Source organism: Mirounga angustirostris, unplaced genomic scaffold (assembly GCF_029215605.1).
Source record: "Mirounga angustirostris isolate CCGP_5_RB_7025 unplaced genomic scaffold, mMirAng1.0.hap1 SCAF_3, whole genome shotgun sequence".
Classification (NCBI taxonomy): domain Eukaryota; kingdom Metazoa; phylum Chordata; class Mammalia; order Carnivora; family Phocidae; genus Mirounga; species Mirounga angustirostris.
Window position 1 is genome coordinate 18,660,372 of NW_026991711.1, and position 72,089 is coordinate 18,732,460.

Here is a 72,089-nt window from a genome sequence, read left to right on the forward strand (position 1 = left end):
AATACCAATACCATTAGATAGAATCTTTAAACGGTCGTTATTTAAAATACACCTTTGGATCTTCTAAATGCAAAGCTTCTAAGTAACCATTTAAAATGTGTCAACTTGGGGCGCCTGGGTGGCTCAGTTGGTTATGGTAAGTGTCTGCCCAGGGTCCTGGGATCGAGCCCTGGGTCAGGCTCCCTGCTCAGGGAGGAGTCCACTTCTCCCTCTGTCCCTCCCCCCTCCTCATGCTCTCTCTCTCTCAAATACATAAATATGATCTTTAAAAAAATAAAAATAAAATGTGTCAACCCAAGACCTTGTAAAGAGAAATGAAGAAGCTCAGGTATGATTTAGGTGATCTTAATGATACCACGTTGCCCTCAACCCTAACTACTACTGCTTTGGACTACGACTGGCCACTGGTTAGCTCACCCTCAGAAGCTGGTTGGGGTAACTTATGTACCCAATCATTAATAAGAGCTGGTATTTATTAAGTGCCTACAGGTATTACCTCATTTAACATTTCAACCACCCCTGCAGTGACTATTATAACAGAAGTATAAAGAAATTAACCTTCCAGAAGCCATAGATCTGATAAGAGCCCAGATGTAAGCCAGCCATGCCAACTCGTGCACTCCCTTAGCCACTACACTCTATTGTCTCTGACAAACGTTACCGGTTTTTGGCTCCTTGACTCAACCTATCATATATGGCTAGAACCCTGATACTCACTGCTAGTCCCTGTGTAGAGCCCACTTGATCTCATCTTTCTAGGGGTCCAGAGACCTGCATGGCTCTAACCCCGGCCCAAAAAGTGCCTCCCTCAGCAGTTGGCTGAGGTACTACTTGCTCCTCCCTTGTTCCCCCACTAAACTTTCAGTCGTGAGAACTGTATTGTCAGGACTAAAATTCCATGTGTACCTGGACATCCGTGAGCCTTAGAGAGTCGGAAGAGGTTAGCTATGAGTTCTGCTCTTGCCAGATAAGATCCGCCGACCCCACCCCACCCCTACTCAGCAGGAAACGCTCTCTCCCTGGGTCATTCCAGTATCAGACAGACCAGCTCCAGCCCCCCTTATCTTCAGCCTAACCTGTCTCCCCTCATCCTTCCTTGGGAACCAAGGGTCACCTCACCCTCCTGTCTCTACAAAGCCGGCCTCCCCCAGCCCCTGCCGGTTCACTCTGCTTCCAAGTACAACCCGCAGGGCCCTGCGTGGTGTGTGGTGTCCTCCTGGACTATGAGTGTATGTGACTAACAAACTGCTGTGAATCTGATCTGTGCATTGTCGTGTGTCTGGCCATCTCAAAGTATGGGGTGAATAGGAGGGGCTTAGAACAAGAATATCCTCAATACATGTGCTTCCACTTAGCTATTGCCAAAAAAATCCTGACTTTTGCCTTGCCCTACCTTCTACCTCTCCCAAATGCAGGCTCTATTCCCCTAGCTGCCCAGCTACAGGAAGCCAAATTGGAGGTCAGTAAGGAATTTCTGCTGCCAAGTAACCAGAAAGAAATTGAAGGATCCTCCCCCCTGATGTCTCCCCAGGTTCAGAGCAATGGTTGAGAAAAAGCTGCCAGCAAGAGAGAACTCCTAGCAGAGTACAACGTTCCATAAAATACTCAAAACCAGACACCACGTTGAAATTTACATGGAAATCAGAAACACATTTTCAAGCAGAGTCTTCCTAAAAATAGGTATCTACTGCTAATGTATATTTCCAATTTGAAAATTCTCATCTTCTAATCACCAATACACATTTGTCCATGATTTTGAAATACATTAGATACACTTAGAACCCCAACTATTTTTGGTTTCCAGTAGAGCAAAACTCGCATTCATCCATGATTAATTAAACCAATACGTAAGGAAAGGCAACTGCATGAACAAATAAATTCAGTTTTTACCTGTATGGAATACATAATATTCCTACTTAAATAATGGTTTCAGGAACTGCAAAAAAAAAAAAAAATCCAAACTTTATCCCTTTTATTGCTGGTTGTTTAATGTGAAAACTGAGCAGTCTCAAGAGTTTATCTGCCCAGCTATAAGTTCAAAGGTTCAAAGGAGCCTACCTCCCCCCAACCCCCTCCACCGTCTGAGCAGTGACTAAATATTATGCACATCCCACAACTTTACTGAATGAATCCCCCCCATAAGTTTGACATTCTCATGTGTCCTGCATTAATTTGATCAGAATTTTGATTATTTTTTATGCAGCAACCTGTTAACTTCAACTTAATTGCTAGATTTTTATATTATTTTCAAAGTGGAAAATATCACTATCTGATGGAATAGTATCATCAAAAACACCTCTCAAACCAGGTCATAACTTCCCAACTAAAATTATGTATGGATCATTGTATCATGTAGCATTTGACTTTCAATAAATCTCCGAAGTCTGTTTCACTTCTTTTCATTTTCTTTTCTGTGATAAAAATGTGAGCTGGATATCTTTAAAGTTTAATGTTACCACAAAATTAATTATTTAATCAAGAGTTAAAGAATTATTTCCTAATTGTTTTCCTGCAACTTCTGGTATTACAATATCTTAAATATTAATATCTTCAGATTAGGTGGCTTTTAATACTACATATCAAATATTCTCCAGAATGATTATTCATCATCTGTGTCATCTTGGACACAATTGTTAAATTGCTCTGACTCTTTCCTTACCATGTAAAATGGGGGGAAAGTGTAATGACTATGTTGCGATCTTATTGATAGGGTTAACTGAGATAACATAGGTGAAACGTTTTGTAGAATTCTGAGTTCATATAATCACTCAATAAATAGATGTTATTATCCTTCTCCCATTGGAAAAATAGCCATCCTGATCTACAGTTACATCTTCAGTGTAAGTAGGGTAATAAATCTGCTCCTCTGAATTCAACAACTATTCAGAGCTAAAAATCTTTTGCCCTCTCTATAGCCATATTACGGTTTCTTTGTATGATTTAGCATTTATGCAACTATCAATTTTTTTTTTTGAGTAATGGAAAAAATGAGCGTTATCTCAACTCAGTGTAGGGACAGGAGAGTCTAAGTTGCCCAAGGTCATGAGCCAAAAGTCATTTTTAAAAGGAAAGAGTCACTCCTCTCTGAACATAATGAGCACTTAGAGCAAGAACTAGAGACTAATTATCATCCGCTTTTTAAGATGCAAAGTGTAGACACTCTACTAATGATAAAGCCTCATAATTGATAATTATCTTTGATTAAAGAGTAGGAAGTTCTTTCAGAGGCTTTCAGTGCTGTGTACCATTGTCATAATTGATCTTTAATTCTTCCATCTAAAGATTCCTTTTTATCATATGTTTAATCTTTGCTATTTACAAATAAGGTCCATACATAGGCCTTAATAACTATCCCTAGATGTGATATTACTTTACAAACGTCTTTGCAATTTAATCAGGATTCAGCCTGATTCTTTATATTTGCATATGAAAAGGTACAAGCAGTTCATGCTCTGAGGCAGAGGAGAAATCCCTTGCTCTGACCACTTTTGAATTCTCTTGATCCAGATTTTGTGAAAAGAGAGAACAATCCTCTCTCTGGATGTGTCTGGGGACACTTTACATAATTGCCAACCTTCTGGAGGAGAATGGTATTCTGATCCTCTCTATCTGGGGCGGGGGGTGGGATAGTCCATCTGATCTATTTCCTATCTATCATCCTAGTTTTCCCTCACTCTTCTTTTTCTGCCCACATTCTCAAATCATCTTGTAACTGCTCTCCTGATGTTCATAAATCACCTTCGTCCAACACCTAGTGGCCAATTTTATGCATATATCTGCTGAACCTGACTTTGCCAGACTCCGTCTCCCTGAAGACTCCAACTTCTTCAGCTTTCCTGACAGTGCACCATCCTCCTCCAGGCTCTCCAGTATGTCTCTGTTCTTTTGCCTGTTTCTCGCCCTTTCTTCTACCTCCTAAAGGTTAGTATCCCCCAAAGCTCCACCTTAGGACCTCCTCTTCTTTTCCTACATATTCCTAGCAGGATGTACTGTTGAACAGGGTCCTCCAAAATTTCACGCAGAACCTCAGAATGTGACTTGATTTGAAAATAGGGTCTTTGTAGATGTCATTAATTAAAGCTCTCAAGATGAAATTATTTTGGATTTAGGGTGAGCCCTGTACCCAGAGAGTGGCGTCCTTATAAGAGAGGAAAGGTCACAGAGACCGAGAAAAGGGCCCTGCGGGCTGGGGGGCTGGGACTGGAGTGACGCAGCTACGACCCAAGGAACGACCAGCACCCGAAGCTAGGAGAGAGGCCTGGGATCGTTTCTCCCTCAGAGCCTGCACAAGAAAGCAGCCTGCTGACATGATGGCAGACTCCTGGCCCCTTATACCATGAGAGAAAGGAAAAAGGGAGAGAAACCTGCCGTGTGAGGCCCCAGAGTCTGTGGCTAGCAGGGCTAGACCATGAGTACTGAGGATCTACTGGTTCTCTGACCAATGCCAGTGATTCTGGTGGGTGTGCTAAGTGCTCACTGGCCTTGTCCTCTCATCTCCCGCCTCTGTTTTTAATTTGGGTACCCTACTATTATCTCAAGTTCTCTTTTTACCAAAGGACTTCATCGTCTTCTCCCCAGTTCACACTCTCCTTCACCCACTGAGTTCCCTCTTAAATGAACAAACTCAAGGCCCTGAGGTCTGTTCTTTTCATTAATAAAAATCATCTTGCTAACCCAGAATGTTTTGTATCCTCTTTCTCCCCTAATGCCTCTATGTAATGTAAATTATAAGGTTTGCCGGTGTCTCCACCTATCGCTCATATTCATCTTTTTTCATTCCAACTGCCCCACCTTTTCTCATTAAATTACCAGTTGATTGCATTATTTCCCAGAGGGGACTCATCACCTACAGTCTCTTCCTGATCTAAATCATCTTCCATCCTGGGCTCACATCAGGCAGTTTGTGGCAGGCCTGTACTCTATTCAAGACAATTACTAATTGCTGGCAAAGCAGACTCTAGTATCTACCTGAGTATAGTTCAGGGAATACCTGCATCATGTTAATTTGGAGCATTAGAATACAGATTTCTGGACTTTACCCAAACATGGACTCTTGGTTTGGGATCCAGAGTAATTCCCATAAAATGTTTATGCAAGTTCGATATTTAGACAAAGTGAATGCCTTTTATTTTGCTCTAAATCCACTCTCCTTCCTACATGAACCCTCTGTTTCTGCCAGAGAGAGAGAAATCCATCACTCCTCCCCACCAAATATACCTTGTTTATTTCTACTCATAAGCATTAGTTAGACCTAAAATCACTTTTTTTCTCTGCTTTCTCTTTAAAAGCTCAAGCTTCTTGTTCTTTAGGAAGACTTTTCCAGCCACATCACTCAAATTATTCTTTGCCACCTCTGGATTCTTATAGCATATTATTGTGGCAATGATTACTTGCTGATCAATTACATATCATTATTTAGGCTATCCGGTGGTTATGCTTTGTTTCCCTAAGAAAATCTTAAGCTGCTCCACACTGTTCACAGGATCTAGTAACTCAGTAAACGTGTGCTGAATCAATGCTTGCAAGGCTAGGTGTCACATCTCAAGTCTAGCCAATTATTATAGGAGAGTTAGACATATCCTGCCTCATTAGAAAAACTAATGGGAGTGGATGCTTATATTCCTATTCATTCTACTCAAGTACGATCATGAAGCCTGACTGGTGATAATTTAATAATGATAACATGTCTGACATCTGCTCTTCATAAATTTGAGAGTAGATAGCTAGAATGAAACCACCAATTTTAAGTCACATTGTCTACTGGTCTAATAGCTAAAGAATTAGTCTTAATACCACAAAACTTGGTTAGGAAACTAGGAAAATAATTATGTTTATAAAAATATAATTTTAGGGGTGCCTGGGTGGCTCAGTCGTTAAGCGTCTGCCTTCGGCTCAGGTCATGATCCCAGGGTCCTGGGATTGAGCCCCGCATCGGGCTCCCTACTCGGCGGGAAGCCTGCTTCTCCCTCTCCCACTCCCCCTGCTTGTGTTCCCTCTCTAGCTGTCTCTCTCTCTGTCAAATAAATAAATAAAATCTTAAAATATATATATATATATATAATTTTAAAACTGAAACCATACCAGTGTTCATTACTCACTTTCAAATGTAAATCATTCCATTCACTCTGACAAGTATCTATTGAGCATAACATGTACTATGCAAATCAAAATACTGATTACTTGGTCCATGCACACTAACCATGGAAATTGAACATAGAACACTCTCTGTCGCTCTTTATGAGGAGGAAAACATAAACATGGTGCAGAGAAATACCTCTAATACACAGGTTCTATCAGTCTGCTTTATCTCCTTTAATCCAAATAAATGTAAATAACCATAAATAATATTTCAAGAAGCTTTGTCTACAATCATAAAATAACATATATTTTTAAGCCCTGCCTTGGCTTTCACTAATTAACTTATGCCTCGCTCAGGAGAAAAAAAAGTTTACATTACAAATTTCAGAATTCAAAATACATTCCCTGCATTCTCCATTCCTTATTCTCACTTCTCAAATGTTACATAGAGAAAAACTGGAGAAACAATCATACTAGATCTCCAGTACTACCCCTGTCCACACATCTGACACAGTGAATGTTCATGCCCTCAAAATCCAAAAAGCATTACTCAAACCCCTCACTTGGACTGAACCCACTGGCTTCTTTATCAACACTTGGTGGGCCCTGAATCATCTCATTGATGCATTCAAACATCAAAGCACCTATATGCCAGGCTCTGTTCCAAGTATAAAACTAGGGATGAAGAGCTGAAGCACAGCCAGTCCTTACCCTCAAAACATTTACAGTTCAGAAGGATAGACACACACAAAAACAAATATGGACCATAAAGAGCTGTGGATGCCCTGCTCGAAGTGCACAAACAAGGCTCCCGTAGCTTCACAAAGCACAAGGCTCAAGAAGCAAGTTGCTTTCATTGTGTAATTGCTTAACAAATGTCCTGCATATTTCAAAGTGCGATTTAATCAACTAGAAATTTTAAAATAAGGTACAAATATCTTCTCATGAGAATATTGAGAATCAATGGACTTAGGCAGCACAGACTGACACTGTTATTCTCATTCACTCGTACCACTAATGAAAACAATGTATATATCACTTCATCAATATGATGGCATATCATCTAGTCAATAAAAATTATACTCTAAAGGTTTCAAATAACTTAAAGAATGTTGGATGGAAAAGTTAAGATTGAAAATGTATGAAGAATATGTTTGTAGCTGTAGTAAAAATTGCCTAGAAAAAAGGGATGACAAAATATACTAACTAGTTATTTCTGGTTTATTACTTTCTTCTTTATAGTATCAAGTATTTTCTAAATTTACAGTTGTAATCTGAAAATAAATATTTTATATAAATAAAATTCCACACTGTCCTAAAAAAGAAATCTGTATTCCCCAACATTTGAGGAAGCAAAGGAAGTATATACTAAAAGGTTAGTGGAAGAAAGAAAAGGTATTGAAAGGAAAGCTAGCACTTGCCTAACATTCTTTTTTTTTTTTTTAAGATTTTATTTATTTATTTGACACAGAGAGAGACGGTGAGAGAGGGAACACAAGCAGGGAGAGTGGGAGAAGGAGAAACAGGCTTCCGGCCAAGCAGGGAGCCCGATGCGGGGCTTGATCCCAGGACCCTGGGATCATGACCTGAGCTGAAGGCAGAGTTAATGACTGAGCCACCCAGGCGCCCCTCGCCTAACATTCTTATCACAAGAGATTCTCAGATATTTAATGGGAGCTTATGACTGCTCATTTTGCAACTGAGTAAATTTTTATGAAATGTAAATCTTTATATCCAAATTAATTAATATGCATTACTGCAATTTCAGGAACCTATACGTATTGGGGCAGTAATGAAATAGAAGCACACCAGACCCTCCATATCATCATCATCATCATCATCATTAATTTTTAGGTAGTCTCCACACCCAGCTTAGAGTCCAATTCAAGGCTTGACCTCAGGACCCTGAGCTGTTATCAAGAGTCAGATGCTTAACCGACTGATCCACACAGGCGCCCCAGTCCTTCACATTATTAAAAATGTCCTCAACCCTCCTGTCTGCCCTTCTTCCCTGTGGCTTCCCCGGCTGCCATGCCCCTGCTCCTGTGCTCCTGGCCTCAGCGTTCCCCTCCCCACCAGCAGTTTGACGGACTCAGAGCGTGGGCAGAGTGCTGACAAAACCAAGTCACTCTAAACAGTCAATGGTAGAAGTATAAGCAGTGAATTTCAAAGACTACTTTAAAAGGGCCAAAGGGACCAAAGAATGTGTTACTGACATTTTTGTGCTGTTCATATGCTAATTTGGACAATGCTTTAAATAAAATAAAAAGTTGCCATATTATTTTATTGTTATTTGGCCAGAAAATGCTGAGAAGGATTTCTTTGCAGTATTTTGTGTTAAGTTTCTTAGAAAATCACTTTTAGTCACATTAAAAAAGGCGAAGCCAGATAATGAGGAGGGAGAATTATTTGCCCCGAGATCTGATCAACATTTCCCTTCATCTTTAATATCGTTACCTTGAAACAGTCACCAAGGATCTCAGAGCTTCCAGTTTCTCTAGAGGGGCTGAGCTAAATGGTCTGTTATGTCTCTTCCAGCTCTGAAATTCTACATTTTAAAAAAAAAATGTTTCTGGGTTTAAACAAGGCCTCTTGAAAAATAATAAAAAAAAAAAATTTAAACTGGAAAAAATTTTTAATTGCTCAAGTGAATTAAGACATTTATTCCCACTACATAGATTTGAAATAATTATACACATGGTTTTTTAGCTTTCATATTTTTCAAGTATATAAACGCAGCACCAAAATATATATAGATCAAAACAAAACTGGCAATCTTAGTAATAAAATAGAAAATAAGCCTAGCTCTGCAATAGAATGGCAGTGAGTGGTTTTGCCTCTGACTTGGGTACTTCAGGAATTAAAATAATTTCACATAATGCAAAAGCCAAGACTATCTTATTATTATAATTAATAGCATTACTATTAGCAGTAACTTTTTTTTTTTTATCACCTACTATATGTCAGGGGCTGGGTGTTTAACCTCATTTTTAATTTAATCCACATTATAGCCTATAGGTACAATTATAATTCCAGATGCAAATAATCAAGGCTCAGAGAGGTTAAGTAACTTGATGAGGTGACCAAGCCAGTGAGCGGAAGAACCAGATCTGGAACACAGGACTGTCTGATCTGCCTGTGCTCTTGACCATTGCCCCAACACTCACTCTGCTCATAAGATGCCTCGGTGACACACTTGTCCATTACGTAACCTCCCAGACCTTCTTGAGCTGACTCCCAACCTACCTCTTCAGAGTTGTTTCCACTGTTCCCTTTTGTAGGTACTTCATTCAAGGGAAAAGGAATCACTTCCTTTTCCCACCTTTGTGTCTTTGACTAAGCTCTTGGTTCCCAGACCTGTATTCCCAGGTCCTAAACATGTCTCAGATTATACTCATTGATCATGAAACCAGTCTACCTTGTCTGGAAGCAATGAGCCCTGCCTCGATTCTCACATCACATCATTTGCTCCTCTTGTGTAGCACGTATCAGCTAGCTATTGGTGATAGTGGGATTTATCACCTCCTCTACAGTGCAGTCCTTATGTACAGAATCAATAAGAGTTCACTTTTGTATCCTCGAAGCGTTTAGTACAAGGGGAATGTGACTGGTTTAGAATATGAGTCAGAAAGTTTAAAAATGAGTATTTTGTTTTAAGTCCTGCTAACACGCATTGGAAACTCGAGCTGCTGTAGCTGAGGATCACTTAAGAGAGAAACATTTGACAGGGAAACACACACTTACTTACACAACAACATACACACACAGTCTTAAAGAAATTAAGTAAAACAGAAGTAGAAATATGGAAAGCTGAGATTATTTGTTGGTTTTAGCTAATTTTCACTGAAGCATAAAGAAAGAGAATCAACTTGGGCCACGGAAGTCTAGGGCTTCCTCTTTTTTACATTTCCGATTCTCACAACTACTGATGCCCTGGATAAAGGAGTGTATCTGGTAATTTTTTTAAATTTCATCAAAGAAAACTCACTTTAATATTTTCACTCTTATTTACCTCTCTGGTTAATCTGCAAAACTCAAAGTAAAAATTGCAGCAGTGTCTGCCCAGTAAAAGCATCTAGACATTTATGGTTAAAGTTAAAACTTTTTTTCTTACCATGAGATTTTAATTAGAAGCAGAAAACATGGATCAAATAAACTTTTAATATGCACACAGAATTTGTCTGCCCTTGCAGGCCATGGAGTTCTGTTGCGAGGAGCTCTATAGCCAACTATTTATGGCTCATAACAAAATGTTTGCCATCAAACAATGTCTTGGCTCTGTTTTCTGCTTACAATATGTCTGCTCATCCTTAACTGCCTGCCTGCTTCACTTCCCTAGAAACCTCTACAAGAACTGAATCCATCAGCTTTCCACTCCTCCAAATAATAATCTGTCATCATTAAGAAAAAGAAAACCATTTTATCCAAGGACCCCAGTTTTACTACCTTTCATCACAACATTTCAGACTGAATCACTATCATCTTATTGGATTATGTCATTGAGATTCCTTTCTCTTTTAGCATCCACATGCATGTGTGTAATCAATCATTATATCATCAATTCTCCATTCGGAAATTTTCTGGGATTTACTCTTCATCATTCTTACCACCTTCAGCCTAAAACAAGCTGTGACTTCCCATAGCCTATCCGTTCTGCAGAGACCTCTGTGAGCTACATTGTGAAAGTCAGTCCCTTCAAAGAACATGGTAGTTAACTATAAAAGAGATCCAAACATATAGTAAGAAAATAAAGTTAGTTAAAAGACCTACATATCAGGCACACAATAAGTATTTATTGACTGTGGAGATATAATCTATTCATGAATATTTTAAGGAGAGAGAATTAAAATACAAATACAGCATATTCTGACTGTACAATTTCATCTTAAGTTATTCCACATGATATCTTTTATGTTTCTAGTTCCTGACTTACTCCACATTCTTACTGTCCAGAAATAGACCTAACAGTTGTGGCCGCAGATGGTAAATACTTATCAATTGAAAAATCTAAGATACTAACCATTGCACAAATATTTTTCTAGTAGGTGTTTTTGGAATTGTTACCAATTTACTGGCTTTTGTTTCCTAGTCCTCCCTAGATCATTATTCCTGGATTAGACTATAGCAGATGGCAGAGATGACTTCTTTTTTTTTGGGTGTTCTAAATTTTTTTTAACTTCAATCTCCAGTTGAGGAAGTAATAAACATTCTTGACTACTTTGAAAAGCATATTTCATTTCTCTGTGTTTAAGTAGCAAGTCAAGTTTATTCACCAAGACCCAGAACCAATCTACTGTCCTCAAACATTTTAAATGCTTCATTTTCTCTAAGTAATACCGATGTAACAACTGTATACCTAACACGCCATAATTACACGGTAGATATGCTGTGTGGATGTACAGAAGAATTGCACTTGAAAAGATGAGTTTTTGCATTCTTTAGCAACAGAATCGATCCTATATAATAAGGAATAAGCAGCACAGGGGAGAAATGAGAAAATCTTGTATTTGGGTTGAAGCCATATGTTCCAAAATGCTGTTCAGGGCCATGAACCTCAGTCACTGTGCTTGCTTGGCACTTCCCTTGTGAAATATTCAGAAGATCCTATCTGATAAAAACTAACCTAGACCCTTATTTTATTGACTTAATTGTGTCAATAGGAGGCATCTTCCAATGAAATTTCTCACTCTACACTAAAAAATAAATAAAGGTCTAGTGTCAAGTTATTTTATGTTATTAAATATTGTAGGATTGATAAGAGAATACCAATATGTTTTACAGGATCGAAGTATTGAGCTAAGACATATGCAAGTTCATGTTTATGGTGTGTTAGACGTCTGGTATTAACATATCTTGCCAATCTTCACCAGAATTCATGAGGCAGGTATTATAATTTTCTGCAGTTTTTAGATGTCAACTAAAGCACAAGGATATATAATTGGCCCGAGATCACCCGACCAATTAGTGGTGGAGCCAGGACTCAAATCAGTGGGTTTGACTCGAGAGGCCATGCTCTTCACAATCCAGATGATAACAGCAGCCTGTGAAGGGAAACACAACGGAGTCTGAGTAGACTTTGCAAAAGCCAGATAAAAGAATGTGGCAAGCTAAATTCTGGAAATATGGAAGGGGAGGACCAGATCACAGCGATGCATGGGGGAAATGTTATAATCTGTCTAAAATGTTAAGGGACCAATGGCTCTGGAGAAATCCAAAAATCCTTTGGTAATGCCATCTCTAGAAGTGTCAGTAACACAAACTCATATGCTGCTAGCTAAGCCACGTGCTTCGTTCCTATCTCAGCAAAATTGTAAGCTACGTCTCCTGGATGATTTCCCGTAGGAAGAAAGCTCCAATCTTAGGACCAGATTAATGCAAAAATGAGATTTTCTTTACAGAATTTGATTTACAAAAATTAATTTCTACCTGATATTAATAGATTGCATCGAATCTGAATAGAAGGGCTACCCTTAGTTACGTTAGACCTGAACTCACCAGTACAATAGCCCCTAGTCACGTGCAGCTAGCCTGCTCTTGAAATGTGGCTAGTCCAAATTGAGATGTGCTCTAAGTATAAAATAGACATTGGGTGTTGAAGGGGGAAAAAAAACATGCAAAATATCTCATTAGTAATGTTTATATTAATTACATGTTGAAATGATAATATTCTGGATTAAATAAAATATGTTATTAATTTCACCCATTTCTTTTTATTCTTTCTAAAAATACAGAAATGCTAGAAAGTTTAAAATTACATATACAGCTTACAATGTGTTTCTCGTAGAATGCTTTTGATCCTTTAATTGTACTTAGTGAATATACTAATATGTATTCACATTGTATTACATAGTCTGAACCATATGCGAGGATTAAAACTTTTCTTCTGAATTCATATCTGATACAGCTTTTAGTTTCTGATTAAGTGCACCACATTTACTCAAATACGCTTTTGTTTTCAAATTCTGCACCACGCGGGGGAAAGAGAGCTCTCTTACTTTGTTTGGGGCCTCTGGACTCACAAGACGGTTGCAAAGCACTAGAGCCACCAACTGTTCAAAAGTGGCAACACCCAGCTGCCTCAGACCTTCCCAGAACGAGAAGTGAACGTGTGACAAACACAAGTCTGTGGAGGAAAAAGTGTTTTAAATCATATATAGGCAATATGCATGATCTCTATTTTAAACTGATGTGGTTTGTTCATCCAGCAAAAATATAGGGGCTCACATTTCAGTAAATTCTATGGGAAAATAAATGGCAATCGTTCAAGAAAAAAATACTGAAAGTATATAGAAAACTGCATGCAGATGAAAAGATTTCAAATAAACATTGAGGAGTCACGTATAATAATGCTGTTTGAAAATTTTAATTGGCAGAAATCAGAAAATAACAATAAATATTTCCCATAACAAAATAAAGCAGCTTATATGTATTTTTGAAAACATGCTAATGAGTTTGAGAATATTTTTATGATTTTAAAAAGTTATCTGTAACGATGGAATAGTATGAATACTATGGTTCTGCAGGGACTTTTTGCATGCAGAAGTGTTGCTAATGAAAGTTTTGGCTACTATCAGTTTCCCAAGTGCCGGTGGGTGCTTCATTTAGGACCAGATGGCCTCGCTCTACGGCCACTGAGGCCTGATGGACCCTCTTGGCTCCCACCAGTGTCCCAGAGTCTCCTGGCTGGTTTGGTGGAAAATTTTCCAGGCTTGCTTGGCCTGATGAATAAGGAGGTCCATGTCTTCTGCCTGAGGCTAAATAACAGAGGCAAAACAATCAATTTAGCAAACTTAAACCTTCAAATATGCAACCATAGGGCGTAGGTACAACCGTGGAATCTCGGTCCATCCGGTTTGTCTTTATTGGGTGTTTAACAAGCCGAGCAAGGATATCACCACAGCTCTGGGGAGTCTTCTACAAAGAAGGGTAGGCCATGGTTCTTACCTGTGATGCCTGTAGTCAAAGAGAACCCTGAAAATCTCCGGTGTCATCCACATATGAATATAATAACTGCCAAACACTCATCTTATTTCCTATAGCAAAATGAACCTTAGAAATTTGGTGACATCTGAAAAAAAGAATATCCCAGTCACTGTGCTTGGAGAACATCAAAATGAAACATGGTATATTTGTACTGGTGACGACTTTAGAGGAGGATGCATTAAAAAAGATGAAGCCTGGCTTCCCAGGCCATTTGAGGAGAGAAACACGAAAACTGTTTGGAAACTTAAGCTCTCCTTATTTTGAGGCATACATATCTTTAGGCAAACTGAATAATTTTGATGTTTAAAGGGATTGTCTGTGATTTTAAGAATAGTGTGCGATCTTCTCTTTTCCTTGGTGGAGTCAAACTCCTTAGCAATTTGTTATTTTAGGTTTTCTAATTCTGACTTGAATTATATGATAAATAAATCTTCCCTGAGAAAGTTTCTTAAAACTATCAGTTTCTTGGTAAAGGCCTATATTCAAGTGCATTTAGTATGTTTAAAACTAGACACCATCTCAAAGTTTTATTCTGATTTATTATCTTTTAAATGCATACATTTGAAATTGTCTCTTTGAAAATGTGTTGGTTTATGGTGTAATTTTACATTAAGAATTATTCTTGGAAAAATAGCTCTAGATGTTTATGGGTAATGTGTGAAAGCTCTGTAATATATAACATTTGCCATCAATATACTTTCAAACAGAGAAACAATAAAGTATTAAAGTATATGTTGCAGGTAGAATAGATAACCACTCTGTTTAGTGTTATATAGAAGTGGTAGAGAGATGATTTTTACCCTAATGGAAACTATACGCTAATTGTGTAGGAAAGACTGACATGTGACATGGGAATGAAAATTATAGAGTGAGAGTGGGTGTTAAGCCTTGTAATGAATGCCAATGGGATCAAAGCAGTCTTTATGCAGCAGGAAAGTTATCATTGAAGAGAAGGGAACTGTGAGAGCTTTAAAGAATAAATATAACTTGGACAAATAGAAGAGGGAGAGAGAGATGTTCCAGGAAATGGATCAAAAAGAAAGATGACAGAAAAATATTAATTTGCCTGTGAAATAATAAGAACAAGAGGCTAAAAAAGTATATATATACATATGTATGTGTGTATATATATTGCATTTATCTTTCAAAATACCTGATTTAAAACCATTGTCCTCTTCTTAAATTTTATTTTGTTATGTTATGTTAATCACCATACATTACACTAGTTTTTGATGTAGTGTTCCATGATTCATTGTTTGCATATAACACCCAGTGCTCCACTCAATATGTGCCCTCTTTAATACCCATCACCAGGCTAACCCATCCCCCCACCCCCCTCCCCTCTAGAATCCTCACTTTCTCAGGGTCCATAGTCTCTCATGGTTTGTCTCCCCCTCCGATTTTCCCCCCTTCATTTTTCCCTTCCTACTATCTTTTTTTTTTTAACATATAATGTATTATTTGTTTCAGAGGTACAGATCTGTGATTCAACAGTCTTACACAATTCGCAGTGCTCACCATAGCACATACCCTCCCCAGTGTCTATCACCCAGCCACCCCATCCCTCCCACCCCCCACCACTCCAGCAACCCTCAGTTTGTTTCCTGAGATTAAGAATTCCTCATATCAAAAAAAAAAAAAAAAAAGAATTCCTCATATCAGTGAGATCATATGATACATGTCTTTCTCTGATTGACTCATTTCACTTAGCATAATACCCTCTAGATGAATGGATAAAGAAGATGTGGTGTGTGTGTGTGTATATATATATATATATATAATGGAATATTATGCAGCCATCAGAAAAACCCAAAATCTTGCCATTTGCAACAACATGGATGGAACTAGAGGAAAACCATTGTCCTCTTAAGACCAGTTATTAGATAATGTTATTAAAATGGTTTAGCCGAATTTAGTCATCATTTTGTATGTATATACTTAAGCATAATCAAACAAGTTATAATACCAATATTTATTTGGACCTTCAACTTACAATAGAATGAAACCAGGCAGCTCCTGGATTTTGTTCATGGCATTCACAGATATCATCAAAAAAGAATTACTAATTTGGCATCATTATCTTCAAGATTATAATTTTGTCGAAGAAAATTCAACTAGAAGAAACATCCTGCTACTCCAGGTGGAGATAAACACGTGTGATTGGAAGTCATCTGGTTTTGTGGGTGAATGAAAAAGTGCCAGACATCACTGGGCTGCAAGATCATAGCTTTCTATACTGGCATGTTTGAGATCAGTTCACAACTAAAATGGTGCCTTGAATTGCTACCTGTTGAGAGGTTTTGTCATAACAAAGACTCTAATATGTGATTGCTGATTTTCTAAAAGACAAGTCTTCACATACTTAAATGAACCTTTTATAGAAGCTTTACTATTAGGAGGATATAACCAACCCAAATTCCAGCTCAGTTTGACAGGGAAGAGTTGACTCATGAATTGGTCATTTGACAGATATTTTCAGCCACATGAATAAGGTAAATTGTTTGATTGGAGGCCTTGACATGACATTGTAGATACTGATGGGAAAAACAAAAAAACAAAAAAAGAAAACAAAAAAACACTTATTGTTAGGTACACATTGTCACTCTGGAAAGAGATACTGAAAGCAGACAACCTTGTAGGATGGTCTAGTGCTGGAGAAAATTCTTCAGGCTACGGATGAAAATAACAGAGTTCCGAAATTTTCACTCTAAACAGAAATCTGTAGACACCTAAAAGCACCACAAGCCACACTGAAGATGTCTTCTGCATGTTCATAGGTAGAGAGCAGCAAGTATTCCTGACTTGCCAAAGAAGAATGAATCAAAAACCATTCCACTGTGTCAATTTTGCATTCTAGCCAAGCAGTGTATCCTTCTCCTTGAATTTACATTTTAACTTATTTTTTTTTCATTTTCAATATTTGAAAAAATGTTAGGAAGATAGAATTCTTTAGACATGTTGCTTTGTCATCTATATGAAGAAAATCAAATTCTACTATAGTTAATTGTGCTAATGTGTAAAAATGGGGGGTCCTTGGATTTCATTAGATTTTAAAGGACCCAAGACCCATAAAGACTAAGAAGCATTGTTTTATAGACATACTACAAATGATGAGGCATATATATTGGTTCCTCTTCAAATATAGTACAGGAGTTGTTCAAAACTATGTTGCAAGAGACAACTCAAACTAGTTTAAGTAAAAACTGAAGTTTAGTTGCTTTAATAAGTGAGATATTTCATGGTAAAGCTGGGTCTGGGATCAAAATGATATAGTGAAGTAGGCTTGTGCTCATTTGTTCTCACTCTCTCTCTCTTTCCACATTGTGGAAAAAATGGCCACCCACAGATTAGTAATCCCAACAGAAAGCTGCAGCCCTTACCCTCCCTGAAGTTATTCGATCAAATGCGCTACTTATCATTCTCACTGAGGCTGGGACAGGTGTCCACTTTTATGATTACAGATAGGTGGAATGATCCTCATTTAACTCACTCCCCATAAGGAAATGGAATTCTCTTACCAGTAATAGAGCAGTAGAAGTGGAGAGCTATCCATTGTCCACCTAGGAAAAACATGCCCTTTACCCCATAGGTGTAAACTGGGTGTGTTGAACAAGCATGACATAAGGATTGTGATCACAGTGACAATTAAGTTTTGTCCCTTACTTTGGCTTCAAAACTTACTCAGTTCAGGTAATCTTCCCTTACCTTGAAAGACTATTGGACAGGTCCATAATTTTTGTTGTCACTCACTTGCAAAAATTAAAAGTTCTTCAGTTATTGTTAGTAAACACAATTTCAATTTAAAAATTAGACACCCAGTACAAAATATTAAGCCAAATCTTAAGCTTGATATAGCATTGAACATTCTTTTCTTCCCAAGCTTGGATCTGCTCTCTCTGGAGGCATGCCATGGGGAAGGAAGGAGGGAGGTAGAGGGAACAGGGGTGCATCCTTTGTGTTCTCTGATCCTGCCCTTTCTCTCTTCAGAGATTCCTTAACACACTATCTCTCTCTTACACTGCCCTTGATCCAGTCAGGCAGATGACTCTTCCAGATGATCTTCTACCATTTTGTTCTACACCCTTAGGCCTATGTACATTCATCTTCATTCTTTCTCTGCTGAGATTTACTGGCCCTCATTGGACAAGATTCATGACATCCTACACATATCCCACCTCTGGTTCATCTCTGAGTAGTCGTCATCCTAACATCCTAACATAACTTAGCCTCTCCTGATTAACACACGTCAACAACTCTCTCCAATAAAATCTCTTGACCAAATTCCTCTTTACTACACCCTGACTCCTTTTTATATTCCTTAAGGAACAGGTTTTTAGAGATGGTTCCTTTCTAATTCTGCATATGTAAGCTTCATGTGGGCAGAAAATTTTAACTGCTTCGTTCACTGCTTCATCCCCAGCACCCAGAATAACAAGTGGCATGTAATAGGCATTCTATGTTGAATAAATCAGTATGAAGTTGGAGACTGTCATTTAGGTAATCTGATGTTGATCACTGGTGCCTCTGTCAAAATAGAGACAGGAAAGATCCAGTTATAACATCATATTAGACATGCACAAACAATTCCCACATTTCCTCTGCCTCATATAGTAAATACAATTATCCCACTTACAACCGAAAATGCACTTACACTTCCCCAGAGGCAGAGAACAAAAAATCAAATCCAGCTACTGTGTAAATGGTATGTCTAGGAGCTCTTAAGCATACTCTTCTTAGTCCAAGGTGCTTTGTCATGTCTGGCAACATTTGACTAAATTATAGGTTTAATCACTCTATGTACTGGTTATCTATTGTTGAGTCACAAAACCACTCCAAAACTTCATGGTTTAAAACAATGATATTTATTTTGTTCATAGGCCTGCAATTTGGGAAGGGCTTGGTGGGGGCATGTCATCTCTACTCCTTTCAAGCTAAAAAGGCTTGAAGGCTGATGACTGGCATCATCTGAGGACTCAGTCACCAACATTTGGTTGATATTGACTCTCAGCTGAGACGGTGGCCGGGATACAGATACACAGATTCTCATAAGGGTACTTAGCTTCCTCAAAGTATGGTGATTTGGTTCCAAGGGTGAGTATCAAGTGGTTCAGGCAGTAACTGTATTCTTTTTATGTGCAGCCTCAAAAGTCACAGTGTCACTTTTTTCACGGTCACAGGCTCTCCCAGATCCAAAGAGAAAAAACACAGACCCCCTGCCATCTCAATGAATATGTGTCAACATTGCACCATAATAAAAGCTTGAAGGATGGGATACATATTATTGTGATCATCTTTGGAAAACACACTCTTCCATACCCCAAAATATCAGTTTACGACAATGAAGACAGGCAGAATTCCCACATTTGGAAAAAGAACAAGAGTGTAACAACAAATGGTCCCACGCCTTACACCATGTCTTGAGGCCAGGAACAGCAAGGCCCACCCTCCTGAGTTTTATTCCTCTGTCAGTCCTGCAGCCACGGGCTGCATGTCCACCTCAGTCTTACCTGAAAGGGGTTTGGGGAGTAAGTCTCTATTTTTAACAGATCTCTTTTTGCTAGCAGTGGTTCTGAAGCTCTGAGAAAACACAATTAAGAGAATTAATCATCACAGTACTTTCAGGATCCAGGCTTCTCTTGAACCACCTAAAATCTGAGATGCCGGTCAATTACATTTCTCTTACTTTCACCGGCTCAAATGCTAGCCCATGGTCTGCTTGCCCTCAGATACACTCACTGCCTTCTTGTTCTTCTCAAACTTCATAGGCCCTTTCCCATGTTCCCATGTGATCTGCCTTTTGTTAGAAGGAAGAAACCAGGGTATCTCTCCCTATGCCTTGCATGGCATCTTTGGCTGCGTTTCCTTCATAATCCCATTGCCCAGGTTTCAGGGACACTTCATTCTCCTTTGTTCTCCTGGTGTAGGGAGATGGTCTGCCCTGCTTTTGCTCATCTCTGGGTTGACATATCATCAATTTGACATCTCTCAATGATTCCATCATCTAACTAATTCCACTATTAAATGTCCTTTGTTTCAAATTCTTAGAAGTACTTAAGTATTATTTAAGCTACTGTTATTCTGACTTTGAGTTAGAGCAACTGAATCTACTGATTTTTACAAATTGAATTAAGTCTGTGGAGTGTTCTCTATCTAAATTGTGACTTTTCCCATTTTAAAGTTTATTAAAATAAGCTGATTTATTAAATTAGCTTATTCACGTTCAGAGAAAGGAAGTGTTTACTGAACATTTATTACCGGCAATAGATTTCATAAATCATTCAATTCTCACGATTCAATAAAGTTGGAGGATCACCCCCCTCTTATAGTGAAAAACCTGAAACTAAGATTAATTAAGTAGCTTATCCAGTATCTTACTCTTTATTATTCTTTCCACGACACTGTACTATGCGTTGCCTATTTTATTTATTGCCTATGGTCTTTATCCTGCTTTGAAAATTGCCATTTGATATTTAGTAATAAATTTTAATGTTTTAGTGAACATCTCCAAATCAGATTTGTGTCCTTCATAAGTACCTTTTCATCTATACTTTGATAAATCAAAGCTTTTGGTTGAGAATTAGTTACTATAGGAATCCAATTAATAATCAAACATGGAGGGGGAGTTAAGGCACTTCAGGAAGAGTGCACACAACCAAATCACCAATAATTACTTAAAATTTTCACTATTTGCATCCTAAGCTCATAAAGTCTAAAAAATACATTTAATTTGTAGAAAAAAACCATTCATGAATAAATAAATTAGTATTAGTACTGAAATAAACCTGTTCTCTGCTTGCACAGTAGGTCTGACATTAGTTAGAAGGAAATCATATTGAATTAATACAACGTCCGCACGAGTATAAATCATATTGTCAGCTACCACAGTGTCACAAAAGCGCTTCACCATAAAGTGATGGTTTGGTTGCAGCCACATTTGCATTGAGAATGATGAAAAGCATCTGAGCTTGTTTGGTGTCACCTTGAAACATGTTTGAAAGCTCAGGGATACACATCTTTCACGTATATTTTATTTCATGTAGACTAATTTAGTGACAATTTTAGTTTTTCTGAGTTCCTTTTGGGGAAAGAAAGAAAAAGTCTTGAGTGTGAGGATTCAAGCCAAAGAAATGTGTCAGGCTGAAAGTGACAAAAGTCTCTGCAGTAGGCAAGATTCTAAGATGTTCCCCAATATTCTGTCTCTGGTGTGCACACCCTGCAGAATCCCCAAGACTGCAAATTTAATGTGTTTTAATCCTGTGATTAGGTTATGACGTATGACACCATTAACCTGGAGATGGGGGGGGATTATCTTGGAAGGCCTGACCCAATCATTTGAGCCCTTTAAAAGTAGAGAATATTCTATGACTGCTCACGGAAGAGCAAGTGGAGAGACTGGAAGGGCAGTTCTCCATGCTGAGATGGGGAGGACGTCATGCTCAGGAACTGGGAGCAGCTTCTAGGAGTTTAGAACTGTTCCCAACTGATGGCAAGCAGGGAAATGGGGATATTAGTCCTACAACAGCAAAGTGACACATTCTGTCAATAACAATGATGAGGTAGGGAAAGCACCTGAACTCCACATGAGAACATAGCTAGCTAATGCCCTGATTTTAGCCTGAGCAAAAGCCAGCCATGCTGTGCCTGGACTTCTGACCTACAGGAATGTGAGCTAATAAATGGATGTTGTCATAAACTGCTAAATTTGTGGTGATCTGTTACACAGCAATAGAAGAGAACTACATCTCCAAAGGTGGCCTGAAAGATCCCTTTCAGCACCCTGAGAACTGGGTGAGCTTGATGGGACTGGCATGGGGTTGATGGGACATGGAGGGACTTTTGTGCACAGACTTGCTCCACATGGTCATGTTAGGACTCTCTGGTCTACTCTGAACAACTGGAGTGGGCTTAGGCAGTATGGGGCTTTCATTACTCAGCTTTAGTCCAAAAGCATGTATAGCGTCCCAGCTTACCAAGCACATTTTGATACAGGGCTTGCATGAAGCTGAGGCTTTACTCCAGCAAGCATTTTTGTCTGTAACCATATATACATTGGATGATAGAAAAATCCTGTCATAAATACTTGGTCTCCAAATCTGAATCCACTGCTCTATAGGAAGATGTGTCATAGTCACTGAAAAGGGTGTATTGTATTTTGTAAAATAATCTGCCTTTTTATTGCTTTATTTATTACCCAATAGAATTTGAATTTTTGAGAGTTCTTGCTTGCAAATTGGCAATTTACAGATATGCAAAAACATAATCCCACAAACCTAAAATACTGTTTAGTGTTATGCTGACAATTACTTTACTTTCTTACCACAAAGATAATTATAAAGCATATTATTCAATTTTTTTGAACAAAATGAAGCATTCCTGAAAGATTGGACCAAAAAAACCTTTTTTAAATAACATATTTGCTACTGAACATAGTATATTTTAGAGATGCAATTGTCAGCCCTTGCCATTTGCCTTTATCTCTTTAACTATGATGAATGTGAAGCCAGAGCAGCTTATTTAGATAGTGAAGTTAACCTTATTAATAACAGTACGTGCCTCATAGTGTTCCAAGTCATACTTCAGAATAAAATGTGTCCTAAGTTTTATTGGTTTGCTCAATAGCTGGAAAAAGCGACATACTTAGTATTATCACCAATACTGGGTGATCAGAGCGTGAACATACTTTTGCCACAATGAATATTTTAAGTATAGGAGACTTCTGTATTTTACTTAGGCCTCGAATACTAGAAGAATTTTGTATACTGCAATGCCACATCAATTATTAACCAAAGTGTGGTATGTGGGTTATGTGAGATGACTTTAGATGGCAAACCTAAGAATATTTTTTACTTAAGTAGATAGTTAGAAAATAATATTGTGTTGAGTGTAATATTTATGGTAGGTAAAACCATAATGCTGGTTTTTAAAAATTAAACATATTTAAATAGGAATGGAATGGGGTGAAATAAAATGATTAGGTAAATATTATTTTAAGTGTTATACAGACATACCAAAATTGGGAGAGTGTTTAAAAAAATGATTAAAATTTGGGAAACACTGTTTCTAAACTTCTTACCTCTATTTGATTTCCAGTTCTAAAATTAATTGTATTCCTTTACTTTTCCAAAATATATTTTCAAAGGCATCAAGGTAATGTCAGCAATTAAATTTAAGAAATTGAAAGCATTTATTTTTGATTACTTGAATATTTTACTAAATGATTCACAAACTACATTCTCCTATATAAAGGTTCTAGATCTGAACTTCTCTGAGTGCTATGATGCATTTAAAATCCAATCAGAATAATCTATTTATGAAGTAAATAAATTACAAAATCATAAATTAGAAAATTATTTATGAAACTCTCTTCATATAAGAGTTTAAGTTTTGAAATAAGTGTATTTTAATTTAGTTAGTAAAATAGTTGACCATCAACAATCATCACTTACTTATATTGCTTATGGGTGTATATTTTTGTATATATAAATATGAATTTTAAAAACACATTTTAGTGTATTTATGTAAAGGATTTTCATATGTTTATATATTTTTAGTTGTTATAGATTATGCTGCAACTGGAATTAATATCTACACTTTGATCAGTATTTGTGATTTGATAATAGAACATACTGATAGGTTTTATTAATCAACACTGGTATCCAGTATAAAACAGAAATAAGTCACTTCATACTTTGACAATGAGCAAAAATGCTATTTGGTTATGAGATATTTTGCACACCTACAAAATGAGAATTAGAATTCTCCCATTCCATGCTTAGGGCCCTCCGTGTTTTCTGAGTCCTCCGCCCAGATTATCAGCAATGAAAATGCATAATGTTTTCTATTGTGGTCTGCCTCATTTAGTGTTAGTTACTACAGTGATTGCCTCTGTCTATATCTCACTGTGTGATTGACACCAAAAGCAATCTTGGGTTGGAGAAACAGATTCTTCTTCTTTAGGTGCACCCTGGAATGCGTTATAATTACATACTCAAGGGAACTTATGCTGAACACAGTTTTACCTTTACATTATGGACTCTGCCTGCAGGCAGTGACAGAAAAGAATAATGAGATGAAGCCAAAGATTTCTGCAAACTCTTCTCTGCAAAAAAAATGGGGAGAGGGTAGACTCAAGGGAAAGAAATACTGTAAAAGTTCCATGTCAGATAGAAGAAAAATAACATACTTAATTTGAAAGGAATGTGAGAAGATTGTGTTAGGGAACAGACTAAGCTGATACAACAAAGAGACCAATGATGCATTAGCACACAAAAACAAAATAAGAAAAATAATTTTATTTTTCTCTCAAATATCAGTCCAGAGTGAGCAGGCAATGCAGGGCAAGCAGGAGGACCCCCCCGTCCCTCCCCCTGGATTACATATTTAAAACTAGCTCAGCAGACTGTGTCTTTAGTCAAGACCCAGGCAAAAAAAGAGAGAGAGAGAGAGGAGAATACACCTAATTATGTCAAGAACAAAACTGGGAAGTCACAAGTACCTCTTCCCTTAACATGCCATTGTCAAGAAACTACCCTTACTTATCTACAAAGGAAATTGGAAAAATATAATCTCTGGCTGGGCAAGTACTCACCAAAAACTCAAGTAGTTTTATTATTAAAAGGAAAATGGGCCAAAGAATATTGGAAAACAGAAGTCTTGCCTTTGGCCTCTAGTGCCCAAGTATCCACCTGCATCAATCTTCCCATACAGAAAGTACAGGCCTCCCCAAGGAATGTAGCTGAAAGTTCATCTAGTTATTGTTCCCATTTCAAAATCTAGGATCTCCTAGTGATGTTTATTTCTGTCCACCTGATCTACAAGTGGATCTCAAAGACTAGCAATTTACTATCTTATAGACAAGTTACTTGCACTCCCATACATCCCAATACAAAATGATGAAGTATTGTACTACTAGGTATTTACCCAAAGGCTACAAAAATACAGATTCAAAGGGGCATATGCACCTTGATGTTTATAGCAGCAGTATCACCAATAGCCAAACTATGGAAAGAGCCTTACTGTCCATTGACTGATGAATGGACAAGGAAGATGTGGTATGTGTGTGTGGATATATACACACACAATGGAATATTACTCAGCCATCAAAAAGAATGAAATCTTGCTATCTGCAATGACATGGATAGAGCTAGAGCATATTATGCTAAGCAAAATAAGTCAGTCAGAAAAAGACAAATACCATATGACTCTACTCATATGTGTAATTTGGGGAACAAAACAGATGAACATATGGGAAGACAAAAAAGAGAGGGAAGCAAACCATAAGACACTGTTAACTATAGAGAACAAACTGAGGGTTGATGGAGGGGAGGTGGACAATGGATGGGCTAAATGGGTGATGGGTATTAAGGAGGGCACTTGTGTTGAGCACTGGCTGTTATCTGTAAGTGATGAATCAATAAATTTTACTCCTGAAACCAGTATTACACTATATATTAACTAACTAGAATTTTAATAAAAATTTGAAACAACAAATGATAAAGTAGGATGAAGAGCTGCAATCAAAACTACCATTCTGAAAATAAAGAATGGGAAACATAGCAATCACATTGATATTCTATTTGGCAGGAATTGAGATTTCCTTTCTAGGAAATAAATTCCTTGGTTAGGCTTTGGTTCTGATCCCTAGCAGGAACACATTTGTCCACTGCTCCCCATGGCCACTGGCCTTACCCCTAGGAGATTCATTCTTTTCATTATCTACTATGGTATCAACTTAAGTCTGGGTCCAATCAGGAGAGAGAAAACATGCAGTAATTTGAGCAAGAGTTTAATATCAAGAATCACTGGGGTGCCTGGCTGGCTCAGTTGGTAGAGCACGCAACTCTTGATATGGAGGTTGTGAGTTCCAGCCCTGTGTTGGGTGTAGAGTTTACTTTAAAAATAAATAAAGTCTAAAAAAATATCAAGAATCACTAAACAGGGATGTGGAAGAATGAGGAATTGGCTATTAAGAAGTAAAGAGAAACCCAAAGAATACAGGAATAGTAGATATAAGGGACAGCTATCACCCCTATGGCTGAGACAGAGCCCTAAGGAAGAACCCCTCCCCCCAAAAGACTGAGATCCAGACCTTGTTAAAAGGCTCAGTATGGCTCACTGAATGGCAGAGAAGTCACTGTGGGATTGAGTCAGTAGAATTTACCAGAAATCCACTCCCTGGTGTGTTAGGGATAGCAATTCATGGGGCTTTTGCCCTAGGTATTCCACTATGAAACTGCCCAATGGAACTATTACTTCTGGGTGGTGCTGACCATTATATGCTGAAGGAGATGGACAATGGAGAAGAGCCTGCCAGGTGACCACCAGAATGAGAAAAGAATACCTCTTTCTAGCCCTGGTAAATTTGGGCTTCCTAATGCAGGGTACAAGTTGGGGGAGGGGGGAAGGAGTTATTGTAATGGTGAAAGTAATTAATCCTGATCACTATACACTAGAGTTGCTTGTATAAAATGAGGTGAGTGAAGAGTGTATCCTGAGCCCAGGGAATGCACAAGGGTGTCTCTTTGTGGATTTTATGCCCATCGATCATGACGAGTGGGCAATTATAGCAACCACAGCACAAATATGATAAGGGGTCAGACTCTTTAGGGGTGAAGACCTGGATAATCCCACCAAGTAAATGACCAAGATCAGCTGAAATGCAAGCCGAGAGATAAGATCAAGAAATCTAGAAAATGTGGTGGAAGAAAGAAATGATAAATATCAAAAACAGGCAGGACTAGCTGCAGTAATAGGACTGCAACTTATTTCAGTATTCCCGTCATGTTAAGTGTCTTGAGACTGGCCAGTCATAATTTTACAGAAAATCTATAATGGATTGAGACTAACGCAGATCTGCGTGGTGCAAAGGGTGTGCTGTTGGACATCTCTTGTGCACCATTTTAAATCTCCCTGATGACACCTCGTATTCCAGACACTTGTGAGGCAAGGAGATCTACACAAACTGACCAGTTTTAGAGAGCACACAGACAGTGTCTCATCTTGGCTCTGTGCTATGTATCTCTCACTTTCTGCCCAGGGAGAATGCAATGGATATGCGCTCTTTTTCTTCCAAGTTCTTATTTAAATTCCAGTTAACATACAGTGTAATAGTTTCACATGTAGGATTTAATCATTTATCACTTACATACAACACCCAGTGTTCGTGACAAGTGCCCTCCTTGTACCCATCACCCATTTAACCCATCCCCCTACCCACCTCCCCTCCAGCAACCCTCAGTTTGTTCTCTATAGTTAAAGAGTCTGCTTTGTGTTTTGCCTCTCATTCTCTTTTCCCCTATGTTCATCTGTTACTTTTCTTAAGTTCCACATGAGTGAAATCATATGCTACTTTTGACCGACCTATTTTGCTTAGCATTAATACTCTAGCTCCATCCATGTCATTGCAAATAGCAAGATTTCATTCTTTTTTATGGCTGAGTAATATTCCGGTGTGTGTGTCTAGACACACCACATCTTTTTTTATCCATTCATCATTTGCACTCTTTCCATAATTTGGCTATTGCTGATATTGCTTCTTTAAGTATCAGGATGAGTGTAACCCTTCAAAACGGTATTTTTGTATCCTTTGGGTAAATACCTAGTAGTGCAATTGCTGGATCGTAGGGTAGTTCTATTTTTAGAACTGCATCCTTGCCAACATCTGTTGTTTCTCATGTTGTTAATTTTAGCCCTTTTGACAGGTTTGAAATATCTCATTGTAGTTTTGATTTGTATTTCCCTATAGATGAGTGATGTTGAGGATCTTTTCATGTGTCTGTTGGCCATCTGTATGTCTTATTTGGAGAAATGTCTGTTCATGTCTTCTGCCCATTTAACTGGATTCTTATTTTTTTTTTAAAGATTTTATTTATTTATTTGACAGAGAGAGACCCAGAGAGAGAGGGAACACAAGCAGGGGGAGTGGGAGAGGGAGAAGCAGGCTTCCCGCCGAGCTGGGAGCCTGATGCAGGGCTCAATCCCAGGACACTGGGATCATGACCTGAGCCGAAGGCAGACTCTTAATGACTGAGCCACCCAGGTGCCCCTTAGTTTTTTTTTTTTTTTTTTTTTAAGATTTTATTTACTCATTTTAGAAAGAGAGAGACAGTGTGAGCGAGCAGGGGCAGGAGCAGAGGGGGAAGGAGAGCGAGAGGGAGAGAGAATCTGAAGCTGACTCCACACCAAGCTGGACACAGGGCTCCATCCCAAGACGCTGGGATCGTGACCCGAGCTGAAACCGGGTCAGTCCAACACTTAACTGACTGAGCCACCCAGATGCCCCAGGATTATTTGGGTTTTGGGTGTTGAGTTTGTAAGTGCTTTATAGGTTTTGGATACTAACCCTTTATCAGCTATGTCATTTGCAAGTCATTTTCCCATTCCATAGATTGCCTTTTAATTTTGTCGATTGTTTCCTTCGCTGTGCAGCTTTTTATCTTGATGAAGTCCCAAAAGTTCATTTTTGCTTTTGTTTCCCTTGCCTCAGGAGACATGTGTAGTAAGAATTACTATGGCCGAGGTCGAAGAGGTTGCTGCCTATGTTCTCCTCTAGGATTTTGATGGTGTCCTGTTTCACATTTAGGTTTTTCATCCATTTTGAACTTCTTTTTGTGTTTAATATAAGAAAATGGGCCAGTTTCATTCTGCATGTTGCTTTCCAGTTTTTCCAACACCATTTGTTGCAGAGACTCTCTTTTTTCCATTGGATGGTCTTTCTTGCCTTTGTAGATTAGTTGGCCATATAGTTGTGGGTCCATTTCTGGCTTTTCTATTTTTTTTTTTTTTCCTTTTTTTAAGATTTTGTCAGAGAGAGAGTGCGAGTGTGCACTCAAGGACAAGCAGGGGGAGTGGCAGGCAGAGGGAGAAGCGGGCCTCCCGCTGAGCAGGAAGCTGGGATGAGGGGCTGGATCCCAGGACCCTGGGATCATGACCTGGGCCGAAGGCAGATGCTTAACCAACTGAGCCAGCCAGGCATCTCTGGCTTTTCTATTCTGTTCCACCCATCTATGTGTCTGCTTTTTGCCAATACCTGTATAAATGTGCTATCCAGAAGAGATGGTGGTTAACATCCTGGAGTGATTTCAGTAGGACAACCAATAAGAAAAACGAGTCCCCCTCTTCCTTTCAAGGCAGACAGTTTTCATAAGGGTATCCTGAAGGTTTCATGGGGTGGGAACACTAGGCAATTTTAGTAGTGACCAACTTTCATTTCACTCCCTTCCCCCTCATTCCTGCTCTGGGAGTCATTTTTAAGATAAACTACTTGCTGGTAGGCCTTTGTCTCAGATCTGAATATCAACGCAATCCCATTTAAGGTAGAAGACTCCTCTCTGAAAGGTTTTCTAGAAACCAGGTTCCCTTCACTGTTGCTCTCTCAACCCTAGAATTCTACTCTGCTTCTCTGCACGGTCAAAGCTGACTCACCAGCACCAGATCCATATTTCATCCCAAAGATGGGAAAAGAGATAGAGGAAGATAAGCACCTTGCTTTAAAGGAAGTGATCTAGAAGCTGCACATATCACCTGTGTTTACCTATCGTTGGCAAGAACTTTGTCACTTGGCCACTCCCATTGCACAGGAGCCAATAGTCTCCAGCTGGGCAGTCATGTGCCAGGTAAAACTCTGCTGATCCTGGTCCTAGATGGGGGATGGGAAAACAGATTTGGGGGTGAAATAAACAGTCTCTATGTCATAAAATAGAAAATGTAGCAATGTATATTAAGAATTTTCTGAAAATATTCCCTTCACCACCAAGTAAAAATGCCTGGGTGTTGTGGCACAGAAATGAGCCCCAGTACTGCCCACGTCTTACACTAATTCTGCCATTTCTCCCAACCAGCATACACTGTATTCATTTGCTATCTGCTTCTCATTTTCCCCAAATTACCAATGCCCATCTTTCGCCTGTTCATTTCTTAGAGAATTTTGTGATGTCTTTTACTATGATTACTTTTTATATTAAGAACAGTAACTCTATTTCATTTTTATTATCATTATTTCATTTCCCTTTTTTTGTTTCAAACACTTTTTGGTGTAGGGCTTGTATTTTAATTTTGGTTCTGGCATTTTCTTAACTATATATTTTTGGGTTGGAGGCCTATTTATTTTGTTCCACTGATTTACCTTGATTATCGCCAGTGTTTCTTATTTTAATAGTCTAACTTCATGAAACATTTAGTGCCTCATATATTTCCCATGTTGTTCACCTTCTTCCCATCTTCGCACCTGTTTGTTCTTCCAGATGGATACTGGAATTATTTTTGCCGGGTCCAAAAGTAAATTCCACTGAGTTTTTATTGGAGCAGTGTTGGCTCAATGATACAGTACAGGAAGACTGATATATTGCTGTTTTTCTCATACAGAAACCTGGCTAGCTCTGTTTATACAACTTTTTATGAATCACGGTGAAGTTTAAATTTTTCTACCTTTCACTCTCCAGGTCTCAAGACTTTTTTCTAGGTATTTTGTCTTTAACAATTTTCTTGTAACATGAATATGCTACTACCTAAGGAAAACTATTAGCTTTTTAAGTTAAATTACCTGATTGAAGTCTCTTTATTAGTCCTAGTAATTTTTCTACTGATTTTCTTTGGGTTTCCATGGAAGACAATCATTTTGAATGCTGATAATGATAATTTTGCCTCCACTTTTCCAATAGTTAGGCCAATTACTTCTGTGTTCTATTTCATTGAGTTTATTAAATACTACCAAAGCAAAGCTAAGTCATAGTGGTGACAACAACTATTTTAATATACTATTAAATTTGTTACAGTGTTATTTGTATTATATTTATGTAGTTATTTTGCATCTGTCATGAGATTATCCTCTATTTAGTATTTTTCTCAGATTTTAGTGCTAACTTGAAGAAATGCATTAGAAGCCTTTTAATTTGCCCTCTGTTCTTTCAGTGTTTTGTAACAACACTGGAACTGGCTCATCCTCAGAAATTTAAAATAACTCAATACCCCAAATTCTCTAGGCTCAAAGTTTTTGATGGGAATTTATTTAGTCACATTTTAAAGTATTTCTTGGTTATTGATCTATTAACAATATCTGTGCTTTTTGAATTATTTTAGTAATATATTTTCTCTAGAATATTAAAACTGCCTTAAATTTTTCTGTTCAGCAATAGGCAAATTAATATTTTGCTATTTCCTTAAATTTTGTTAGCATAATTGTCATAATGTATAAATTGGTCTGAAAGGCAGTACAACAGTTACGAGAACTGGTTCTAGAACCAGACTGCCTAGATTTAAGTGCTGGCTCCTCCACTTATCAGCTTTGTGAATGGGGTCAGCTGTACAGCTTCCCTGCCCCAGTTTCTTCATCTGTAAAATGGGAACAGTAATGATAGGTTATCTCACAGTGTCATTATTGTTAGGATGAAAGAAATAACCAGTGCCCGACACAAGGTACTTGTTGGCTACTACGATCTTTCACTAGACATAAGGACATTCACAGGTCCGCTCTGAAGAATGAAGAGCTAAATAAATTGTCTCCAGCAAAACTACTCAAGCCACGCCACATACATTTTAAGGTTATACAAAGTAATTCTTCCAAGTTCCGCATAAGGGAATGAGGCGCTCGGTGCTGCCCTCTGCAGTTCTGCAGCAGGGAGCCTGATTATTACTAGACCGTTTTCGGCAAAGAAACTACATAGAGTAGGAATGGGGCGGCTGTAATTCCCCTGCTGTGGAGGCAAGATTTAGAGAATGAGGAGGCATACGGGTCCTTGTGTTTTTTGCAGCAGCGACCACCCTTTCCCATCAGCGAGGACAGGCCATGCCCTACTCTCACTGGTATCCTGGGTTCAGAGGTGAGAGTCTGTGGCGACCGCAACTCCCACCTCACTCCTCCTGTCACTACCAACTCCTTTTTTCTAATCCACTTGCTCTAGTAAATGATTCCAAACCAAAATTTTCCAATAATGCTTTCTTAATATTTTCTGGCTCTAATCCCATATACACATGTAGCAAGAACATGCACAAGTTCAGGCTAGGGCGAGGTTTTTCCACACTGATTTCTGGATAGGAGGCCACGTCTGCCACTGCGGGGCTGTCTCTTATTCATGACTGAAGGCCTTTTCAAGCAGGACACTCATTCAGGCGAGCAGGATCCTTCGGACACTCTCATGCCTCAAATGCACAGCAATTATTCTGTCCCTGTCATGCCACAAGGAGTGGCAAGAAATCTGGTGAGACTTTCTCAGGCCTGTCACCTGAGTGAGGTGGCAAGCCTGGCTGTCAAATTCCCAATACAACTGGGATTTCTGTCACCTCCTACCTGTGCCCAATGTCTGTGAAAAACAGGAGTGAGCCATGGTGTTTCTGTCCTCCTTGCTCCCTTCAACCCTAGCTGTCCACATTCCAGGGATCTTTCCTGGTCTTGACATACAAGATTTTCTTTGACATCATTATGCAATCTTTTAAACTGTTACTTGGGCATGGGTTCATGAGATTAAAAAAAATCTTGGAAAGACCTCTATTTAATCTCAGATAAAGATGGCATCCAGACAGATTAGACACCATGCAAACTCCAGGAACTTTGAAGTTTAAATGGCTAGGAAATAGGAGATGGTTCAACAAACAGCCAGTTAATTCAGGTGAAGTAAGTTAATGAATCTGGTAGAAAATAATCTTGGTCTTTGTCATGTTTCAAAATATACTACTGTTTTAAATAATACTTTTACCTCTGAGTTTTCCATATGAATGTAAAACATCCAACTGAAACTAAAAATGTATTGTTTACCTTGATAGCTCCACAAATACTTAACATTTTGTAAGGATGGGTTAATGATTACTAGACAAAACCCTTAACCATGTGCATTATCACTGATGATTGATAAATGATAAATAGATGAAAAGGGAGGGAGGAAAACAGAAGGGAAGGAAGGCAAGGAGAAGGAGAGAGAAAAAAGGGGAGGAGAGAAAAAGAAAGGGGAGGAAGAGAAAGAGGATGGGAGGGAAGAAGAAAGAGGAGAAAAGAATGCATAGTCCTGAAACAAAACCTCCTAAAGATCTAGGATGCGTTAAAGTCTGCAGTCATGAAGTAAATTTTCTAAAACTCAGTTTATTCATCTTACCCTCTATGGTCGTCGCCGTGATCAAATTCGCCAGGCAATTGCTTAACTCCACTTGGGTTTACCTTTGCAAACAGTTACTGGGTCAACATAAAAAACTCAAACAGTTTCAAAAGTGGGACATTTTGAAAGCATTTTGTTTGCTAACACAAATATACCTTATGGTTAACTATTTAGTAGAAATTGATTTTCTCAAATTTGGCCCAATTATTTGATGAGTTTAAGACAAAGCAGCGTCAGCAGCCCTTAATAAAACATGGGTAACGTGTAAAAATCAATCACTGATCTCAAAATTATCTTCAGAGTTTTAGTAGCACATGCTGTCTTTATCATTGTATTTTTAAAAAAGTGTGCAAAGATCAAGACTAAGGCATTCTCAGCTATTTAAAATAATGGCATTATATAACATGCTTATTTAATTTCTGCAATGTAACCTCACTAAATTATCTATGACTTTAATCTTTTCCTGCTATTTTTAAGGTTCATCAGTGCTTCCTTACTTCAGATGTATCATCATCCAGAACTGGAAATGTGTATGGAACCTCTAATTTAAAGTCGAATTACATGACTGTATAAATATATTACTGTCCCTTAATTTCTTTTCAATAAATCAAATGAATACAAAGTAATAACCTTATACAAAAAATGAAAATTACTTTTGGATGGCATCCTTTTGGAGACAGACCTAAGATTAAAATATTACAGCAGGCTCTAAATATCAGCAGGGCTGGATGAGGCTTTAAAATGAATAAAAATGTGTGTTTTGGGTCTTTGATATTTTAATATTCCATCACCGTTTCAAGAGGGTAAAGCACTTCTCTAGTAGTGAGAGGTCTCAAATTCTGTGTAAGCAAGAAAACCAGAGATTTATTCTCTGACAGTAATATCAATCAATTATGACTAAATGGTTTCACTGGGTACTAAACTGCACATTCCATCTTTGGCTGGAGAAATTTGTAAAATACTAGATTCTTCATATTAAACAGGGAGCAACATCCCATGACCAAACCAGTAAAACACTGGATTGCCGTATTTATGTCCACTAAATTAGATCTGCCCTTCTAATTACCCATGTGATAGAACGTGTGCCAAATGCACACACAGTATCACTCACTGCCGCTCTGAGCTCAGGTAGCACTTACTTTCTCAGCCTTTTATTTAGTATCAGTTACCTCTTCATTTTATTAATTCTGATTTACACATGTGAGATTTATCTCAGAATCACTGACAATCTTCTTGAAGACACATAGCCTGTAGGATAGGGTTATGAATATATACTTTCACAAATACTTGTCAGTTCTTTAAGCAGCTTACTTCCCAAGGACTACATGATCTGGTGGAGTACGGCAGTAGCCAAAAGTAAAGAAGAAAGAGTGGTCCTGATGTCATGGACCCATTTCCCACTGCCTCAATGACAAAGCAGGAAAACCAGGCGTGAGTTACTTCTGCTTGAACTCTGCTCGGAACCCTGTCACATTATGACCCACTAGTAAAGCTCCCAGAAGCCACCAGCTAACGATTGCACTCCATTCAGCCACCCTGTCAGCTTACACATCACATGTAGATGCGCACAGATAACTTTTCCTTTACATACAGTGCCCCTCCCCGCTGCCATATGCAGACTGTCTTTCTACCCTTTACATCAAAGTAAGCATAATCTTCAGACTCTGGACAAAATTTGACATCAGATGAGGAATTTAAGGATGGTGTGGAAATCTACTGCAGTGAATCAGAAAATACCCTAATTGTAAAATAATATTTGGAAGTAATCTTCGATTCTTTCAACAGATACTTACCGAATGCCTATTTTGCATTCATTTTGGGAAATACAAAATAGAATCTGCTTGTTTTCAAGGAGCACACATATAATAGATGTTATTGCCGGGCCAGAGCACTTAAGGGCCAGGACTTACCTTTGAACATGGCCAAACCACTACCTGCCTCATTTCCAATGGCTACAAATAAAGTTTGCAGGTTATAAAACTTAAGTATAACTGTTTGAGCCAAAACACAAACTACTTGAAAATATTTTCTGTGAATTTCCATTAAAATCCTCTTGCTTTTGTTCCCTTTTTGTTTTGCTTTGTGGGTTCTTAGTACCTTTTCCTAGTAATTTCAAAGTTTATTGTTTTATTCTGCTAGTAGATGCTTTGCAATGAAAATATCAAACTTTTCCTGTACTCTAACAAAGTATAAATTGCTTATTTACCTTCTACTTGTCTCCAATGGCTGATTTCCCAGTTTTTGCTAATTTTGCTTTACATACTGTATCTTCACTTCTTAAAGCAGTTCTTTAATATTTACATGCTTTATTGGCTAACAAATATTGATTTCATGGCTTCCCCATTCTGGAGGTCCTTCTTTAAATGTTAGTAGACCGATACAGTTCAATTTTTTTCTAGAATTGGGTTTGTGAGAAACATACTATGAGCCCTTTTCATCGACAAAATCTGTTCTATTCAGACAAGAATGACAATGGGGTAGTTATTGAATTTATGAATAATCATTTTCTCATTGAACCTCTTTAAAACTGACATTTAAATACCATGGAGAATGGGGCACCTGGGTGGCCCAGTTGGTTAAGCGACTGCCTTCAGCTCAGGTCATGATCCCGGAGTCCCGGGATCAGCGGGGAGTCTGCTTCCCCTTCTGACCCTCCCCCACCATGCTCTCTCTCATGCTCTCTCAAATAAAATAAAAATCTCCAAAAAAAAAAAAAAAAAAAAAATACCACAGAGGAAAATTCTTAAGACATTGAGTTTTTCTTTTTCTCATTGAATTGTTAACAAGTATTTTCCTTAATCTATTAACTTTACTTAAGCTCAGTCTGAATAAAATCTCAAAATAGTTACACAGGCCTGGGACTATAACCATGTCCAAAAGTGACATGATTTCATAGGAAGGGGACACATAGTAGGCAAAATGACCCCCCAAAATATCCCTGCCCTAATCCCTGGAACCTGCCAAAAGAGTTTACATGGTAAAAGAGAGTTAAGGCTGCTCATCAGCTAACTTTAGATTATTTTGGAATAGCTGGGTGGGTTGAATATCCTTAAATCACCAGAGTCCTTAAAAGTGTAAGAGGGAGGCCTCAAGAGGTCAGAGACTTGATGGCAGAGGTCAGAATAATGTGACATGCGAACTCAACCCATGGCTGCTGGATTGGAGATGGAGAAAGGGTCTGTGAAGCAAGGAATGCGAAGCAGGAAAAGGCAATGGATCCTCTCCCACAGCCTCCAGAAATACAGCCCTGCCAACACCTTAATTTTAACCTAGTGAGACCTGTGCTGAGACCCCTGACTTACAGAACCGTAAGAAAATTTGTGCTGTGCTTTGAACTATCAAGTGAGAGAGACCCAAGTAGGGTAATGAAGGCCTCTTCAGGTGACATAATATGAGACCTAGAAGCAGCTCAATCAGCCATGCCACATGCACGTGAAAGGCATCTTAGGCCTGGTAATGAACATCTACCTCTTTGAAATGTGCTCAAATTGTCAGCTTATCTGAAAATTCTCTGCCTTCCTTCTCCCACCCCTCCGTTCACTGAAATCACGCTGTTTGGCGGCAGCCAGGACGTATTCCTCCCCCCTCAGTGTCGTGTCACCATCCTTTTTCCCTTATCCACCCACCACCCAGCTAGATAGCCTGCGTGCTGTCACTGTCGCTGCTGATAAAGATGTCGCAAAAGGACCGGGCCTGAACATTTTATCCCTCCTATTATTTCAAGTGGGTCTGACACCCAAACTTGTCCAAGCCAAGCAAAGCTTAAAACCACTTTGAAGTTGGGGCAAATGCATTTATTTTTTGCTGGATGTAAACCCATAACCGCCGTGACACCTATTTATCTTCCTGATCAAGGCGGAAAAGCTAAAAACAAATTTGCCTAAGTTACTAACGGGGGGAGGTGGTACTTGAACCAGGAAGTTTCCCTCTTAAACACTTCTCTAGGACTCTTTTTAAGTAGTTCCTTAAATTTCTCAGCCAGCTATAGCCAGTACCACGTGGTGACTTCTAACAGTCTTCAAATTGGACTCTGCACATTCCTGGGGCCCAGACTAGTTCAACTACACAGATGTGTAGTTTTGAGGAAATAAAAATTGTCATAGTAATTTCCGTATATCGTTCCCTAAAATTAACCTGTGAAGGTACCGGGTTTTCCTTCCTTAACTTCTTTACTATGAACCTTTCCTTACACCACAAAGAATATTCCTGAGGCGTATTGGTTTTACTGATTTGTCCCAGGGCGTCAAAGACAATTCCGAATTTCATCAAGGCCCAGTATACCAGTGTAGGCCGCCTTTGTATTCCTGGTACCTTGTGCTAGCAGTGAAACTTAAAAGTTAGAACACCATATGGTATTTTGGTAGGCACTGTGACATTTTAAGAATGCTGAATTGCTTGATAACCAAAAAAGTGGGGAGGGGGTTTGAAACTGAACAGAGAACAGAGATAAAAGAAGATACTACAAGATAGAGCCTTACTTCATTCAGGCAACAAAATCACGTTGAGAACCTGCCACTAAACACAGCCTCACATCAAGCTTACCTTCCTCGGTACCAGTGTGGCGAGTACACCCCTTTACCCTGGTAGTCTGAATGTCAGTTGCTCATTTTGTGAGAGCGGCGTCAAGTTCAACATTTACTTCCAACAGCACCAAAACACTGCCACACAAATGGAACATAGAAGGGCAGGTTTTCTATTCTCCTGAAGCTTCCAACTTCCAGCTTTCTTGCTGGATGATTACTACTGTAAATTAGTTACGTCTCCTACTCACCAACACTACTCAAATCCCTTCTGCCAGATATTTGATAGATTATCACTAATGTACTTTACAATGATTACACCTTTCCTAAGTCCCATATGTACTATAAAAGACCAAGGTGTTTGGTTTTCTGTTAACTTCCACTGACCCAGTCTCTTTGAAGCAGTCATATTCACCTGTGGGCACTTCCACTCATTCCTGCAAGACTTAAGTACCTTCTATGTGCTGAGTGAGTACTGTTTCAGGTGTTGATTATGCATCAATGAACCACTTTCAAATCCCTACCTTCACGTAACATCCAGGAAGGGAGTAGGGACAGGATTTTAAAGCGAAGTTGCTAATTCAGGTTCGGGGAAGGTCCTCAGATCCTGCATTCTAACAAGATCCCAAGTGAAACCACTAGTCCTCTATTAGGAAAAGTGACCTAGAGAAGGAAGAGTATGCAGTTTAAAGAACTAGTTTGATTTGGTACTTGTGCAGACCAGAAACAGGATTAGATCACATAGCTGAGGGGGTAGTTTTTCCAAGCTAAGGGAAGAACAAGGGCAAAGTCCATGAAGAAAAAGTCAGCCTGGGGAGCTGAGTGGAAGCAGAACAGTTTAAGGTCTTTTTTTTTTTTTAAGATTTTATTTATTTATTTGAGAGAGAGAATGAGACAGAGAGCATGAGAGAGGGGAGGGTCAGAGGGAGAAGCAGACTCCCCACTGGGCAGGGAGCCCGATGAGGGACTCAATCCCGGGACTCCAGGATCATGACCTGAGCCGAAGGCAGTCGCTTAACCAACTGAGCCACCCAGGCACCCCAGTTTAAGGTCTTGTACAGAGGATTAATGAGTGAGCTGGGGGGCTAATCACATTCCAGATTTTAAAATAAATCATCTATACTATCATCAACAATACAGGCAAGGGCAGAATCAGCTCAGAAATATTCAGAACATGGCAGAAACTACATCCTTTCTATTTAAAATTAGAAATTTAAATATCAAAGAACATGAGATGGTGCAAATTGGACAATTCTTTGGAGGGCTAGAAAATCATTTGTCCAGAATGACCTATAGACCAGTGTGACCACAAATTTCAAACTCCAAGGAGATCCATGTCCAGCACAATTACACTGTTGGCCTATCACTGGAGCAGAAAGGGGTTACTATTTACTACATAAAGTTGGGAGAAAGGAAAAGCCTGTGGATTCAGAAGCAGATTTAAGGTTGGCACTAGCTAAAAAGTTTATGCAAAGCAAAACAGTCACAAAACGAAGTATATGAAACACAAAACATGTATTCTCTTTTCCTATTCAGCATTCCACCTCCACAAATTCCAAAGTACCACTTCGGCTGCATTCATAAGGCTCATCATTTTGGACAATTTAGGTAAGTATATTCTTAAAACACATAGTTCAAAATTAACCAATTCCTCAAAATGCTTGTCTTCCTAGCATCCAGCTCTACTCACTTTCTGGATTCATTCTTATGCACCTGAATTAAAGTTCTACGACTTTGTATTTTGAAAAGTATCTTTGGGTAATTATAATGCCCAACTGTGGTTAAGAACCTTATCTTGTAAATGTATAACCACTCTAGATTCCAGCAGTGGTATTCCCTGAACGTGGCCTTTGCATTCTTGACTTTGTTGAGGAATTTAATTGGCCTTGTAAGGTACCTAGTGGTTCAAGCAGCATACAACTCTACCTGAATAGAGATAATTTTCATCTAGTCTTGCCAACATTAAGTCCCAGCTTACCCTATCTGTTGGTATTCCCACATAGATTATATCTCAAACAAGTATAGGAGGAGGACTCCTTTAAAGTCTATCAGTGGAATTTAACCTTTCAATGCCTTAGTCTAATTGAAGTCAACATTACATTATAGCAATTTCATTGTGTATATACTTTTTATAAATAAGCATGTAAAGATACATGCTCATTTCCCAGTAAGTGTACATATTCTTAAATTTAGGCATGCAATTAATAATGGAGACACTTCACTGAATATTTGGTTTGGCATCACTTGCTACGAACCTCAGGTTTCTGTTTTTTACCTCTATACCATAAATACTTGCCCTATTAATGACTAAACCCATATTTATATTGGCATGTAATTATTTTTCAAAGTACTCAAAACTGCACAGGGCTGGGATTGTTGCCTTTAGAGTTGCTTTACTGGCCACAAAGTATCTTAAAAACCTTAATTTTCATCTTATTTTAAAAATACAGTACAAATCCATTAAAAAACATTCAACCTTATAACCAAATATTTAGATCTTTACTAAAAGCAGTTGTTTAGGACTTCACACACTTTGGTTTCCCCTTAAACTTCAATGTATCAATAGGTTAAAGATCAAAGTGAAGATGCTTCATACTTAATAATATCTAAACTGGCTGGATTTTAAGTGCCTATGGTCTGTTATTAAAAAAAAAAAAAAAAAAAAAATCACACAAACTTATTCTTGGAGCCCTTATCACATTTTAAGTTAAAATACCAAGAACCCAAATTTCCAAATCAAGTAAATTCAAATGTGATTTAAACATTTGTCAGATTCAAGATAAGAGAATAACTTTTTATAGACTAATTTTTGACATGGGTTTTAATCAAGAGCCCATTTACGTTTTATATCCAATACTCCTGATCTCACTTCATCTGTAAAATTAAGATACAAATGCTGATGCCAAAGATAACTAAAATAATTCATGTAATAAATCACTTCAGTACCTGTCCCCACTTCCCAACTACCTCAAATTGATAAGCAAAGATGTTTGGATCATTTATAGTAACAAAAAACACCAGAAAAAGTGCCACAACTAAAAACAACCTTAAAATTTTTATTTTAATATGCTTATTCTGGACAATTTCTTAACAAACAGTCTTAAAATATGTAATTTTATTTATTTACATTAAATGCACCAAAACAACTCAAACAGCATGACTAAATTGCACATACATATAAGTAGGCCTGTCTGAATGCTGTGCCTGTTTAAATTACTGGAAAAAGAAAACTAAGCCTTTTTTTTTTTTTAAACAATTTTCCTGTGGTCTTAAAATCATGGGATACATCCATCTTAGTTATCCTTTAAAACTCATGAGGACTATTACATCAGGAACTGAATTTATCAACAGAAAGCTACATTAATTCAGACTTTTTAAAAAACAGTGTAAGCTAAACCACCTCTCAGGCAAAGAATAACCTGCCGCCAAGACTCAAGTAGACATGATAATCTTATTTTTAGTTGGACACGAAATACTGGCCTGTATACTTATGCTCTCCTTACCTTTACTACTCAGCTAAAAGAGGCTAATTTTCTAATGATAGACAATCTTGGTTGTCAATTACTAACAGAACAGTATTTCATTAAATACATAATTAACTTGAATGTAACACTGAATTGTTCTCCAGGCAATTGCAGGTTGCATTTTGTCAGGAATCATTCTGTAGGGTTCTTCAAGCTACAGGGGAAAACCCAAGTCTGGCTTGTTCTGCTTAGACAGGTTTGCCTGTAAAATGAAGATCTCAAAAGTTTTTAGTAAAATCACTACACTTTGCAAGCAGTTTTGAAAAATAATTTGTAGAGCTGTTAAGTGCTTTCCTTTTAACACAGACTAAGAATCATACATGCAGAATATGCAAAAAAAATATAAAGACTTATTTCTTCCTAAAAATAGTCTTAAGGCTATCAAACCAGGAGCAACAGCACCCTAAAAGTCTTAAACACTTTTAAGGTTGAAACACAAAAAAGGTTAGAGCTTTCTCCCCCAGGACAATTAGAGAAGAGGCAGGCAATTAGGAGCTACAATGAACGTGTTCAACTTATTTTTATATCAAAATGACTAATTATATTTGCATGGCTTTGTGTTAGCGCTACTCGAAAACTCAACTGTCTTGTCTAAGAAAATCTTAACAGAATCAAGAATGTAAACTTTGCCACACATTTTAAAACCAGAAACATAAAATTCAATTCCTAGTGAACCCTTGACAACCTCAGCCCTACTGCCAACCCCATAAGAAAACATTCACATCTATTAACTTGTTTACTAGACGTGAAGTGTAGTTAAGTCCAATTGAGTTCTGAACAAGTACTACAAAGGTTCAAGCATCTAGGGAGAAAAAGTTAATTAACCATTTAGGGTTTTATTAAAATCTGACAGTTTAGCATATAAAGAAATCCTGTAGAAAAGCTTCCTATCACTGTTCTACTTCAAACAGTAATGCTAGTATATTTCCCCCCTCAAAAGCTTTAAAATGAAATTATATGGTTTGGTAGATGTAAACACCTTTTTCCACTAATCACCATCACACCCCATTTCTACAGACTACGATCAGCCATGCTAGTATTATGGGACTTTGAGAACATTTAGTTCAAAGCAGTATTTGTCATTAAATATCAAAACAAAACCATTTCAAGATTTTCTTCAATTCAAAAGGCTTAGGAACTCAAACTAAAAGACAATTACATCTCCATTGTATAAATCATCGCATAATTCTTAATATTTTCTCTCTCTGAAAAATTACCTTTTAATAATCAACTCCAGAACTAAGAAACTCTTACCTTTCTATTCAGGGATCCATGATTAAACTTTCCATGTTAGACTTTACGTAATTGATTTTAAAAAGGTAAGACGTCTTCTAAATTTACCAATTGGTATAATAAGCTATAGAAAATTTACTCCATATTACTAAGATAACAGCTTTCCTCCAAAATTCAGCTTGGATCCAATTTTAACAACGGACCCTATAAAATCTGATTATTCTCAAGTTAACCCACATTTTTCTATACAGGTGAGACACAGACTAGACACAAGACACATGAAAGAAGCAGAAATATTGGATAAAATACTGTGTAACTGCCATTGCTTAAGGTTCCACTCCAGTGACAAAGTCACGGAAGCCTAGACTAACTATCATTGTTGCAAAAGTCTGGTTTATGAAGGGAGAAGGAATGTTAACAGTAGTACAGACTTAAAGAAAAACTAATTTCAGACTCCCACCCAACTACACTCTTGGCATTAGAGACATGTACACATATACTTGTCACTCCATTTAGCACCAGTGTGTCTTATTATCTTTTTAACTCCTATATTTTAAGTTCCAGAAAGCTAAGGACAGTCTAAGGATCACGGAACAGTTTATACAGCATAAATTACTAAGCAAACTAGTACATAACCAGTTAACAGTTTTACACATTAAGAACACTAGTACCGGTAAAACAGTATTTGTTTACTAGAAACAAAAGACAACCTCCCCTCCCAAATGTAAGTTAACATGCTTAAAAACCACCAACCAAACCCCACAACTTTTTTTATACATTGCAATAAACAGAATACTTTCACCAAATTTAAATAATGTACAAGTAACACAATTTATTAACTTTAAGATTAAGACATTGTGAATACCAGCTCCAGAAAAGCAAAAATATCCTAACTTTACAAATTATCATAGTATTAAAATAAATTTTCCTCACAATTATAATTAAATACTTAATATTAACCTAATTAGATGAATATAGTAAAAACTTATAATCAAATCTGACATGCAACTTCAGAGGTGGAGTATTTTAGCACAAAATTATGACAAAACTTCATTTTAAAGAACAAAGAGTTGTATCTATGAACTTCACACTGACAAAAAAATTAAAATTACAAAGCTTTTTTTAATACTTTACATTTCTGGAACATATTAAAGTGGAAGTCGAATCTTCAGTAATACTTAATTTTCAAAATCTTCTGGTCACAATCCCCACCAAACTCAACAGGCCGGGACAAGTGCAATACCATACAGAAACACAGCATTGCAACCGATCCCAACCTGTGTAGAAAGGGGTTTGATTTTCCCTTACTTTTCTACAGACTTTTCACTACCACAGTCAGTTTTGCATGGATTTGCACAGCAGAATATCACACAGCTGGATGCAAACCTGCAAAACTAACCATAGAACAGTGTTCAGTAACTGGATAGTTTGACTGGGCGACAGGCCGGAGCTGGAGTTCTACAGCTCGCAGTACTTTAAGTGCTCATAATGCAGTAGATAACTAAACACTACCTGCACTATAAGCACTTTAGTGCTACAGAAGCTGTCACATCACATACACCAGGCAGATTCTACATCGACACAATAAAAGTACACAAAATTAGTAAAAAAAAAAAAAAAAAAAATCACTTGAAGGAAATAGCAGGCCACCATCAGTTTTGCATAGATTTGCACAACTACATTCTTCTTGTAGTGCAACTATGCAAAACTAACAGAGGACTGCAAACAAAAAGTATTAAAACACCTATATACTTGCTTGGCTTGGATTATTGGATGAAAACATAACTTCTTATGCCAGAAGGAGCACTTAGGGCAGTAGATGCTAATCTACTTCACTATCTGCACTAGATGCACCTTAGAACAAAAAGCACTCAACACCAGCAGGCCCTGCACTTTCAAGCCCACCTTGGCTTCCCGAGGCAGCTGTCACCATAATGCTACAAGTGCCTTCACTGCAGTAGATGCACATATCACTACCTGCACTGTAAGCACTTTGACATTATTCTGACTGGTCACAATCTTCAGTCTTACAAGGTGATGGTCTCTTTATTCCTGCTAAATTTGAAATAAATAATTAGAAATAACACCTCCAACTCTTAAGAGCTATAAAACATACAAAATTCAGCATAGTCCCTAATGGGGAAGAGAAAATGAATTTAATTATCTCAAACCTGTAAGTTTCATTCACAAGCACACTTAGACCTTAAAAGTATTAGAAAAATCTTTTTCACAAGACAATCTTAACCATCAATCTAATACTGTCAGAGAAACTGATGGCTCTTCTTTTACCTGGAGGTTCCCAGACATACTCAAAAAAATTTTTTTTTTCAATCAATCAAGATAAGACTGCATATGAATGAGAATTAATAGATGAACAGGGCAATTTGATTCATGTACCTTTTAGAGGGATTCTTCACATCCACGTGGCAAAACATTTTTCTTTTCTTCTGGCTTCCAATTAGCAAATACTTAGCAAATTAACAAAATTACTGTTCAGACTACATTTCAAGTGTATTAGCTGGTTATAGAACTTAAACATCCTGTTTAAATTTCTTTGAATCTTGAAAACTTACTCCAAAACAGATCTATCACTCAACTTAAAGCAGTTTTAAAATTACATTTTGTAAACCGTACATCAATTTCCAAAAACTTATATGGTATTTGCATTGTACTCTTACTAACTTAAAAATTAGCTGACCCACACTGAGTTAATTTCCTAGAAAAGGTAAATGGACAAAGTACAAGATACCTATTTCACTCTTTGAAAACCCAATCTATTTACTGAAATAAAAGATTAAAGTAAAAAAAAATTGTTTTAAAGAAAAGTTAACAAAAAAATTAGAACACACTTACCCACTAGGGAAAACTTTCTTCTCAGCCAAGTGTCCTTAGAAAAGCTTTTGGTGCAGTTAGGTCCACGTGTATGACTGGGATTGGGGGTGGGGAAACAGGGAAAAAAGACAAACATATTTGCTGAAAATTATCATCACCCTCCAAACCTACATTTAAATTTAAACGGTCTCTTTTCTAACACCCTTATATCAATTAGTTAAACCATTTGCTAAACCAAGGATAACGTAGCCAAGGAACACTGGCAATGTTTAAAAGACCAACAATGTATATGGGTAAAAACGCGTTAAAGAGAATAAAGTTGAAAACCCCACAGGTATTGGATCCACGTCCTATTTAAAAAGATCCTGAAATACTCCAGTATAACGCACAACAGTCGTTAACTGTACGGCTCCGAGCGGAGGGAAAAGCAGCAGCCAAGGGACTATTCTTTACCACCCCTCCCCCAACCAAGACCTCGTGGCTGCAAGCCGGGATAAAGAGTTGCTTCCCCAACTGATGCGGTCGGGATGGCATGCTGGTCATTTCTTCTTTCGGTGGTACAAGAACGAGCCCGCCTCCTCCAGTTCCCATGCCCTCTGCTCCGGCTTAGGAGTAGGAAAGGGAGCAGGAACACTCGAGACCGCAAAGTGCCCGCCTCGCTCATGGAGCCCGGGCCGGCAGCACATGTCGCACAAGGGGGTGCGCGGCCTTGCGGTTCCCCGAGCGGCCGCCAGGGGGCGGCGGGTCAGAGTCGGGCCCTGCCGGACGCGGCAACCCGCCCCCCCTCCGTTTCCCGGCGGCAGCCGCGCGGCGACCGGCGGCGCCGAGGCCCGAGCACGGCGGGGACGCGGGCGCGCCGCCCCTCCTTTGTGTCCCCCGCCCCCCTCCCAGCCCGGCCCAGAGGGGCGGGGGCTCCGCGACTGCGGTGCCCGTCGCACGCGGCCCGAGGCCTAAGCCGGGAACAATCGGCGGCGGCGCGCAGTCGCCGCCATGTCCCCCGCCCTCACCCCCGCGCAGCCCGCCCCGCAGGAACATGGCGGCGCAGCCGCCGCTCCCGCCGAGCCGGGCCGCCCTCCCGCGCCGCGCTCCCTGCCAGCGGGCGGGCGAGAGCGACTCCACGCCGCCACCGAGGCCAGCCAGGGCCTGCTCCGCGGGCCCCGGCCCGGGAAGTTGCGAGCCCCACCCGGGGACTGCCCACGCGGGTTAACAAAGCCCACGCGGAGTGGGGGCGGCGTCCAGGCCGCGCCGCCCCGAACTCCCGCGCCCTCCGCCCACCCTCACGCGCACAAAGTTTGGGGGCCCGCGGGCTCCCGCCCACGCCACGCCGCCCGCCAGCGCGCAGGTACCTCGTGGGCGCGCCCCCTCCCGGCCCGCGGCCTGCCCCATGTGCCGCTGCCGCCGCCGCTTTGTTCTGGAGGCGCTTTAACTCTCGCCCCCGGGAGAAACTTTCCCTTCCCAGGGACCCGCGCCCCGCGTGCACCCCGAGGCCTGGAGGGGGCGCGGGCCTCGCGCGTTCCCTCCCTGAGGGGCCATTGTGTGCGCCGCGCGCCCACCCGCCCGCCGGGGCCGGCCCAGGCGGGGTCCGCGCGGGTCCCGGGCGCGGCCGCCGCGCGCACGCCGCCCCCTCCCGCCCTCCCTGCCCCGGCCCTGCCCTGCCCCTCCGCCAGCCCGCGAGCGAGGGGGCAGCGAGGCGCGGCTGCCACACGCCGGGGCGGCCAACGGCCCGAGACCCGCCCCGGCCCCGGCCCCGCCGCCGCCGCCACGCTGCCCCGGGCCATTCCGCCCCACCCGCCCTCCCTCCGGACTGGGGCCGCACACAACAGGTTTCACTCACGCGGCGGAGGGGCGGGCAGACTCACCAGGAGGAGTAGCCGCCACCATCTTCGCCTCGCCCGCCGCGGGCTCTCGCTCCCGCCTCCCCACCCGCCTCCGCTTTACTACGACCGGAGGCCCCAGGCCGGGGGTGCGGCCGGCCGGCCGGCCCGCCCCGCCAAGGGGCTTCGCGAGGAGCGAGAGCCGCGGCTACGCGGCGGGGGTCGTCCCCACCCCCTCGGCCTCGCCCGAGGGCGCGAAGTGGCGCGAAGGCGCAGGTCGGGCGGCGACGGCAGCACCTCGAAGGGCCATGTGGGTGAATGAAGGGCGGCGGCTCCCGCCTCAACGTAAATACGGACAAGCCCCACTCCCTCATTAGCATAAAAAACAAAGTACTTCCGACCTCCCCGCCCGCCCGCCAATCACCGCAGGCCCCGCCCACGGCGGCTCGGGCTAGGCGGCTGGGAGAGCGGGAGCCGGGAGCCGCTCGCGGCGCAGCACTGCCTTTCCCCGGCCGCGCTTCCCCGCCGCCCGCCCACCGCCGCCCGCCTCGCGGAGCGCCTCGCCCGGACACCTCGCGCCACGCCTCCGGCACGCCCTCCGTTAACAAGCTCTGCGCGCGTGCAGACCCCCGCGCGTCGCACACCCTCCTGGAAGCGCACGCTTCCTGCGGCTTCCTGAGAGCTCTGCTCTCGCTGGGACTCGACGTGTACGCGATGTGATTACTGTTTATTACTTTCCTTGCCCACGATGGGTCTCGGTCGTAATTAGGGGCCTGCTTCGTGCCAACATGAACCAAAGATGAATAAAACCCAGTGACTTACTATCACATTGAAACCGGATTACTCGGTGCACACAGATCGTTTGAGAACAGAGATAAACGCTTTACACCCGAGACTTACATCGTTGAAATGTGTTTCCTTAACCCGGCCGTGTGTGAACCAAAACGCATGCCCGAGCAGAGGTTTCGCTGCTGCAGTACCTGACCCTCCTCCCATGCCCCGCTGCACTTAGTAAGAACACTTGGCTCTCCGGTACAAATAGTAGAGCTCGAAAAGAACCTCATAAACAACCACAAAGCTGAGAAAAGGAGCCCACTCAGGAGCACCTCCTTCTACATATTGTGGTTTAGGAAATTCCAGAATTCTCGGAAACATAATTGTCAAAAGAAGTGAGGGTTCATAACGCTTACTACAAGTACAGTAATTTTAAATTGGTTTTAAATAATCCAGTAAGTATTTAGTGGAAAGCACATACCACTCTTTCGTGATTTTGCAAGTCAACTGTAAAAACCATGTTACCAGAAGATGTCTGTAATGTCCAAATGTTAAAATTTTCGGCATTCAAATCTTGATGATACTGCTAATATTTACTATCTTTGACTCATTTTGCCATGCTTTGCTTAAATTCAATCGTCAAACTAGAGATATAAAAAGTAAAGGATTAACTCTTCTTTTTGCTATTCTTTTATAAGAAGGACCTATTTTCTAGATATTTTTGCTTTACAAATCAAAATAGATGGCCAAATCTGAAATTTTACAATATTTACAATATTAGTCCTTCTATAATAGTAATCTATGAGACTTTCAAAGGGGAAAATTGATTACTAATTCTCTTTAAAGTCTGTATTTAACGTTGCTTTTGACCAGCATTGACTGATACGTCAATTCCTTTTTCTTTAAAACTTCATCTTCTGCTTTAAATTAGAATGGCTGGGAGGAGAGGTGCTGTTGAGTGTTTATTACACTCTGAATCATGGGAAATCCCACCTATACACAGGTTTCTTAGCAGGAGAGAGTTATTTATCTCATAGTTTCTTTCCAATTAAAGTCAACACTGCAATCCTGCTATTTTTAAAAAGGCTGTTTTTAGACATCTAACAATATTTCTGCGGAAGGCTAACAGACAAGTAACTATTTTCTGTGATTATAGTTTGAGAGATTTAATTCTTAAGGTATACATTTTTATGGTAATCAGAATTTTGGAAGATGTAAATTCATTTAAACCAACTTCTTGGAAATCCCAGAAAGTTTCACAATTAGTAGATTGCATTTTATTTTTAAGGGGTTCACTCACACTTCCTTTCGAAATTAAGAAAGAAATTATGAATATAATTAGAATAATTGAAAACTTTTCAATACCAATGAATTTAAAGATTACCCAACTTAGTATTTTTTTTTTTTTTTTTTAAAGTCACTACTAACTAACTAGAAACTCATCCTTCTCAATTTCAGGGGCCACACCTAGGGCCACAGCGAGGTATACTCTATCACCAAAGTAAAGATTTTGTGGTTACGATTTTGAAGATCAGAAAAAATTTCTGAACCATTAACAAATGCCTTCGGCAACCAAGGAATGTAAAAACAAAGCTATCTGAAATGCCAAAGTAGGCACACAGACTTCTCAAGTTAGCTAAAACACACGGTACAGTTTTACATAGTCCAGAACTTTTTAGATGAAATGAAAAGCTCAATTCAACATGAGAACATTTGCATTAACTGTTTACATTGTATATAACAAGTAGTAGAGAAATATTTGTATTTTTCACCCAGATGCTTCAGTCTTATAGGCATAGATGATGTGATTTGAGAACACGTAAAAAGTTCTGATCTTATTAATAACATTCAGAATTTTATTCCCTATCTTTTGCTATGTCAGTATCAATTGACTTAGTCGTATTAAATTTTCAAAAAATAAGTTCAGTTTGAATATTCTTGTTTTGTAGCATAATTACAGGATTTTAAGAAACTAATGAATCAGTAATCTCATTCCCATTAGATAGATGTGAAAAACTTAAGAATGATGTAGAAATCTAAGACAAATACAACTATCTGTTATTTTAAATCTGTATCTCTGTATAATTTGAATATTAATATGGAGACAGTCTATAAGTTGGCTCTTGCAATTAAGTATATTTCATATTTTGGCAATTTGGCATTTTAAATATAGGTTCCTATAGTAATTTATTATTTCCTTACAGTATTTGAATTTTAAGGGAAAAGGAGATATAGTTAAACATCACATTGACCTTGGAAAATTATTAGGTTATAAATCAAGAACATTTTGAACTCTTATAATGTAGCAGTGATCAATGACACAAATTCAATCATCATTGGGATGTTTTACAATATATATTTGTAAATGTCTGAAAATGCATCGTCTAGTCTTATCATACTATGTTTTATATTTAGGACTTTAAAGACATTCAATCCAAGTTAACAATCATCTATTAAGTACCTGCTATTCTCTGGTACTGCTCAAGGTTTTAATAAGGAATAAGACAGAGCCCTTGCTTAGGAAAAGTTCAAGAATTATAGCATATTACTGATTATCATGAATATTTCAAAAATAAGCAAAGGATTCAGGTCTTCAGGCTTTTATTTGTTCCTTCCAATGTCTAATAAAATAATCCCACTGATGTCAGGTATTTTATTTCCATAGTTAAGAATTTAGAACATCTGCACTTCATATATGTTATTTGATAATCACACATAACATGAATATGTGGATTATTTGCTACAAATGGCATTCCAAGGTGCTATTAATGACAATCAATTTATAGTGAACACAAAAATCATGATCATTGAACCTGATGGTTCCATCTATGGTTTTGAAATTAAGAAAATACAAATTATAGAGGGAAAAATGAATGTGTGTGGTTTTGAATAAAGAAGCAATTTAAAGGAAGTTCTTTCTTTTGTATCCTTGAAAATTGTCACTGTGGTACTCTGTAGAACCAGATGGGAATAACTGATTATTATTTAATTAAGAAAACTAGATATAGGGACGCCTGGGTGGCTCAGTTGTTAAGCATCTGCCTTCGGCTCAGGTCATGATCCCAGGGTCCTGGGATCAAGTCCCACATCGGTCTCCTTGCTCAGTGAGGAGCCTGCTTCTCCCTCTCCCTCTGCTGCTCCCCCTGCTTGTGCTCTCTCTCTCTGACAAATAAATAAAAATCTTTAAAAAAAAAAAAAAAGAAAACTAGATATACTAGATACTATTTGTCACAATAAAGAGATAGTCTCTACTCTTAAATAAATTTGGTATGCACTGATGTTTATCAATATATGTAAAATTGTATGGCTTTAGAAAACAAATTTAATATATTTTTAATTAAACATTTAAAGGTGATATATCATAGTAAATTACGGTAAAGTATTTCACCATTTTTCACTTATTTCATTCTTTTGTGCAACATCAAAATTAGAAGTATCTTATTTTTAATTTCTTGTTTTTAACTTAATTCAGTAATTCTTTACCTGGCTGTACTTTACAATTACCCATAGAGCCTTTAAAACATACAAACGCCTGGCCCTTACTTGCAAATAATCTGATTTAATTGGTCAGAAGGGAGACCTGAGCATTGTTTTTTTAAAAAAAATTCCCAGGTCAGGCTTATGCTAAGTCAGAACTGACAAGCTCTGGTACTTAGTTCTCGCATTAGATAAAAGCGTTTGACTCCTCAGTATCTTTAGCTGTTAATCTTGATAGGCGCTTGTGCACGTGTCCATCCATATTACATATGTTGCATTGCTAATTCACTCAGAGAAACTGTGAGAAACACGCCAGCGTATTTCAAATCCTTCACCAAAGAGTTATGGGCATAAAAATTTTTTAAAATGACAAAAACATCACAAATATTATGTTGAAAAAACTATGTACATTAACTGTAACAATCTAAGTTTATAAGGCACATTGGAAACTAGCGAGCTATTGCATATTTGCTCTCTGGGGTTGCAGTTTATTTTAAGAAATCTACTTAGCAATGAAAGATCATTCCAAATATGGATTGCGTTGTATTTGAAAAAATTCTCTGTAGTGGACATGTTTAGATGTAAGTTCAATTTTTTTTTTCAGTCATTCAGCTGTGAGAAAGGGATACACAAAGATCATCTGGGTCATCTATAATATTTTGAAAATACTAAAAGACAGACAACAAACAGATCCCTGGTAGGAGTAATTACCAAATGCTAATGCTTTCAATCAATTTTATTTAATTTCCTAAAAGCTTCTTAGGGTTTTTTTTTCTCTTGCTTTCAAATATAGGCTTTAACCTCAGTTTATATCAGAGGAAACAGGTTGATTCAGCCAATCATCTAGGTCTGCTTTGGTAGTTCATAGTTCCAGAATCAACTTAACGATATTGATTATATAATTACCTCTTTAAGACTGGTTAGAATAACACAGATTTCACAATCGTCATATTATTTTACATAACTACACTTGAGTATTTAACATTCAGGCCTAATACTTTCTATGTATATCAAGGTGATGAAGAATTATTTTAATGTTATGGAAATTGTAATTGGTTATGTGAATTATAATTATATATACATAATTTGCTTTCTGAAGTCACTTTAATGTGAATAGATGAGAATCTGTTCAGATTGAAGATTTCTGATGGTTCAGTTGCTATAGTTTGGTAAGTGTCTAACCAATAGAGAAATTGCTACCGTTATAAAAACACAGAAGCATTATTTAAATGAGACTTCCAATAAGTGAGATACATTTTTGGAAAATCTTGCAAACCAGTGCACTTTTTTTCCCCTAAATGCCAGTTAATTAAACCATTTCCATATGCAGGCAGTAAACTTCAACGTATTAGTTTATTTTTCATATAACAATGTTCAAAACAAGGGAGTGTATTCAAAAAGTTTTCACCAGGTAAAACCAAAACTGAATTGGAACAAAAGATGATATTTCAGTCTGAAATGATAAAAGTGTAAGGGCCGATTAAAAACCTTACAGAGTGAGTATGGGCTGTACACTATAATTGTCCAAAGAGAAATCAGTACCCACCCGAGCCTCAGAAATCCTCCTTGAGAATGTGAATGATTTTCTTTGTTTTCTGAGACGATGTGCATGATGGCATTGTTAGTGGTAGGAAGACCAGCTATGTCTGACACACTTGTTTATAAAAATTTCCCAAAATTGGGTGCCTGGGTGGCTCAGTCGGTTAAGTGACTGCCTTCGGCTCAGGTCATGATCCTGGAGCCCCTGGATTGAGTCCCGCATCGGTCTCCCTGCTCAGCAGGGAGTCTGCTTCTCCCTCTGACCCTCCCCCCTCTCATGTGCTCCCTCTCTCAAATAAATAAATAAAATCTTAAAAAAAAAATTTCCCAAAATGATGTGGGTATAAATTTAAAAGCAAATGATATTAGATTAGCCATACACACTTAGATGTGCCCAGTGCTAAAATTTGCTTGCAAAATATTTTAGAGCAAATTGTTCTTCTCTGCTAGGAGGTTATGGTAGCTGTTATTGGGAACTGCAAGTTGAACTAATCCAAGAGAGCATTTAAAGCCAAGTCAAGATAGGAAGGGATGAAGGAAGCTGGAGTTTATGAACCATAAAAGTCCATGCAGGATATCGAAATAAGGAGGAAGACAGAGCTCAGAGGATAGGAATGGAGGATGGAAAATAACCTAGAAATGTTGATGCTGGAAATATTCTATTTTTTGATCTAAGGGATGGTGGTTATTTGGATGTAAGAAAAAAAGACACTGTTACACATTTATGATTAGTGTATTTTATGTCCTTTGTTATATGTAGATTATCTCTCAATTTCAAAACAACAATACAGACAGCAATGACAACAAGGAGGAAGGAACCCAAGGCAAACAGAAGAGCAGGGATTAATGAGACCCATAGAAAGATGGTGTGGTTAAATACCTGTATATTGTTTGTTGCTGGCTTTTGTGTGTTCTCTAATTGATTACGTATGGACAAGCCAGTCGCAATTAAGGAGTCATGGATAGAATGGATAAATCACTTATAGGTAATATTTAAAAAACTATTAATGCCTAACATTAGCCAGAAGAGTTGGCTCTTACAATATCAAATATTCAAGAAAACACTAACCTCTAGCATTAGCTAAGAGAATTCCCTTTTTCAATATTAAATGTTTAAGAGATGACTAACATCTTACATTATCTGGGTGAGTCGACTGTTTTAATGAGCACTGTTTAGATCCACAGATCTAACAGCGGTAGCAGCTGGTTATGCCAATACCCAGTGTTCAAGATTAATGCCTAATATTGGCAAAAAGAATGAGCTATTTGAAGTCTAATGTATGTTCATCTAAAATGATTACCATAGAGTATGTGCTCAAAAATTGTTGAATTAATCAATGAATGTGAAAGTCCTTTCTGCAGAATCAAGAATGCAATTTCTGTTTTATGAATGTATCCTTAGAGACATATTTAATAAATAAGCCTTGTAATTCTATCTGAAAAGGGAGACAGACTTATTTTGGTTTTCTTTACATTTATGTAGTATTATATAAAGGGACTTAGTGGAAGCTTTGGTAGGAACCAATGAGATGCTAGAGGAGGGAAGGAACCAGCATTAAAAAACAATGGAGAAACTGATACTAGATATTAGAATCTGTCAAGATTATCAGGCTTTTAAGTTACGAAATCAGAAGTGAGTTGGGACCAAGGGATGAAACACTGATAATGGTGGGTGTGAGGGGACTATAATAAAAATGGCTGGGAGGCAGTGAGAGACAAAGAGAGGCTGACCAGGATTAACCAGCTGATTCAGGATCAGAGAAACAAAGGTGAGGCACTGAATCAGCCACTGGAATCATGAATGGATCTTGGGAAGACACATTTTTTCTGAGATAATTCAGTGATTTCCAGAGAACCTGTGGCCCCCAGGCGGAAGTTCTCTGCCTTAAAGAGTATTAGATACCGCCTTCTTCTGCCATCCAGGAGTCATTAGATACCATTTGATATTCTCTGATATCAAAATTAATTCTTTATAAGTGGGCAAGCGGGGGAATTCAGCTGTGGGCTAGATAGGTTGATAGATTCAATTTCCTGGGGACTCCACACTCTATCATATATCCTGGACATAAAACCAAAGTAAGGGTAGAATAGAAATAAGTTTCTAGCAGACCAACTTTTGACTGGAACTCTGAAAGAGCTTTAACAGGTTATAGTCTATTGTATTTGAGTATTAACCAACTGAATAGACCATTAATATAATGATTCATTCATATGTATGGGCTAGTGAGGGTTTATGATCGCTTTCTCTAAATTGGGAAGCTAATACAGCTAACGGTGCTAACCGTCTTTGGATTTGTCTGCCTCAAGACATTCAAATGAGGGGCGCCTGGGTGGCTCAGTTGGTTAAGCGGTTAAGTGTCCGACTCTTGGTTTCAGCTCAGGTCATGATTTCATGAGTTATGAAATCGAGCCCCAAGTTGGGCTCCACGCTGTGGGGAGTCTGCTGGAAGATTCTCTCCCTCTGCCCCTCCCCTTGCTTGCTCTTTCTCTCTTTCTAAAATAAATAAATCAATCTTTTTTTTTTTTTAAGAGCATTCAAATGATCACTAATCATTATCTATGAATATGCTATTTAGCTCATCAAATTGGGGTCATGGGAAATGCAAATAAGATATTAGGATTAGAAGAGACGTCCCCCCCCCCCCCTCCAAAAAAAAAGCCTGGGTTCCCTATGGAACTTTGGAAAGCAGGTGAGAACAACAGAGAAAAAAAAAGCCAACATAAAGCACCAGTAATCATCATACTGCCCGGGTAAAACTGACACAGAGACAAAATTCTGTACCAACTTGGAGTTTCTTCAATACTTCCTTTGCAGGGAGTAGACTAACCACTGGCAGCCCTGAATCAACAGGAGAGCTGGTAGATAAAGGTTAGAATGACAGAGACATAAGAAACGGAAAGTGGGTGGATCCTAAAACAAGCCACAGAGAGCCATTTCTTACAGAGCTCCCCTGGGTGTGCCCCGCCCCTTCTGATCCTGGAGGCGGGACCCTCGCTAGTGTTTTCTAGTCTTCTCAGGAAGGATGAACTGCTGCAATTCAGCAGAACTTCATAGGTGTACTGTCGTATTTGATGTATTTTAGAGTACATTCAAACAATACCAGCTAAACTTGATTCAGAGATTTAAAACACTCCATATTTTTTTCATTTTTATTTTGACTTGTTAGGAATATCTTACGTCTTTGTTACCTAAAAACTGCCCAACTAGGTTGAAGAGTATTGCTAATTTTATATGGGATTACTAGTAATTTGGAATTAGTCAACATGAATATATTGAAGAAAATTAAATAATTTAAATCCAAACATTTCCAAGGTACCAAATCCTCCTTTGGTTAATCTTCAGAAGAAATAATAACAAATGTAATAATAAATAAGTAGTAAAGTAATAAATCATGAACATGTACTTTAAAATAATCTTACTTATTTAGTTGCATCAGATTCAATGAAAGCAAAGTTGCTATTGTTCTGATTGCTAGAAGAAGAAATGAAAGACAAGAATTATTCTCATATTGCCAATTCTAGACAATAGAAAATTGAGAGTATAATACAGATTAAGTAATCCCTTTCGTCTTCTCCTGAAGTTTCAAAGGCATCTTACGACCTTCCTAGGTGTCCCATAAAACACCTGGCATCTGCATAGCTATTTATTAAAGTAGAAACAACATATACCAATGATTAAAGAATGGAATTTAGAGCAATAAAAACCCATCTGGGGGTCCCAACTGTTCTATTTACTAGCCTGAAATCATGGACACCCTTCTAACTACCAATTTTCTCATCTTTAAGAGAAAAATATTAATAATATCTATTTTATCAGGCTGTTTTTAAGAATTAAATGAGATAATACATGTAAATGGTCATAAATGATACACAAGGACTCAATAAATATTAGCTGTTGTTATTACTAACAATAATATAAAGTTAAAATACATTTATGATAAGATTATTTGCCAACATCTAGATTCTTCTTATTGTCATAAAGATACTAAATTATATTATTATACCTATTGAGCCAGCTTCTCACCACATTCTATTTTATGAGTAAATTATAATTGAAGAAATTGTAGTAATTTTTTCACCATAAAAGTAGCCGTTATACTACCAAAGTACCTGAAATTCTCTCTACATAGAGTCTTCTACATATACATACACGTACTCATATGCGTAGGCTATACAAAACCAGAGAGGCTGTGTGCTCATAAAGCAAGCTGAAGAATACATTTGAACATAGTCATGTAATTCGTACAAAAGGGAGGAAAGACTTACTTTCTTCCAAGTCTTTTCTCCTTGGTTTAAGATTCATGGGAATGAAAAATAACTGTAAATTGCCTCTAAATTGATAAATTTACTCTGAATTGAACTTGACATTGTCTCCTTTGGGGCATGATAGAAAAAGTTGGTTTTTGTTGTTGTTGTGTTTTTTATTTATTATTATTATTATTTTTAAAGATTTTATTTATTTATTTGAGAGAGAGAATGAGAGAGAGAGAGAGCACAAGAGAGGGGAACAGGAGAGGGAGAAGCAGACTCCCCGTCAAGCAGGGAGCCCGATGCGGGACTCGATCCTGGGACTTCAGGATCATGACCTGAGCCGAAGGCAGTCGCTTAACCAACTGAGCCACCCAGGCGCCCCTATTATTATTTTTTTTTATTCTTCTGTTAATCCCCATACATTACTTCATTAGTTTTAGATGTAGTGTTCCATGATTCATTGTTTGTGCATAACACCCAGTGCTCCATGCAGAATGTGCCCTCCTCAATACCCATCACCAGGCTAACCCATCCTCCCACCCCCCTCCCCTCTAGAACCCTCAGTTTGTTTTTCAGAGTCCATCGTCTCTCATGGTTCGTCTCCCCCTCCGATTTCCCCCGCTTCATTCTTCCCCTCCTGCTACCTTCTTCTTCTTCTTCTTTTTTTTTTTCTTAACATATATTGCATTATTTGTTTCAGAGGTACAGATCTGAGATTCAACAGTCTTGCACAATTCACAGCACTTACCAGAGCACATACCCTCCCCAGTGTCTATCACCCAGTCACCCCATCCCTCCCACCCCACCCCCCACTCCAGCAACCCTCAGTTTGTTTCCTGCGATTAAGAATTCCTCATATCAGTGAGATCATATGATACATGTTGTTGTTGTGTTTTTTAATTTGATGGGCCAAATCCAATGTTCAATAATGAATGAATGAATGAGTGAATTCATTTATTCAGTCAACAAATAATTCTTGAGTAAGATACAGAAATGTATAACACAGAGAGCTTGTTTTCAAGACCTACCCTTAGAATGGACATGTGTACAAGTATTGTGTGGGAAAATAGCCAGCACAATGCCTTGCAGTGAGAAGATGCTGGATACAGGGTTTCTTTGTATGTGTCTATACGTTTTTTAAAATAAGTATACAAAAAGTGGATCTTCACTGATATGCCTGTACCATTTCAGTATTGTTTGTATAGAGAACTGAGGTTAAGAGAGTTGCCAGTGGGGCGCCTGGGTGTCTCAGTTGGTTAAGCGACTGCCTTCGGCTCAGGTCATGTTCCTGGAGTCCCTGGATCGAGTCCCTGGATCGAGTCCCACATCGGGCTCCCTGCTCGGCAGGGAGTCTGCTTCGTCCTCTGACCCTATCCCCTCTCATGTGTTCTCTCTCTCTCATTCTCTCTCTCTCAAATAAATAAATAAAATCTTAAAAAAAAAAAAAAAGAGTTGCCAGTGTTTGCTTAATGGGCGAAGAGAAAGCAGGAGGAAGGCAGAGAATGGTTATTTTTCTCCTTATTTACTTAAGAACAAGGGCTCACCCAAAATTCTCTTATGGCTCTTTTGCCAAGACTTGTCTCCCACCCCTTTACCTCCACCCCAAGAAGTGGAGTTAAGTGTTGTTTTACCTTCTTCTTTGTAGAATGCATTTAAAGTTGCAAATCCCCCCAATCTTCTCCTTGCTTTACTTTTTTTAAGCACTCATCATCTTAAAACATCCACTTTAATTTACTTTCTTATTATATTTATTGTTTATTTCTGGGTCTCCCTATGTGAATATAAGGTCTTTTTTTAGTTTCTTCATAACCCAAAGATTATGATTATGATTCTTTGACCCACCTTTTCCTTAATTCCAGTTTTGCTTTACTCAAAGTCTCCTCAGCACCCTTTACACCTTTACACTCCTTGCTCTGCCAAAGTGGCAGGGTGCGCAGGAGAAAAACAATAACAGAAAACAAAATTCTAAATGTCATTTAAGTTAAATCTTCTTCAATTCATTTTAATGGTGTAGGTGTGTGCATGAAAGAAAAAGACTACCATTTCTAAGATTTTAGCCTCACTCTGGGAGATATTAATTTATTATTATTCACGGTAGGTACAGAAAAATGGCAACATCTCAGTTAACTGGCATTAATTTTATCCACTGTTGTCCCTTTGGCTGTGATTCTCTGATTTTCCGAGGGTTAATTTATTTATTCAATGAAACAGAGAGAGACCGACCCTGATAGAATAAGTCTGGATCAACGGAACTTGACTCTCTGTATTGGTAGACCCTATAGTTAAATATTTTTAGGAATATATAGCTTTTGGGGTGCCTGGGTGGCTCAGTCGGACTCTTGGTTTCAGCTCAGGTCACGATCTCAGGGTCATGGGATCGAGCCCCACAATGGCGCCCACACTCAGCAGGAAGTCTGCTTGAGATTCTCTCCCTCTGCCCACCCCCCACACCCTACAGACGCACACATGCACGCTCTCTCTGAAGTAAGTAAGTAAATAAATAAATATTTTTTAAAAAAATAAATATACTACTTATGCCACTCAAAAACCTTTAAATAGTCTTCTAAAATGAACTGTGTATATAATCAGCTATCTTTACAAATCTTGCTTATAAACCATTAGTAACACAGGCCATAAACCACAGTGTCAATACACTCTGAAAGAGGCCTTAGAAAATGTCAATTTTATAATTTTCTTAGTAACTTACACTGACAGAAACATACAATCTTTCTCTAAAGAGTTCAAAACTGTAGAGACTAAGTTCAGAAGCATCCTTTGGAAGGCACCTCATCATTAGGGCTGACTCCTAATTCCTTGCATAGAAGATATACCACCACACAACCATCTCACTGTAGAAACAGGGCAAATTCAGGAATTACATTTAAAAGTAGGGGGAAAAAAAAAACCCTTTTATTTTATTTTGATCCAGAAAGCCTGTATAAATAGACACATGCATATTTTTGGCATGTTTGTTAAATTAGAACTTTCTAACAGAAAAGGACAAATGACAAATATTTAAAAAACAAAATTGATAATGTAAAAACTGTAATAAATATTTTTATTAAAAATAACTGCACGATTGAAAAGAACTTTAAAAAATAATTCTACTTTAGGGCGCCTGGGTGGCTCAGTTGGTTAAGCGACTGCCTTTGGCTCAGGTCATGATCCTGGAGCCCCGGGATCGAGTCCCGCATCGGGCTCCCTGCTCAGCGGGGAGTCTGCTTCTCCCTCTGACCCTCCTCCCTCTCATGCTCTCTGTCTCTCATTCTCTCTGTCTCAAATAAATAAATAAAATCTTTAAAAAATAATTCTACTTTAAAGGGGTCATGATAAACTTGCAAAAGTGACATTGCCTCAGTCAAAATTTGTGGAATTATTTTTTCCTTAGATTAAAAGTGCAGTTCATGTAACTTGAAAGCCAAGGAAGAAAATAGAAAGCTTCAGAAATGCTTGAGAATTATTGAGTAAGTGGGATGACAAATATTTAACTGTACTTCCCATGAACTGGCATGGCCTGAGGCTGAAGTTCTCCTACCCTTGATTTATGGGGAAGAGAGAGAGGAAAGAGTTTCAGTCAAACTGTATAGGAGTGGAGAGTTTTACAGTTTTTGGGTTTTGTTTGTTTCAATATTTGCTTCTAATTTTGGGGGGAAACGTGGTGCCAGTGGCTTGTGGGTTATAGTTGACTAGGTGCCTGTTAATAAGGGTGTGGCTCCAGCTATTCTATTAAGAATAACCTCTTTGGCTGGACCTAAAATGAGATCAGTACTCCTCTGGAAATTAAATATAGCATGCTTCTTTTCCATTGAAAACAAACTTTAATAAGTATGCCAAAAATACACACACATACACACACACAGACTGACTTTCTGGATCAAAATAAAATAAAGGTGCCTTTGAGATTGAGAGGCAGCTTGTGAATTCACCCTCCTTCTTTGGTAGAGGTAATTTTACATGTATCTTTGGTGCAAGGAATTAAGTCAGCCCTAATGATAAGAATGATTAGGTGGTGGGGTACCTGGGGGGTGGCTCAGTCAGTTAAGTGGCTGCCTTTGGCTCAGGTCATGATCTCAGGGTCCTGAGATCAAGCCCCGCGTCAGACTCCCAGGGAACCTGCTTCTCCCTTTCACTCCCCCTGCTCATGCTTAATCTCTCTCTCTCTGTCAAATAAATAAAATCTTAAAAAAAAAAATTCTTCTGGCAGGTTCTTCTAAAAAAAAAAAAAAGAATGATTAGGTGGCTTCCATAGTAATAATTTTTTTTTAAATAGACTTTTTAAGATTTTATTTTATTTTATTTTATTTATTTGACAGAGAGAGAGACAGCGAGAGAGAGAACACAAGCAAGGGGAGTGGGAGAAGGAGAAGCAGGCGTCCCGCTGAGCAGGGAGCCCGATGTGGGACTCGATCCCAGGACCCTGGGATCATGACCTGAGCCAAAGGCAGACGCTTAACCACTGAGCCACTCAGGTGCCCCCATAGTAATAATTTTTAAAGAGGACGAAAAATATATTCACTAAGAACTACCAGTTCCTAAGTCTTCCCTACCATTAATCACACCTTTTTGGGAGAGAGATTATCTCCATAAGATTCCTATTAAAATCCTTATGCTATCTTCATAGGGAAGCACACTAACTCAGAGCGTATTGTTAGATCTTCAAGTTACTAACTACATTAATATATTCATGTTGACATAACTTAGTAAGTATTAACCTAGCTAAGACAGAAGCTGAAGAACTGAGACAGGATATAGCTAAATTTTGATGTGGGAGAACTTTTTTTAAAGATTTATTTATTTATTTGAGAGAGAGTGTGCATGTGAGCCGGGGGTGGGGTGGGGGTGGGGGAGGAGGAAGCAGAAGGAGAGGGAGGGGAAGAGAATCTCCAGCAGACTCCCCAGGGAGCACGGAGCCTGAGTCGGGTCTTGTTCTCACAATCCTCAGATCATGACCCTGAGATCATGACCTGAGCCAAACCAAGAGTTGGATGCTTAAGCCGCTAAGCCACTCAGCACCCCTGGTGTGGGAGATCTTTGAGGAGGAAAATTTTGGATGTAAAAATTAAGGGCATTTGACCAGCTAGGCAGCATCTTAAAATATTTATTAGGGGATTGAAAGAAGTAGTAAATGAGAGGGGTGATAAAAAATGATGGTTTTTCAAAGAGAACATATGGAGGGCAAAACAGATGAAACAAAGTTTGTCTCTATCATGGTTTGTCTATGGTCACCCTGCAAATTTGAGTAGGGGACAGGCTAGATCTAATATTGCTCTCCCAGACCTAGAGGCTCTTTGGTTTTGTTTTTTTTGTTTTTTTGTATTTTTTTTTAAGACTTTATTCATTTATTTGTCAGAAAGAGAGAGAGAGAGAGGGCACAAGCAGGGGGAGTGGCAGGCAGAGGGAGAAGCAGACTCCCCTCTGAACAAGGAACCTGATGTGGGGGCTCGATCCCAGGACCCCAAGATCATGACCTGAGCCGAAGGCAGACGCTTAACCAACTGAGCCACCAGGCATCCCGAGTCTCTTTGTTTTAAGCCAAGATATTACAATACAATTTTGTTTCAAAAATTATATTTGTGGGGTACCTGGGTGGCTCAGTCAGTGAAGCGTTGGACTCATGATTTCAGCTCAGATCATGATCTCAGGGTTGTGCGATCAAGCCCGAGGAGGGCTCCACGCTCAGCAGGGAGTCTGCTTGAGATTCTCTCTCTCTCCCTCTCACTCTGCCCCTACCCCTGCTAGTGCCCACATGCTCTCTCTCTCAAATAAATAAATAAATCTTTAAAAATTATATTTGTAAAGAATACCATTATTACAACTTTCTCTATGTCACTAAATGATGCAGCAATGCTAAAATGTTAGTATTCTATTTGTGATTAACTTTTCTAGTAGTTAATGAAGTTAAATGAAAAAACTGTTAATGTGAACATATGTTTTCTTATTTCAATATGTTAATCAAAACTCTGTCCTTCCTCCGTAAAACATACTGACCCAAAGCCACGGAGTATTCACTAGGGCTAACAGGCTTCTTTCCAGTTTAAGTTCTACGTTTCTGCTCGCACCAGTCGGTGTTGGGGGCTTGCCAAAAATCAGTTGTGTTTGTTTCTAAACTAATTTATGCTAGTTGTTACTGTAATTATGTAATGGCATTAATGTTACATAAACTAATGAAATAAGAATTGGAAGGGAAAATGGTTGTTTCTAGGAAAACTAAGTTGAATGCTTTAGAAAGACTCCCTGCAGACAATATGATTTTTTAAAAAACAGCTCAGAAATGGGTGAAAAACCATAAAAGATTATGAAGAAAATAAGCCAAAAATCTATAAAGATCCTCATATTATTTTGCTAATGTTTTATGATTTTTTTCCTTTTTATTGAAACCAATATTAGAAATCTCAGAAGATACATTGGGATATGGTTCTTGTGGGAAGGACATGATCTAATCAATAAAATTCTGATCAGTGAAACCATATTTGAAGAAAAGGCCTTGACACTGCATGGAGATTTCAATGTAAAATGCACACTGAGGTGTTTTATGTTAGTGTGTTTTAAGTCTGTAATGTTAAAACAATTAGAATGCAAGTTAACCAGGTTGCATTTGTTCGTATATTAATGCACAGCATTGGTATCGAGTTGCTAATTTACATGCCACAATTTTTATGAAGCCTGGTTCCAAGTGTGCAATGTAAAACACTGACTACTGGAACATTTAGCAAGTTTGTTTGTAATATGTGATGTTTCCAAAGGGAGTTAGATTGACTTAGGCTTATAAAACAGGGACTAATTCCTTATAATATTTCCTGAAATTGAGGTCACTTTGTAAGACCTGGTAAATCTCAGGTTGAAGAGATGAAAATGGAGTGCTCAGGGGGTATGGGACTTGTGCTCAAACTGTTGTCATGGACTGAATGTGTCCCCCCGAACTCATAGGTTGAAACCCTAAACCCCAGTGAGACAGTATTAGGAGGTGATTAGGTCCGTAGGCAGTCCTCATGAATGGGAATAGTGGCCTTATAAAAACAGACTTGAGAGCTTCCTCGCCTTTCCACCATATGAAGAGATGGCCATCTATGAACCAGGGAGAGGGCTCTCACTAGATAGCGAATCTGCTGGCACCTTGATCTTGGACTTCCCAGCCTCCAGAATTGTGAGAAATAAACGCTTGTTGTTTAACCCACCCAGCTGAGGGTATTTTTGTTATAACAGCCTGAATGGACTGAGACAACTATGCTTACAGATAACATGATCGGCAATAATGTCTCCTACACTGGTTTCTCAAGAGATAATGCAAAATTCACTAACCCATGACAAAAAGAGGAAAATAAGGACAATTATAGGCATCTTAAAAATCCTAAATGCACCTCATATTAAGGACTATTTACTCTTAAATATGTCCATTTTATTTTGTGTTAAAATCGACTTTTTAAAAAAAATTAAGATGATGGAAAATTTTTTTGTTAATGTTCTTAATGGGCAAAATAAAATTTTGGATACTCTGGATACCCTTTGTTAGAGTTTTCCTTTTCTCTGTCTCTCTCTCTCTTTTTTTTTTTTTTTTTTTGCGTTGGTAGTTAGTAATAGAGAGAAGGGAAGCAGAGCTACCAGCTTGTTTGGACTTATACATGACCTGTTTTACCTAACTTATTTATACTGAATTCTATTAAAAAACAAAACAAAACATGGATATGGGCTCATGGAAATGATCCAAGCAGGTGGGCTCTTTCATGTTTATCTTGACAAAGTTTGATTAAGCATTGTTCTACAGTCTACAAAAACAGAAACATGAAGGGGATTTTGAACCGCTTTGAATGCTCATGGAGGAAGGAAAATGATCAGGCTTGTCTTTAAGAAGAGGTGGAGTATGGTGATCATCAATAGATGTATGTTTTTAATTAATTCCCTATTCTGTTGGCCCACTTGGAGTAAGGAGGAGGGAGAGAATCAAACTGTCAGTATGTGCATCAGTGAGCTTTGGAGGTGAGGGGACATGGCTCTGGAGTCACCCACAGCCACAGTTCGTCATGGGCACTGTTGATAAAGAGTATATGCACCATTCATATGTAAAATAACTATACGCAAACATAACACTTACCAATGATTTCCATTCTGAGATAAGAATCTTGTTAGAAATCAATGGGAAAATCAGACTGAATGGAGGCTAGATTAATAATTGAGGCCTTCTCCTGGTTCAATCAGTATTTAAGATTGTTTATAGTTCTCCTGGGAATTAAAAAAAAGAACTAACCCTAATGCTGGTACCAAAACAACAGAAAACCAAGCAAAAACAACCTTGGCAATTAAGTAACCGATGCTTAAACATTTCATTCACTCTATCACTACCCAGCCTTTCTTGAAGGATAAATTTATAAGAATCACTATCAAATATTCACATACCACTTGTATTTTTATAGGTGCTTCACAAATACCAACTCATTTAATCCTCATTAAAATTCCTTGAGGCACTTCCTTGTGTTGCTATGGTTTCCATTTTATAGATGAGGAACCTGAGGCACAGAGAGGTTAACTAACTTCTCTGAAGTCAAACAGTAAGCTGTCGAGCCAGGATTCACACTCAGGCCGTCAGGCTATGAAGTCAGTGCTCCAAACCTCTCCACGTTGCCGCCTCCCTAGTGAAGGACTTGCTGGTCAGGGCTGTTGCTGAGACCCACCCTTTGGTGCTGTCATCTCCATCTTGGCTCCACCAAGACCCCAGAAAGTCCTGATACTGCTCAGCAAGCACGATTGGGCCTGACAGGTGTGAAGTCGGGCCTTTTCGATGTCCTTTCCTAAAGGGATCACCTCGCTAGATAGGTCAGGGGAAGCCAGAGGAAATGGAAGAGGAGTGGAATATTCTGTGGATGTGTGCATTTGGCCACATGCTTGGAATGAACATTCTGGGGTAAAAGGGACAACCAGTAGCCCTCTTTCCTTATTTTTCCTCCTAAAACACAATGGGAAGCCCGGAACTATTGTAGTTTACTCAGCTCGCTTTCAAAGTCTGTGGGCCCACACATTCGCCTGCATATCTGACAGTGCCTCTTCCTCTGGCCTGTAACGTCCCTGGTCTCATGACAGAGAAGGACATGGAATCCAATTCTTGCAGTAAGACTGGGATAAGAGAGCTTATTTCCTAAGGCTCATGTGTACTCCCAATCCAGATACGAGCTCGGATCACCTGCAGGTAATGAGTACATGGCTGCATCCTTCCTGTTCTTTATAATTGATAGCTCATTCTTATGTCTAATTCATTGTGTAAATACTCGGAGGACTAGACTGGATCGCTAATGATTTATCGATGTCTGTGTATATGTATCAACCCTCAGTATTTTAATTTAACACAAATAAATGTGTTTTTCCATTAACAGACCAAACCATGGCATGTTAATCCTCTCAGGTAAGTGGTTTCTGCTTTATGTAGATGCTCTTGAATTTGGGGGTTTTGTTCATTTTGTTCACTGCTTTATTGGGAAAGTTGGGGCCTGGCACACTGTAGGTGCTCAGTAAATAATTATTCAAGGTGTGAATAATTGTGATGATTGGGCCCTTCAGTTTGAAAGAAAAAAATGTATATATTTATGTCATTCTAGAAGGTGTAAGGGGGAGATTGGTGAGGGTGAAGGAGAGGAGAAAGAGACTCTTGCTCTTTATTTTTTTTTATTAATTTATTTATTTTAGAGAGAGAGAGAGCATACAAGTGAGGGGAGGAGCAGAGGGAGAGAGACAGAATCTCAAGCGGACTCCCCACTTGATGTGGAGTCTAAGACGGGGCTCAATCTCACGACCATGAGATCATGACCTGAGCCAAAACCAAGAGTCGGACACTTAACCAATTGAACCACCCAGGCACCCCATATTATTCAAAGAGCAAGATTCGGGGCACCTGGGTGGCTCAGTCGTTAAGCGTCTGCCTTCGGCTCAGGTCATGATCCCAGGGTCCTGGGATCGAACCCCACATCAGGCTCTCTGCTCAGCGGAAAGCCTCCCTCTCCCTCTCCCTCTCCCTCTCCCACTCCCTCTGCTTGTGTTCCCTCTCTCATTGTGTCTCTCTCTGTCAGGCAAATAAATAAAATCTTAAAAAATAAAGAGCAAGATTCTAGGGGCACCTGCTTAAGATTCTCTCCTTCTCCCTCTGCCCCTCCCCCCACGTAAGCACTCACAGGCTCTCTCTCTCAAATAAATACATAAATCTTTAAAATAAATAAGTAAATAAGTAAATAAAGGAAATAACATAACTGGGGGAAGGACTTTTTCAAATTCTGCCTCACCACCATTCCCACACTTATCCTCAGTGAGTATCATCAGCTCTCAGCTTCTTCCTTCCTTTTCTTGGCTGAGATCCCTTGTAATTTTGTTGAGAACTACTGCCCTAAATTCTCATCTGTATCGTAACTTAGTACTGACAAATTTGGATATAATTCCCGGTACATTAGGATTAATACTTCTCTTGGTTTACTCTGCACCCTAACATACATACTTTTTTGCATGTTTGCCTGTTTATTGGTTGGGGAAAGACACAAAGTTAGTCAATAAGCACTTTGAAATCAACCAGAAAGTCAGTAGCAATTTGCTAACCAGTTATATGACTAAATTAAATTTCTTTTCCCCTTATTTTCTTTGTTTTATTGTGAAATATAGTACACATGTAAATCTCAAAAACCGAGTGCAGTTATGAAAACCAAAAACCAGAAACCAAAAAAACCCCAAAACAAACAAAAAAACACAACCCTCCCAAAAAAACACCCAAAAAACTGAGCATTTGTGTACCCACCACCCACATTGAGAAGACACAAAACATTGCAGGCACCTTAGAAGTCACCTGAGTGCACATTATCTCACCTTGCATCCCTTTCCCTCATTCCCAGATGTGGTCTATACTCTGAATTTGGTGCTAATCATTGCCTTGCTTTTCTTTATAATTTCACCACATTTGAATGTGTTCTTAAACAATGTGTGCTTAGTTTGCCTGTTATTGAAATTAAAGTCAATGGGGAGTGCCTGGGTGACTCAGTTGGTTAAGCGTCTGCCTCCTGCTCAGGTCATGATCCCAGGGCAGGCCCCACGGGTTGGTTCCCAGCACTGCCCTCTGCCCCTCCCCCCCGCTTGTCCTCTCTGGCTCTCTCTCTCTGTCAAATAAATAAAAGTCTTTAAAAAAAAGAAATTAAAGTCAATGGAATCATATTGTATTCTTCTGTTAAATTTTCATTTAATAATTGTTTTTCTAAAAAATCTTTCTTGTTGATGCTTATAACTGTAGTTCATTGATTTTCCATTCCATAAAATGTTCCAGTGTAGAAGTATGCCACAATTTATTTATTTTATTCATTGTCATTGGACTTTTGAATTATTTAAAAAAAATAGGTTTTTTAAAAAAAGATTTTATTTATTTGAGAGAGAGAGAGAGCATGAGGAGGGGGGGAGGATCAGAGGGAGAAGCAGACTCCCTGCTGAGCCTGGAGCCTGATGTGGGACTTGATCCTGGGACTCCGGGATCATGACCTGAGCTGAAGGCAGTTGCTTAACCAACTGAACCACCCAGGCGCCCCTACAGTTTTTTTTTCAATTGTGAACAATATAGCTATGAACTTGGACATGCCTCCCAGAGCACAGGAGGAGGAATTTCGCCAGACTATAGTATTATACACAGGAATGGTCATACGGTATGCATATATTCAACTTTACCAAGTAAAGTAAAATTATTTTTCCCTGTTGGATTTAGCAGTTTACACTCCCACCAGCTGTGTGTGGATGATTAAATTCAACTTTTCAAAACAAGACAGGCATGTGTAGATTTATCTATATCCTGAATTGCTGTGCAATAGCCGCAATTGGAAGAAAAAAGCAGCTTGATGTTCTTTTTCTTTAAATCTTGCATTCTCCATAGGAAGAGAGCCAGAGAATACATACGATTGTGTTTATGCTAATCTAAGATGCATTAATTAAATAAAAAGAAATTAAGTAGTAGAAAAAGAAAAAGTAAAGAGTACATTTTCCTGGATGCATGGGTGGCTCAGTCTGTTGGACGCCTGCCTTTGGCTTCAGGTCATGATCCAAGGGTCCTGGATCGAGCCCCGCATCGGGCTCCCTGCTCAGCGGGGAGTCTGTTTCTCCCTCTCCCACTCCCCCTGCTTGTGTTCCTGCTCTCGCTATCTCTCTGTCAAATAAATAAATAAAATCTAAAAAAAAAACAAACGGTCATAGCTTAAAAGTGATATTTGACTACAGATTTTGGAGAAAATCTTTTTGTTAATTCTATTATTATTTTTCTTTGATATTATAAGACAGCCACACACTTCCTAATTTAAAAGTTTCTTGAAATAACATTCCTTCGATTCTTTGAATTGCTTTTGATATTTTGTGCTTTGCAAAATAAAAATATATGCAAGATTTACATTTTAAAATTGCATAATATGTGCAACTTTTATTTCCTCATTATTCCAAATTATGGTAATGAAATATTTTTTTTTTTTAAGATTTTATTTATTTATTTGACACACAGAGAGAAAGCACAAGTAGGCAGAGAGGGAGGCAGAGAGAGAGGCAGAAGCAGGCTCTCCACTGAGCAGGGAGCCCGATGCGGGACTCGATCCTGGGACTCCAGGATCATGACCTGAGCCGAAGGCAGTCGCTTAACCCACTGAGCCACCCAGGCGCCCCAATGAAATATTTTTTAAAGGTCTGGGACAAAGTTACTTATTTGCCAATGTGAAGAAGACACTTCAGAAGAGTCTGGATTTAATTGTCCTATCAAATGTTTCTCATTTCAAGTTTCCCTATATTTTAGGTTTATAACTTTTTGATCTGAATTTCTAAACTAGGAAAAATGAATGATTCCAAGAAATACAGAACCTATAAGAAACTGACAAAGAAAATATTTTATGTGACCAGGTTGAAACAACAAAATATATTCTGTTATAAACATCATAATTGTTCATTTCTGATATACATAATTAAATGATGCTATTTCTACAACAAAAATACTGTAAAATTACATTTTTTGAAAAAATATTTAGCAAATATTTCGTTTGAAAATAATTATTAGTTATTAGTTGTGAAGAGAATATTTAACCAACTCAACCATTTCCCCCAAATATTTCATGTGTAGGTAAACCTAAAATTCAACACGAATTTATGTTTTTGCTGCAGAATTTCGCAAAGAATGCAGAATTTATTTGCTGCAGAACTTTGCTAACAATAAAAGGGAAATTGTTACTGTACTTTAATATTTAAAATGTATACATAAACAGACAGTGTTATTTTAGTAATTCGGTTTTGTTCTTTACTAACATTTTTAATGGTATAAAGAAAATATGTTTGGCTTGACAAGTGTTAGTGAAATTACAGTTTCTTAGTAGAACCCAGGTTCACATTGTGACAATGAAAACATAAGATCCTATTTAACAATTGTCCTTCAAAGGGAAATAATGGATTTACTACTAGTTTTCTTTTACTTGTGCATTCTGTCCTTAGCTACAGCATGCATAACTTGACCATTTTAAGTAATTGAACAGCTGCTAATTAGTAGTTTTAATAGTCAAGAAAAGGGTGAAGCACGTTGTGCATACTAACTGGATTTAAATGTTTTTTTCTGAATAGAGTTGCACAAGAAAAAGCCTTTGAAAATTGCATTTGTCTTCATGATCTGAAGTAACATAACTATTCATATCTTAACTGCTGTGTGCTTCTTAATTCATATCTTTCATAATGACCCACAATATACCTACTTTGAAATAATTATTTAAAATTTTCAGACTTTAAAATAATTAGTAGTAGGCACATACAAAAGAAGGTGAGAAAAATTATCCACCAGGAAAACATGCTGACTTTTAAAAAAAAATCATTACATCTCTTTGTATGGGAATTAAATCCTAACGATTTCTCATTAAAAATGCTATCAAAATTCCTCAAGTAATGTTAATGAAAACAAATGATGGTTGGAAAGTTTGTTTGCCCAGAACAATTGAAACTGACCTATTCAGAATTAATAATTCTGAAATCCAAATAACTCAAGAGATTGAAAAAATATTTTTAGTTTCAAGATGTGATTTACATCAGGCATAGGTCATGAAACTAAATACATTAGCTTTAAAATTCTAAATGCCTTAAAAAATTGTATGTAATACAAATAGTTGAGGGACTGTATTGAGTATTTGTTGTCATTTTGTGTCAGTTGCAAATATTGGGGTTTACCTAAACACAGAAAAAAAAGCTAGGTAAAGTCCTATATATTTAGTTATTTAAGATGAGAAATTATTATCTTAACTGTTTCAACGAAATCAAAATTTGAGATAGTGAAATTCTGCAAAACTTAAAAATGGTAAAAGAAAAAAGGCGAGATCACCCAACATTAACAAATACATTAACATTCTCTTTTCCTGAAAATCCGTGTGGATCTCTAGGTGGGAGTGGGGCAAAATCCCCTCGCTTGTCAGGCTGGGATGAGAAGCATCTGCAGAACGTGGAGCAGAGGATGGTTGAAGAGCTAGCTCTCTTTATAAAATCCACCTGTGTCCTCAGACTACTCTTGCTGTTTTTCTTTTCAAATGTCTAAATGTCTTTTGATTTTAGCGTGAACACGTGGAGTTACTTTCTCTCGCTCAGTAGTAATAAACTTTGTTGTAGTAAATGTGTGTTTTTAGAAAATATTCACTATTCTCTGACAGAGGACTTTCGGTCCATCATTTATACAGTACAACTCATTGCATGTAGCTCGGTCTGGGTCTCCCCAGCATCTCTGACATGGCATTTGCAGTTCTGCGGAGACACCACGGGAATTGTCCTTCAATGTTAAAAGAGCATGATTGAAAAAAAGAACAAAATGTTTATTTAGAAAAGAAATCCTGTCAAGAAAATCTGTTAAATGCTTCCTGTATTTAGATTCCCAGAATTTTTGAAAAGTTATTTTATTTCAAATAATTTAGAAAACTTAAGTCTGGTATTAAATTGGGCTGTTCTTGTAAATTGCTGCAAATATGAGATTTATCCATA

The 72,089-nt window shown here is 38.7% G+C and overlaps 1 long non-coding RNA gene across 4 annotated transcripts; it reads right to left on the reverse strand.

The window, feature by feature from the left end:
• Positions 1-8,801: 8,801 nt before the first annotated feature.
• LOC135363824 (uncharacterized) lies at positions 8,802-47,373 on the reverse strand. Of its 4 annotated transcripts, none has more exons than XR_010409953.1 (6): positions 47,112-47,373; positions 29,594-45,347; positions 19,569-19,638; positions 16,473-18,585; positions 13,074-14,146; positions 8,802-12,119 (listed from the first exon to the last, which is right to left on the reverse strand). It is a non-coding gene; the product is annotated as an uncharacterized LOC135363824 (long non-coding RNA). The 4 variants fall into 4 exon arrangements; XR_010409955.1 differs by having other exon boundaries at positions 13,074-13,201; positions 14,023-14,146; positions 16,473-19,638; XR_010409954.1 differs by having other exon boundaries at positions 13,074-13,832; positions 14,023-14,146; positions 16,473-19,638.
• Between the last annotated feature and the right edge of the window lie 24,716 nt (positions 47,374-72,089).